This window comes from Tachypleus tridentatus, chromosome 1 (genome assembly GCF_004210375.1).
Source record: "Tachypleus tridentatus isolate NWPU-2018 chromosome 1, ASM421037v1, whole genome shotgun sequence".
Lineage (NCBI taxonomy): Eukaryota > Metazoa > Arthropoda > Merostomata > Xiphosura > Limulidae > Tachypleus > Tachypleus tridentatus.
In genome coordinates this window covers 25,452,656-25,524,744 of record NC_134825.1, presented here as the reverse complement: position 1 = coordinate 25,524,744, position 72,089 = coordinate 25,452,656, and the positions used below count along the sequence as shown (strand labels likewise).

General features: G+C 33.2%; 1 protein-coding gene across 1 annotated transcript; it reads right to left on the bottom strand.

The window, feature by feature from the left end:
* Nucleotides 1–40,015: 40,015 nt before the first annotated feature.
* On the bottom strand, nt 40,016–60,727 carry LOC143244648 (glycine receptor subunit alpha-2-like). Its single transcript, XM_076489714.1, has 8 exons — nt 60,628–60,727; nt 56,455–56,534; nt 50,795–50,862; nt 47,137–47,363; nt 45,874–45,956; nt 44,833–44,967; nt 41,664–42,040; nt 40,016–40,737 (listed from the first exon to the last, which is right to left on the bottom strand). The coding sequence occupies exons 1-8, from the start codon at nt 60,693–60,695 to the stop codon at nt 40,564–40,566; spliced, it is 1,212 nt and encodes a 403-aa protein (XP_076345829.1). The 5' UTR covers nt 60,696–60,727; the 3' UTR covers nt 40,016–40,563.
* Between the last annotated feature and the right edge of the window lie 11,362 nt (nt 60,728–72,089).

The following is a 72,089-nucleotide window of genomic DNA, read 5'->3' as shown; positions in this document are numbered from 1 at the left end:
ATTTAAAAAAATTAACTTTTTTTAACTGTTTGCAGATCTTGGCTACAAACTAATTAGTGTATTAGTCTGAGAACTGAATCTTTAATATGGATTTTCGATAATCATATTAGCCTGTATAATCCAATGTTTGAACGTATTTTTTATGTTGGTGCACATTTCTTTCAGAGTAATAGTTGTGTATTTGTTTGTTTTTTTAGAGCCAAACATTGGTCTATCTTCCGTGTCTACTGTGGAGAATCGAACCTCTAATTTTAGCGTTGTAAGTTAGTAAACTTAGTTCTATATACGTGTATTATGTTTATCAAGAAGATATGATAAATAAAGACTTGTTTTAATATAAACATGTAGAGCACATCTCTGGTTCAGGACCAGTCTAATTTTGTCTTTGTTCTGTAGCTTGTCTTTTTTATCGTATGGGATAAGTTTGTGGACCGTCAGCTGTCATTGTCTCGCTCCAGAATTGAATAACTTCAAGTTTTTTTTGTTTGTTATGACAAAATGAAGAGTTAAGCCTTTACAAAGACTTAACATTTCTTCTACTTTAGACATAACATGATTAGAGATTGTGTCCTTTCTATAGACTGCCTCTAAAAGAATGTTTCGATAACATTGAGCCTTGGCCAATGGCTACTATAAAACACAATCGTGTCATAATAAAACCTCTAGTGTCGTCAATAAATAATTATTAGAGATATTTACTGGAAACAAAAGTTTTGATCTTGTGAGAAAGCGTCTTTTATGTTTGTATATGTTATGTTCAGTTATAATTTATTTTATTTCACGTATTAATTATCAAATTCTGTTGTTTTTCTGTATAGTTTCTCTGAACAGCATCTTTCACGACGCTTGAGCCAACCGACCAAATTAGATTTTTTAATAGCCTCGAACATAGCTTTTCCTTATTTAGGACTGTTAACCAGATGGAGAAAACCCATCAGCAGCACTCGTCGCCTTTATGGATTTTAACAGAAAAGTGAAATTGATTGTAACAGTTATAACTCTCTTTCAGTTGTAGTGCTCAGCGACATCTTCACAGCTCGAACCTTCGGCTTTATGATCCACAACTTGGCATTCTAGGCGTTCGGCCACGACTGACTGAAGAGACAGCGTTACTTGCTTGTAGTGGATACTAACAAATTTTATTAGTTAACAGTATGTGAGGCTTAGATTAAGTGATAAATAGAGTTAGACAATCAATTCACGGTGATGGAGTGTGGACAGAAGTCTTGATTAAGTAAAGTATTAGAAACATCAATATTACATGTGATAGTGAATGTGTAAAGCTGCTGTTGCTGTACGTGTTTATACGTCAGTTGAGGAGAAATTTCTTCAGATGGAAGTCACAAGCGTTAGTTCTAGATCTAACACCCTAAATGTTATCTGACGACGTTACTTATCGGAAGCTGATAAATTAGATCAAACAGTTTGGTTACTTCGCACCTTTACAAATGTTACGAGTTTGCGCTAAACGCTGTTTTCGTCTCATTCTTCAATCGATCGTATCGTGTATAACGTGGAAAATATCGATTATGGATAATTCTTTGTTTATTAAGAAATAAATCGACGAAACGAAACCTTAATTAAATTAATATTAATCATAATTTTACACACAGATAATTGAAAAGTCGCTTTTCCTGGTGTAACAATATTATACTTAAAAAATATCTTAACATTGAATATTATCTATAGGATACTACGAGTGAAATACAATTATTTTAAAATACTATACTAAGAGTAATTATGTGAAACTTTGATAGAAAGCTGCTACTTTATATCCTTTTCTTTAAATGTGTAGTACATTTGATTAGTGCAGAGTTCCGTGGCTGGATAACGGTAAATCTACGGATTTACAACGCGTTACTCAAGTGGTTCTATTTTTTTAATTACGCCCAAAAACTACACGATGAGCAATGTAAGACGAGAGAAAAGGCAGTTAGTTGTTCTGCCCATTCTTGTCTATTTAAACGAATAGTGGGATTGACCGTCACGTTATAACGCCTCCAAGAGGCCTGGCATGGCCAAACGCGTAAGGCGTGCGACTCGTAATCCGAGGGTCGCGGGTTCGCGCCCGCGTCGCGCTAAACATGCTCGCCCTCCCAGCCGTGGGGCGTATAATGTGACGGTCAATCCCACTATTCGTTGGTAAAAGAGTAGCCCAAGAGTTGGCGGTGGTGGTGATGACTAGCTGCCTCCCCTCACACTGCTAAATTAGGGACGGCTAGCACAGATAGTTCTCGAGTAGTGTGCGAAATTCTAAAACAAACAAACAAACGCCTCCAAGACTCAAAGGGTGAGCATGTTTGTTGTGACGGAGATTCGAACCAGCGACCCTCGGATTATGAGTCGAGTACCTTAACCACTCGGTCACAAGTGGTTCGATTCCCGTTAGTTGATAGAGCAGGTATCCCGTGGTGACTTTGCTAAGAAATGCACACAACACACACTTTGTGCAGAATTCTAAGTTATTAATTTTGTCTCTACAAAGAATCAGTTAGGACTGTAGAAGTTATACGTACAGTCATTTGTAAACGTAATACAATTTGGAGAATGTTAACGTAAATAAAATCACGTGTGTGTGTTTCTTAGAGCAAAGCCACATCGGGCTATCTGAGGAATCTACAGAGAGGAATCGAACCCGATCTTAGCGTTACAAATTTCTAGACGTACCGCTGTATCAGCGGGGACATAAAATCACGACCTAAATCTTCAAAATGTAGCTTTATTAACACAATATTTTGTTATTGCAATTTCGTGAGACCGAACTGGATTAGTAAACATGTAGTATATTTATAAGTCCTGATGAAGCTGTAATATAATTGTTCTTCAAATTGTCGTCTTATGATTTTTTGTAACATTTCAACACTGAAAATGAAGCAGAGTAACATTTACGACCTTCACCGCCAGGATACTTATCTATGGCTAATGTTACTTAGTTCAACAAAATATTGCGATTTTAGAAGAGAAATTATTTATTTTTTTGAGTGGCAAAAAATCAGTAGGAATCATTATAGAAAATCAAACGTGTGGATGACCAGTTCTTCTCCAAATGATTATTATTAACTTTGTTTAACGTAAACTTAAGTTTATTATTATCACGACCTACATCTCCAAAATGTAGTTTTATTAGCTCAATATTTCGTTATTACAGCTTTGTCAGGAGCTAATGATATCCTACAAGTTCACAAGTGAACTCAGTTAAATCCTTGTCGTTGTTCATTTATATAATGTTCCACATCACTTACTCTTGCCCTTCTAAAACGCGTTACACACTTTAGGGAGTGGGGGCACTTTTGAAAGTGAGTGAAAAAAAAGCCAACTATATGAGTACGAATCTAATAGTTAAAATGCGTATTTTTGCGGTATGTGTTCTTTCAAGATATACCAGTAGTCGCATTTTTCCAAACGTATATTAAACTCGTTATTCTTTAATTTAAGATCACTGACTTTAATAAATTTGCGTATTTCTGTATGTATCTAACTTACATAATGTGATTATTGTCTCGATAATTTAAATTCATATATCGCTTTAGTTTCTATATTCTGTGTCGTATTCTATTCTGAAGGTTAGAAATTCATGTTGAATCACTTTGTGGATACCTTATATTCATTAGTTAAATTTTGTTATTTTGTTTGTAGTTAAGAACAAAGCTACACAATTAGCTATCTGTGCTATGCCACTCGTGGGTATCAAAACCCGATATCTAGTGGAATAAGTCCGCAGAAATACCGAAGTGCTACTAGCGGGGGACAAAATAATAAATTTCCCTAACAGGATAATATTATATATATTTTATTGAAACATGAAATTTACCTGTGTAACATCATCAAGCTATTTAAATATAAAATATATTATTATATTCGGAAAACAATTCTACTTATCAATGTCTGTTGAATTTCGGCATGGCTAAGCGTGTTGAGGCGTTCGACTCCGTAATCCGAGGGTCGCGGGTTCGAATCCCGGTCGCACCAAACATGCTCACCCTACCAGCCGTGGGGCGTTATAATGTCACGGTCAGTCCCACTATTCATAATAAAGAGTAGCTTAAGAGTTGGCGTTGGTTGGTGATGACTAGCTGCCTTCCCTCTAGTCTTACATTGGTAAATTAGGGACGGCTAGCGCAGATAGCCCTCGATTGGTTTGCGCGAAATTCAAAACAAATAAACTTTTAAATTCGTTATTTTTTTGATGCAGAGTTCGCTAAATTAGTAACTTATCTAATTTTAAAGAAATCTGAAATCCAACCGTTATAACTGGAACATAAGTCTTTGAAAATTTTGTTATGATATGTATCACATTCAAAACTGTTTTATTATTGCGTACTTTCAAGCAAGAGACGCCGAATTTCTTACGTTGCACAGTCGATTTTAAGTTTTGTGTTTATTAGCAAAATACTGTAAAAACCGATTGCGTTTTGGGAATCCCTAAAGACGATAGCAAAGAAGTCAACGTACTTTTTTCTGCATGTAGACTCGAGGAACAAAGGATAACATTTAACCCATTATTTTACATAATGGAAAATCCAAACAACAACAAAGTAATTGTTGGTATTAACCTTGATCTAACTGCAGTTACATTAATTTGATCATGAAAATTAGTGAGGAAAGTATTAATAATTTTTGAAAATCAAACTTACTCTATGAGTCTTACAACAGCTATCAAAACTTGTATAATACTCACGATTATTAAACTGTAAACATTTTATTTTATAACAAAATTAAAAGTTATGATTAGTAGTATATTCATTGCAAGTACATAGTTCCAAAAACGTAACTAAAACAAAGGTTAATTCATGACGTTTATATTAAAAACTAAAGGAATAACCGGAACTATTTTCTTTATCTATCAGCGAAACTACACATAAGAATAAGTGCGTGATACAGTTAGTCTTAAACATTCCTATTTTGCTATTATATTATTGTTTATGAATTTTAATCAATACTTTTATAAATTTGTTTCTCTATTATTTGGTGATAATTTTAAATTAGTAAACTTTGTGCTGCCTTTTAATATGTTATTAATTTTATAACTGCTGTCATAATATATGTACGATTCTGAGAGAGATGCAAACGTTCTCTCATGGTTTACAAAGGTTCAGATATAACGATCGCACCCTTCCTTTAATACACACCACTTCCATAACCACCCAGATTCTTTCCGTCAAGTTTCTTGCTGCTAATTCCAAAACTGTGGAAGGATTTAGTTGAACAAACATACAAAGTTACACGGAAAACTAAAGCTAGCGCCTTCAGGATCCCGAAGAGGTCCAGAAACATAAGATCAGAGACAATATTCGGTTACAACGATCCATAGAACCTATTCTTCGACTACGTCATGCATGGGTGATCTTTAAGACGTGTTTGAGGCCCCTGTGGTTGTGGGTTATGTCACTTAGATAATTACATTCTCCAAGCAACTACTAGTCTACTTATTAACTTTGTTTCTACCAGCAACAGAAGTGTGGGAGTAGATAACTGGACATAAGTTATAAGTTTATCCGTATATACGGATAAACCTATCAGTTGAATAGCTATAGGATAAAAACTCGTTTCATTGCCTATTCTATTGCCTTTATCGTGTTATAGTTTAATTATTTTGTCATTTTACTAAGTATCCTTTTTAATAACAGTTTCTCTTATTGAGATTATATTGTTTATACTTATAATTATAATTCTCAAATGACAGTAAAAGCAACTCCACGTAATTGAGTTCTAATATTTTAAACTTAAACCATAAATGTCATTCCTTATTTTTTTTTTTGGAGCCTGGCATGGCCAGGTGGGTTAAGGCGTGCGACTCATAATCTGAGTGTCGCGGATTCGAATCCCGGTCGCACCAAACATGTTCGCCCTATCAGCCGTGGAGGCATTATAATGTGACGGTCAATCCCACTATTCGTTGGTAAAAGAGTAGCCCAAGAGTTGGCGGTGGGTGTTGATGACTAGCTGCCTTCCCTCTAGTCTTACACTGCTAAATTAGGGACAGTTTTTTTTTTTTGAAACTTCTTGTAATACTTTCTCAAGTGAGAATCCCCAGATTTATAAATTTCAAATTAGTAAAAAATCCGAAAATCTCTAAACTAGTTAAGAAAAGCATATTTTGTTAGCCCATTAGGTTTATTATTATGGTTAGATGTATGTAATATATTTAACTCGGTTATTCTTAAGCGTTATTCAAAGTTTTATGCCCCCCGCTAGTACAGCGGTATGTTTCCGGACTTACAACGCTAAATTCAGGGGTTCGATTCCCCTCAGTGGGCTGAGCAGGTAGCCCTTTGTGGCTTTGCTATGAGAAAACAAATAAACAAACAAAGTTTTACATATATTGTAATTTCTGTTTAATTTCGAGTTAGACGAGTATTGATATTCTAACTAATGGGATTTCATTCCGTATGTTACAAGAACACAAATAAATTTATTAGTACGTATGTAATAAATGGCAGACACATTTTACCTAGAACTTTAAACAACATTGTTCACATATGTGTCTTTGCTGGTGTTTCAGTGGTAATACTCTAGTCTTACATGACAGTGAAGCTTTGTGATAATAAAAAAGATAAGAATAATAAATATGTTTCGTATACTCTATAAAATGAAGGCTTGGTAAGGCTTTATACACATTTATGTGTAAATCAGCGAGTTACGAAAATGCAAACACATTACTCGTCTGTGACACAAACAAATTATTATTTCACCCGCTAGTACAGCGGCATCTCTGGATTTACAAGGCTAAAATCTGGGGTTCGATTCCACTCGGTGGGCTGAGCAGAAAAATGCCCCTCCATGTGGCAGAGTGGTATGTCTGCGGACTTAAACATTAAAAACCGGGTTTCGATACCCGTGGTGGGCAGAGTACAGATAGCCCATTGTGTAGCTTTGTGCTTAATTCTAAACAAAAAAAACAAAATATTATGCCTATAACGTATATTCAGCGATGCATTTGATTTAGTACAAAAACTCTATGATGGAATTATGTCTTAGCATGTTCTAAATTTATTTCTCAGACCTTTATACATGGTTCCACACTCGGCAGTATTTGCTACCGTTGTACTTTGTGTGACGTTGCATTCAAAGCTCATAAGTGAAGCAATAATCAAGATAAACGGTATAACGTCTCGTTCTCTGTCCTCGAGCTGGGAATACAATTACCAAATGCGTTACAGTACGATATTACGATGTAGTTAGTTGTGAGAATTAGGTGTAGAAAGTTACCTAAACTCATTTTATGGGTTTCCTACAATCCAAACCAATCAGTGTTAGCATATCTGTGATAAAAAAGGAAAATAAGAAGAAAAATACTGAAATTAAGTATGTGCCTGTGATAAACTATGTTATACATGTATACATTTATTTCTAAAATATTTAACGAGTTGTTAATTAGCGTGGTTTACGTCGTACTCCAGTTTATTGCGAGACACTTATATTAATGTTAATAGAATAACGACTTATATCCTTATCATCTTAGTATTTTGCTATTATACTAAATAATAATTAACGAAACTTGAGTGATATGAATGTTTAGCAGTGTAAGACTACAGGAAAGGCAGCTAGTCATCACCACCCACAGCTAACTCTTGGGCTACTCTTTTAACCAGGGTAAGTTGTGGGATTCACTATATTAAGCGACCACCTGGCCATGCCACGCCTGATATAAAAGAATCGCACGCTCGGAACACATTTTCGTGCTTGAAGATCATGCCCATAAACATGAAACGTTGTTCGTGTTGCACTGTTTCTGGTTTATAATAGACCTTTTTGTCATTCTAATGCTATTACCTGGGTGTATGAAATGATTCTTATATATATATATATAAACAAATCAAAGTTTGTTTCTACTGATAAACGTTCAAGATTGGTGAAGCATTTCCAGTTAGGTGATCCCACATTGTAACTTGTACCCTGGGATCCTTCTTTCTTGTTTTTAAATGCAGCGTGTTTTGTTTAACTTTTTTAAATTTTAATATGTTTTGTTTTGGCTTTTAAAACATTATGGTTATTACATCATATATATATATAATTATACATTATTATATTTATAGTGAAAATAAATATATTTTAATCAAGTTAAATAATAAAGTAAGTAAAACCTAGGGTACATTTTATAATCCCATATTGTAGCTTGTACCCTGGGATTTTTCAGTTGATGCAGAGTTTCTGTTTAATTTGTTTTACATTCGGCTTGTTTTTTAGTTATAATAAACTAATTATTATATTATTATTATATTTATAAATAATTATATTTATCATAAAATACTATTATTAAACTTATCAAACATTTGTCACCTTCTTTATTAAGGTTAGTCTGAAAAAGATTCATGGGCGTATAATAGTATTTTAACCATATTATGTCTGCCATATCCACTCTGGCAGCCTATTTCACTAAACACAGAGCTCATCAAGATATGGTTGAAGTAACTATGATATTCTGTTCTTATTCCTGAGACTGAATAAATAATGCAGTGTTAAAAATATAATACCAATGTCTTATTACCAACGTAATTTATTAGGGCTATTTATTGGTTGAATTTTACGCAAATTTACTTCATAGATATTTACGCTAGCATCCCTAATATAGAAGTTATGGACTAGACAGAAAGAACCTAGTTAATATCACAAACCGCCAACTCTAGACCAACGAAATTTGTGATTGACTATCATCTTATAACGCCTCAGTTGCTGAAAAGATAAGTATGCTCGGAAATGGGATTCGGACCCAGGACCCACAGCTTGCAACTCAGCGCTCTAACCACCAGGCTAAACCATACTTTAAGAAGAATAAGCTAAATTTCTCTTAATATAATCAGACAAACTGATAAAATAATATAGAGTGATAATAGAGAAAAGAAACAAGTAGATAAAAACTAATTTTCTGCCTAATAAGGAGGTAAATGGAACAAAGTTATCTGACGATTCAGCATTGAGCTTTAAGATTAAAGCAAAGATATATATTCACTACTTTTTAAATATTTTTTATTACGGTTTTGTTACATTACTCTAGTAAATTAGATTTTCTTTTTTATCCCTTTGGAATAAATAGCTTTAATATTTAGGAACGAACTCACTAATGTTTATTTTTATTTCGCTGTTTCGTTATACGTGCCACAGTTCTCAGGTTGTAATGGATCTATTTCTTACACAACCTTCTCATGAAGCATTATAAGACCAGTCAACAAAGTTATCATGAAGCGTCTGTGAGGCAAAGATACCTAAAGAATATATAGTCGGTTGAGATTTATTTTTCCGTTAACGTTAATCACGTTAAACCTATTAATCTTTTGCCAAGTTTATTGTGAGAGCAGTGGAGTCTGTGGATAGAAAATACGAATAAAAATTTGGAGCTCGTGCTAGTTGCGTAATTGGATTTATTATTATTCGTTTTATTTTGTATTGTGCAGACGAACTAAATTCATGAAAGACAGTTTACGGTTTCTAAAAATAATGTTTAACAGGTACATTAATGCATAACAAGAGCTCATTTTACATGAATTCGGAAACACTAAACGTTAACAGCATTGTTACCGTCGGGTTGTATTCGGAAACACTAAACGTTAAAAGCATTGTTACTGTCGGGTTGTATTCGGAAACACTAAACGTTAAAAGTATTGTTACTGTCGGGTTGTATTCGGAAACACTAAACGTTAAAAGTATTGTTACTGTCGGGTTGTATTCGGAAACACTAAACTTTAAAAGTATTGTTACTCTCGGGGTGTATTCGGAAACACTAAACGTTAAAAGCATTGTTACTGTCGGGTTGTATTCGGAAACACTAAACGTTAAAAGTATTGTTACTGTCGAGTTGTATTCGGAAACACTAAAGTTAAAGTATTGTTACTCTCGGGTTGTATTCGGAAACACTAAACGTTAAAAGTATTGTTACTGTCGGGTTGTATTCGGAAATACTAAACGTTAAAAGCATTGTTACTGTCGGGTTGTATTCGGAAACACTAAACGTTAAAAGCATTGTTACTGTCGGGTTGTATTTGGAAACACTAAACGTTAAAAGTATTGTTAGTGTCGGGTTGTATTCGGAAACACTAAACGTTAAAAGCATTGTTACTGTCGGGTTGTATTCGGAAACACTAAACGTTAAAAGTATTGTTACTGTCGGGTTGTATTCGGAAACACTAAACGTTAAAAGCATTGTTACTGTCGGGTTGTATTCGGAAACACTAAACGTTAAAAGCATTGTTACTGTCGGGTTGTATTCGGAAACACTAAACGTTAAAAGCATTGTTACTGTCGGGTTGTATTCAGAAACACTAAACGTTAAAAGCATTGTTACTGTCGGGTTGTATTTGAAAACACTAAAGGTTAAAAGTATTGTTACTGTCGGGTTGTATTCGGAAACACTAAACGTTAAAAGCATTGTTACTGTCGGGTTGTATTCGGAAACACTAAACGTTAAAAGCATTGTTACTGTCGGGTTGTATTTGAAAACACTAAAGGTTAAAAGTATTGTTACTGTCGGGTTGTTTGCTTTGTTAGCATCATTATTTCCTTCTATAATAACAATATAAGAGAGTTTATATTCAAACATAAGCTGAACATTTGTTATTCGTATTTATAACCTTTCTTCCTAACAGTTACACAGGATGTTCTGTTTCTTTGTTAGATTTTAACCTCAGATAGGTGTATGCGATGTACTATTCGTGGAGATCAAACCCCAATTTTATCATCGTAAACCCTCTAACTTTTCGCTGAGTCAGCCGACTCAGTGGTGGTGTATTCACGACACAGGGCTTGGATTTACTTTTATTATAATTGATTGCTATAAGTGTTGCTTTGTTAAATGTACAAATTCAGATATTTAACGTAAACTAGGTTGTGAGATATTTTTTAAAAAATTGGTCTGGTGTATCCAAGTGCTTAACGTGATGGGTAGGGAGTGGAAGATCTAAGATGTCAAACATTACACTTCTGAACAAACTTTGGGCATGCTGTAAACATGACATTCAGTCCTGTTATCCGATTACCGGAGACCTCATAGTTATCAGCTGCTGACTGAAAATAACGGATATATTGTATAACGAATAAGCACGTGATTGACAATCTGAACACGCATCAGTGTTAGGATTGAAAGTGGCGCATGTTCCTTTTGTGATTATAATATTTGAGCAAAACATGTGTTAAACGGCTAAAACGTAGCCATGAAAGTAAGTAATGTAGTGGAGAAAATGCCGAAAAATATTAGTTTTTTGTTTACACTAGTAAGTACAGTGTAACTTGTATTTTGTGTTACTTTGTATTGTTTTCAAGGTACAAACACTGTAAATAAGGTATCACAATTCGCCATTGAAAAAAGGCTATCACAATTCGCCATTGAAAAAACACCTATAAATAATTTTGAATATTATATCTTTGCTCTAGTCAACTTAAAGAAAAGTTTACTAGGTTTAGTTAAATAAAATACCACTTTTTCCTTAAAATATTAAGAAAAATTAAAATGTTTTAAGTCTCATTGAGGAATTTGAAGAACAGTCCTGTAGGCAACTCATTAATTACTTTCATAGATATGGATTACCCTTAATATATAAACACATAATATATTACATTTACTTGGAAACTTATCTGAAAAAGGATTGGTAGTTAACATTCTATGAGGAGCCTCTTTTGGTGTTCCAACTTTAAGCTTAAACGCTTATAAAATAGAAATTTTGGGTACGATCTCCTCAGAAAGCACAGCACAACTAGTTTATTTGCACAGCACTGTGTTTATAATAAATCAACAGTTTATCACAACTGTATGTATATTTCCTCAGAAGTCTAAGTTTCTAAAATTATTACCTCGATGATTAATTTGAATTATTTGCTTAGCCTGTTCATTAATGCCTAACATAAACCTCTAAAAAAGATCAAAACGTTTAAGATATTAATATCATTTATAGCTTCCGTTGGATTTCAAAACTTTGAACGAGTTCAAACTGTATACTGTACAAAAGCTTTGGATCGTATTTATACTTGTAAGGTTTTTTTGCCATGTGCAAAGCGATATACACGATCATAAAATTGAGTCATTCATCCATTGATTAAGTTACCTTTATCTGAAACTTATTTTAAACGTTAACGATGCAATAGTAATTAATATGAATCAATCAGAAATACAAAATTATGTTTTAATTTGAGTTATTCTTCAGGGTATTGAATTATGATGCGATATTATAAAGAAATATGAAGACATGGACTCTATAGGTTGTTGACATACATTCCTAGACTACGTGTATTTCACATATAAAACAAGAGATTTTAACCTATTTTATTCGATCAGTTCGGTAGAACGAGAGTTTTAAAACCCCACTCCACCCCAGTGACACAACGGCATGCATTCGGACTTACAAAAGTAGAAACAGGGTTTCGAAACCCATGATGAGAAAAGCACGGATAGGTCATTGTGTAACTTTGTGCAGTTATGGATAAAATCGTTCCAATAGTCAAAACGCAAAACAACTTCATATAAGACTGAGTGCAAAGCTACATCCGGGTATAGAAACCCGTTTTTCAGCATTGTAAATTCGCAGACATAGATTTACTATGTAAATCCCAACGGTGTTGCACAGCTAACATAAGTTTGATTGTTTTAAAATTAAAATAGATTGAATTATCTTTTTTAAAAAAAAATATGGACAAACACAAGAGATACACGTGCATGAATCACAAACAACGAATAACTGCTTCAAAATGAATAATGCAGTAACAGTATGAATCTTTATCATGTGAAAGTAACAAGTAAATTTGTCAATACACGATTGTGGAGTATTGTTCCAAATGTCTTTAGTGAAGTGTGAGAAAACACAGGTTCTTTGGACGTCTTTTGATTTTTCTTAGTCTTCATCCGATCCCATACAGGAGTTTGTATGGACCACACCATGGTTGTGACTGGCCAGTTGGATTCTTTATGGTCCAGACACATTGTGTATCACATTTTCTGTACGCTTGGGATCATTGTTGTGTTCAGATGATTTACTTCCCAGGGAGTCATGTTTCTGATGGAATACCAAAGTCGAGTGCAATTCAGTTGCACTTCTCAGAATGTAATCAACTATGTGCAAGTTACTGACACAATTTACTTCGATGCAGCCTGCGCCTGGATTGATCCCGTATCATTTTTCACAAGAGTTATTGTATATTAACTACGTCACAATTTTCCTTTTCTTCATGAAGCAAACTATCTTTCGTTGTTACACATTGTGTTTGTTTGCTGTTTGTTTTTGAATTTCGCGCAACGCTACACGAGGGCTATCTGTGCTAGCCGTCCCTAATTTAGCAGTGTAAGACTAGAAGGAAGGCAGCTAGTTATCACCACCCACCGCCAACTCTTGGGCTACTCTTTTACCAGCGAATAGTGGGATTGACCGTCACGATATAACGCTCTTAAGGCTGAAAGGGCGAGCATGTTTGGTGTGACGGGGATTCGAACCATCGACCCTCAGATTGCCAGTCGAGCACCTTAACCACCTGGCCACGCAGAACTGGTTGTAGCTCTCGTGTAGCTTTGCACGAAATTCAAAAAACAAAAACACACAGAAAGTTGACCAATCCCCGTTCTTCCTCTGTACGTCAACACACTGAAGAAACAGAACATAACTTAAACTGTCAAACTACATTTACCTCTCGATTTGCTGATTAAAGAAACAGTCCGTATCAAACAGCATTCTCCAACTATGAATGATATGCAGGCTTCATTTAAATTACAGATTCTTTAATATGTAGAGTATTTATGTTGTTAGTGTTCATTTAAATTACACATTTCTTAATACGTACAGTATTTATGTTCATTTAAGCTATACATTCTTCAATATCTATAGTATTTATGTTGTTAGTGTTCATTTAAATTACACGTTTCTTAATACGTACAGTATTTATGTTGTTAGTGTTTGACCGTCACATTATAACGCCACCACGGTTGAAAGGGCGAAAGTGTTTGGTTACGGGATTCGAAACCGAGACACTAGAATTACAATTGGAGTGACGTAACCACTCGCCCATATCAGTCGTTCAGAAATATACGGAGTTCTTTTATCTATACACAGTTCAGGTTGTTGGGAAAAAAAAAGACGTTTTTTGTTTAATTTTAAGAACTTTAAGTTACATAGTTGGTTATCCGTGTTCTGCCCACTACGGGTGGGGAGAAAAATACGAGACAAGTACGTACTGATGTCTTGGATAAAGTGTGAAGTATATGAATAGGGCATAAAACTAAAAAAAAAAATAGAAATTTGTTTAGACACTTGCTACTAGCAGCGGGTAATGGGTTAACTTTCAGAATGGTAAAACAGTTATATAATCTTATAATTATTAAACATTAGCGTAGCTCTTTATATTGTGTGATTTCATCACAATATTTAAAAATTCCAAGTAGCAGGGGAACTAAAAGTCATTTGGTATATATAAAAATTTGAAAAAACATGATACAGTTTTGTGTGATAATACAGTTTTGTGTGATAATACAGTTTTGTGTGGCGTACATTGTACTTGCGCTTCAGAAATATGAAAATAAAATGTTTTGTAATTCTTCAAGGAAGATGAAAAATAATTATTATTTTATATTTTAACAAGACCTTTGTTCTCCAGTAAGATATTTTGAAATTATCTTAACATGCTCTATTTCACTAACACACGTTGACAACACTGCACAACAATATTTTTGTATCTACTACTATGTATAAATTACACTGCACAACAATATTTTGTATCTACTACTATGTATAAATTACACTGCACAACAATATTTTTGTATCTACTACTATGTATAAATTACACTGCACAACAATATTTTTGAAAAGTTTTGCTTCCTGGAAAGTGTTTGCTGATTGTGATAGGTACCTGGTGGGTATGCACAAGTATAGTTTTGGTTTTGCTTCATCACGTAGGAACTCTGAGAAATAGACAGTTAACTGCTTACCGGCAATAACGTATTTAATTGCGTTTATGTTTTTAATACGCTGTTAAGTTCAACATAATTAAAAGTGTTTTGCTCCTGATTTTCGTTTGTATTCAATGTCCGGTGCATCACGTTGCAGTGTCCAACAGTAGTCAGCAAGCATTGACGGATTCCAGTTGCCCTGATATCGTTTTTCCATTGTAGCAATGTCCTGGTGAATCTGAAGATTTCGATGAAACGGTACGTGATGGGCACATTTGGATGTGATTTTCATGATCAGCAGCCAAAATCTATAAGGAACACCAACAGTGTTCAAGAAGCAAAAACTTTGTTGTGCAGTGTAACTAAAACAACAAACGTAGGGTATATGTTGTATAATAGTAATGGAGCACTATTACAATGTTATAAGTTGTTTTAAAAATTTTGCTAGCCAATCACTAACTCGTGAAAATAAAAAAAGTCATATTAATTTCAGGCAGATCCGTTTAGTTCAGTACTCGTGGAGACTGAGTTACCAAACTTACCTCAGTACTCGTGGAGACTGAGTTACCAAACTTTTCTCAGTACTCGTGGAGACTGAGTTACCAAACTTTCCTCAGTACTCGTGAAGACTGAGTTACCAAACTTTCCTCAGTACTCGTGAAGACTGAGTTACCAAACTTTCCTCAGTACTCGTGGAGAGTACTGAGGCAGTGAGTGATTAATAAGCGCTAATGGCAAAAGGACTGTTTCAAAATGTGAAAGATTGTGTTTGTCTCCCCAAAAGTGTTTTGAATTAGCGGGTCTAGATTTCTATTGATTAGATGTCGTTTGTGCCCAATAACCTATCTCCAATTCTGTCACGAGTCTCACCAATGCACTGTAGGTTACAGATATTGCAAATAATATCCAACATTACAGACTGTGATATGCAGGTGAAAGGTTTATTTATGTGAAAATCAATCATAGGACCAACATATAAAACTCAGTTATCTGTGTACTGGCATATTACACAGTAAGGTCTCTTACAAGGGAAGAGTCGGATAGGGTATTAGGGTAACTAGTGTATTTAACATTAGTTCATATCCTCGGCTAAATATATTTATTTAGTTTTCGTCCTAATACGATTATAAGTTATACACATTCTTTCACAAGAATATTATTTTTAATATTGGTGTTCTCGTGAATACCAGTTAATAATACTTAAAATAAATAGTTAACAATAAATTAAGGTAAATATTTACTCATACAGTAACATAGTTTCAACAAAAACTTGTAAAATGTAACTTGTTATATAGTTGCTATTAATTGCGAAAATATTCATTCTAAGCAGTTTAAGAGTATTTTCATTTTTTTAAACCAACTAATTACAAAGTGAAACATAAAGCTGATCGTATATATATCATTTTGAAAGAAATCGTGTTCCGTAAAATGTGAATGTTGCATAGCAGCTGTGGTTTACTGATTTCTTTGGAAAGCTCTATTATAGCTGAAGATATTATCATAATTAATATTGTTCCATGTGGAAAGAAAATTAAAGATATTTATATGTAAGTTACACCATATATAATAATAATTATTGTACTTATTGACAATTAAATAATAGTAAATGCATATACAATTTTTTTACCAGATTATGAAACGTTTTGTGGTTTTATCTAAGTTCAAACCACACGAAGTTCATATAATCCAAAGACGCTTACTGTGCAAGGTTTAGATGTAGTTTCTACTACCAGTCATGTTATTTAGTTTCAGATTAAACAATTCAATTTATCAATAGCATAATAGTGTCTTATAAACTGTTGCTGTTATTCCACCTCTTAAAAATCATAAATAAATAGAGACAACTTTTGGCACTTTTGTAGAGTATTTTAAGATAACAGTATCATAAGTGATTCATTAGACATATTTTATGTGAACTATAGGAAACACTTTATTGTTTTCTAATTATTTTGAATTATATAACAGAACACTTTAAATAGGTTTTATGTAAAAAAAAATAAATATGAAAATTATAAACACTACGTCATAATGTACGATCGTTGTAGTAAATTACATCCCTCACAAATTGTAAGATTACATACATAAACAGTTAATTATATTTTAAGTCCAGATCTGCTAAACTAAAAACGAAACTTTGGTTATGATATCTTGCTTTTCAAAGTTAAGCGCCATGCTGTGTTGTAGCCTACAGAATGCATAATTTTTTCGTGATTCATGGCAAGCGTACGTTTTACTGATGTCATGACAGTACAACTTGCAACATAAGGCGTCCTTTATTTGATGTCATTTTAGTGTCTAATGACTGACTGACTGACAGACAATACACTACTACAGAGGGCGTCCTAAAATAAATGTTACAAGTCGTCAGAAAACATATTCCTATATGTTTTCCTATATATTATATTCCTATAACTCCGTTGGAAAATATGTTCTCAGAATTTGAATAGAATTGTCTGAATCAAAACAACGTGAATATGAAACTTCAGTTCCTGAGGGTTCTTTGGTTTGTTATGACAGACTTTTGCTTTAAAAAAGACCCAAAAATAAAAAATCCAAAGGAGTTAACTCAGGGAAACTCTTTAGGAATTGCAATTTTATTCAAAAACAAAGTTATTTCTGAAATCTGTAATGAAACACTTCATAAATAATAACGATAAACCATATAAATAATAAACAATATAAATAATAACGATAAACAATATAAATAATAACGATAAACCATATAAATAATAATAATAAACAATATAAATAATAACGATAAACAATATAAATAATAACGATAAACCATATAAATAATAATAATAAACAATATAAATAATAACGATAAACAATATAAATAATAACGATAAACAATATTATAATAATGATAAACAATGTAAATAATAATGATAAACAATATAAATAAGAATGATAAACAATATAAACAATAACGATAAACAATAGTATAATAATGATAAACAATGTAAATAATAATGACAAACAATATAAATAATAATAACAATAATTAACTGTAATAAAACTTACAAGTCTTGAGAATATTTTTTGTTTTAAATGTTATTGTTATCCCAAGTATAAATGTTATTTGACCTTGTTTTTTGTTATATTCATTTTGGGACATCTGTATAGTGGGTTTGAGATATAAACTGGCTCCATTTCGAAGAGATAATAGCGACAGCTGATATGCGACAAGTGCCGTTTCTAAGCTGGTAAAGTACAACTGTTTGTATAATAAATCATCACTGATATTCATTCTAATGTTGTAATTAAATACTGCCTGCTTAACGTATTATCATTTAGCCTTAAAGAACCAATAGAAAAGCTTAGTATTGGAAAATCAATTTTCATTATTTTTCAACTTTCTCATATTTTGATGAGTTTTATATGAGGTATTGTGTTTATTATATACTGTTCTAATTAATTAGTTAATGTACTTCATCAACGTTTGTCAAAACATCTCAACCGTAGAACTGCTTGAAATGTGAAGTCAAAATAAATAATACTAAAAGTTTTAAAGTTAGGTATGTTCTTCGGCGAATTGATTTCTGTAAGTTTCATATGCTCCACAAGAATGTAAAAAAACCGTTAATAACATAAATGTTCGACACATGACAATTACGAGAAACATGGTTTAGAATTACAGTTTCTAGATTGATTTAAGAGCCACTTCAAAGTGTAGATGCATATGAAAGGTTTATAGAAAACAAAATAATATTTGTTTTGACATAAGATTTAGGCCCGGCATGGCCAAGCATGTTAAGGCGTTCGACTCGTAATCCGAGAATCGCGGGTTCGAATCCCGGTCGCACCAAACATGCCCGTCCTTTCAGCCGTGGGGCGTTATAATATGACGCTCAATCCCATTATTCGTTGGTAAAAGAGTATCCCAAGAGTTCGCGGGGATGGTGATGACTAGCTGCCTTCCCTCTCGTCTTACACTCTAAATTAGGGACGGCTAGCGCAGATAGCCCTCGAGTAGCTTTGCGCAATATTAAAAAAAACACAAAAGACATAATATGTCAATCCGTTGAAATACAGAAATTTCGAGGAGTAAAAAAAACAACTTCCCAATTAAATTATATTTCTGGTTTCTAAAACTATATCCTTGATAAACAACAGTTCTTCTGTAAACTGTACGCGAACATTCTGTATGTGTTTTCTGTTTGTAATATTACAACCTTTACTAGAAGTGACAAGTTAGTTGTGGACTGACAGAACTTTCATCTTCCGTCGGTTTGCTCTAATTTTTTTAATCTTCTATAGAAAATGATGGAGTGAACAAAAGCACTGTTCTGCTGAGAATAAGTGAAAAAATAACAAGAGATTTTAATACACTTTGCTAAAATTCGTGGACAAATTGGCTAAATTGTTCTTTTAAACTGGAAACATTAAAAGACAGTTTAAGATAAATATCTTTAACTGTCTCTGTCTTTTTATAAAGTGTCTAGTTTCATTAACATTTATTATCTTATTCTTGAACCAATGATGTGAAGGTGTTTTGATGTTTGTTTTGAATTTCGCGCAAAGCTACACGAGGGCTATCTGTGCTAGCCGTCTCTACTTTAAGAGTGTAAGACTAGAGGGAAGGCAGCTAGTCATCACCATCCCCCGCGAACTCTTGGGATACTCTTTTACCAACGAATAGTGGGATTGAGCGTAACATTATAACGCCCCCACGGCTGAAAGGACGGGCATGTTTGGTGCGACGGGGACTCGAACACGCGACCCTCAGATTACTAGTCGAGTGCCCTAAGCTCCTGGCCATGCCTGATCGTAGTGTTTGATTGTTATTATAAGAATGTGATCAGAATTATATTTCGAACATGAAAAGTACTACAAACATGAACATATTTTAGAACAATGCACTTAAATGTACGGTGGATAACTTTCACGTGAATAATTTTAGATTTTTCATCTTTTAAATGATATGCATTTCAATTTTTTTGATAATTTCTGACTTTTCATTTGCTGTGACACGTGGAAATTATAAGATACGTATTGTAGCTGTTACACGTTTATGTTGTAAAAACAGAGATTTCAATAAGACAGTCTAACATGCATACAATGAAACTGTAAGTGTGATAAAACACATATTGCGTCTTTCATATAATAATTTTTGGTTAAGCTTTATAAAGTTTTATTGCGTTGAAGAAGGAAAATTATGAGACAGTTTTAAAGGCCTGTAATAACGTATTTTGAATCGCATTTCTGACAGTAAGATAACTTTAAAAAGTTTTATCATTAGGAGTCATTTGTACAAAAAACAGATTTTAATGCTTATTGTTCTTATAATCTTTTTAAATTTACTTTACCTATCGCTACTTGAAGTGAACAGAGTTTTCAAGAAGATATTAAGAAACATCTTTACACGCAACCTATATTTAAAGATTACTTCACTGGTGTACGTTCCATTAAATAAAACTATAAAGTTATTTCCTATTCATAATAAGGTTTATGACATGAACATAAAATAACAAAATGTACAGACAAGTTAATTCACTGGTCATAATATTATGCCTTTCGATTCCTTACAGAGATCAAAATGTGTATTTAGTTTTAGTTTAAAACAGTTAAAAACTTAAATTTAGACTTTAGAAAAACAGATGTGATGTATTTTCTACGATAAGACATACAATACAGTATTTTATGCAGAAACCCCTGTTTTAAAATCGTATTATATTTTTCATTAAAATATTGTGAAAACCTTTAATATCACATCTAATCTGGAAACTAGAAGATCAAATCCAAATTTCTAACGAAAAAAAATTAGATTAACTTAACCAAACCATCTAGTTCAAAAGCTAGGTACATGCTACTCGCTTTATTTTAGAAACAAAAATAGCTAATGCAAGATGAATTATGACAAACAGAATTGTTGCAAGCTAAAAAAGAAAAACCCACCAAAATCAAAACTTGCTAAAGGCAATTCGATTATTCTTCTTTCACGAAACGCATGAGCTCGTATAATGTTGGATTCAATCCAGTTCTTTAGGCTTCCAAATGTAAGCCGATAGACGGATGCAGTAGCTTAACTGAGAAATTTTCTCAACACAGTTTACGACCTAATCAGAAACTTAGAATATACAGAAGGGTAGAATGTCATTGAAGTTAAAAAATAAGGTCATTACATCAAGCGTTAGGTCAAGCTTAGTCCATGTGCAATAATTTTATAAAAAATAATGTTGCTTCAAGTTCAGACAATGTTTACTAATTTTATATTAAATAATGTAACTTCTAGCTCAGACCACATGTGATAATTTTATATCAAATAATTTCACTTTAAGCTCAGTGTTTAATAACTTTATATTAAATAATGTTACTTCTAGTTCAAACCAAGTGTGGTAATTGTTATTAAATAATATTACTTCTAGTTCAGACCAAATGTGGTAATTGTTATTAAATAATATTACTTCTAGGTCAGACCAAGTGTGGTAATTGTTATTAAATAATATTACTTCTAGTTCAAACCAAGTGTGGTAATTGTTATTAAATAATATTACTTCTAGGTCAGACCAAGTGTGGTAATTGTTATTAAATAATATTACTTCTAGTTCAGACCAAATGTGGTAATTGTTATTAAATAATATTACTTCTAGGTCAGACCAAGTGTGGTAATTGTTATTAAATAATATTACTTCTAGTTCAAACCAAGTGTGGTAATTGTTATTAAATAATATTACTTCTAGTTCAGACCAAGTGTGGTAATTGTTATTAAATAATATTACTTCTAGTTCAGACCAAGTGTGGTAATTGTTATTAAATAATATTACTTCTAGTTCAAACCAAGTGTGGTAATTGTTATTAAATAATATTACTTCTAGTTCAGACCAAGTGTGGTAATTGTTATTAAATAATATTACTTCTAGTTCAAACCAAGTGTGGTAATTGTTATTAAATAATGTTACTTCTAGCTCAGACCAAGTGTTGTGATGTTATATTAAATAATATTACTTCTAGTTCAGACCAAGTGTGGTAATTGTTATTAAATAATATTACTTCTAGTTCAGACCAAGTGTGGTAATTGTTATTAAATAATATTACTTCTAGTTCAGACCAAGTGTGGTAATTGTTATTAAATAATGCTACTTTAAGTTCTGTGTTTAATAATTTTATGTTAAATAGTATTTGGTTAAGCTCAGTCGGTGTAGAGTTATATCCTATAGAATAATAAGAAATTAAAATCCTTATTGTCTCATTACAGCTACTTATCTCTGATTACTTACTGCTTCTTTATGGTTTTGGTTAACATCACCATTTTGCATAACAGTGGTTTCAAAGTTTTTGCGCAAAACTATAGAAAGGATTATCTTCGTATAGCCGTCCTTGAAGCTGATAAACTAAAGGGAATAGAGATAGTAAAAAACAACAACAACATAATCAATTCTTGGGCTACTCTTTTATTACCAAATACTAGGGTTTGGACCGTCACACTTATTACGCACATGCCTCAAAATGTCGAGCATCTCTCTAGCCGTGAATTTTTGGATTCACAATCTAAGCACGCTACCTGCTGGTCACACTTGCTTCCTATGTTAAGCTCATTTTCATTTCCAGTTAGACAGTCAATAATAGACAAAAAATGAGTAAATATTATTTAATCACTTATTTCGAAACAGTACGAACATTTTCATCTTTCTTTACTGTTTTTCCATTCAATTTTTCTTATCTGCACCTAACAACGAATATTTGTCTTACGATCTATTGTTCACTACGAAGTGTTTACCTATGAGCAGAAATGACAGAGTGGCTAACTTGTATATTAAAATTATTTGATAAAATATTATCAAGATATTTTATATCATTTGCTGAAGTATTCTGTAAAACGAAAACATTGATGTACTTAAAATGACAGCTATCAATTGAATCATACAAGGGTTATATCTTATGTCTAATTCATCTATATCTTAAGAGTTTTTATCAACATTCAAATAGTAGCATAGTTCTTTATCAGTATTAGCAGCCAATGCAGCTACCTAAGCCAAGTTACCAATTATTCGTCCCCAGTGCACAGCGGTATGTCTGCGGACTCACATCGTTAAAACCGGGTTTCGATACCCGTGATGGTCAGAGCACAAATAGTCCATTTGTGGTTTTGTGCTTAATTCTAAACAAGCAAACTAATTAGTCATTAACGTATCATTCCAATTGTATAAATTATAGACATTCAAATCTTCGGCAAAAATACTATTTTTAGTAGAAAAGAACATTTAGATAATATTAGATGTTGCATTTGACAAACACATAGGGTCTGTGAACAACCACATTACAATACGATCACAGTCAGTACCTACCAACATTCAAGAGTAAACATATCATTTGATCCGGCATGGCCAGATGGTTAAGGCACTCGACTCGTAATTCGAGGGTTCAGGATTCGAATCCCCTCGCACCAAACATACTCGCTCTTTCAGCCTTAGAGGCGTTATAATGTGACGATCAATCCCACTAAACGATGATTAGGGACGGCTAGCGCAGATAGCCCTCGTGCAGCTCTGCGCGAAATTCGAAACAAACATACAAGAAAACAAATAGTGATAATACAATTAAATAAAGACTTCACTTTCATGTATAAGCAGAAAATAGGAAGATTAAGGTTCAAATAAACGCCTAGTTAATGAAGGCTACTTCTTGTTATTTTGTAAGAGAGCACTGTCATTTTATACCTGAGAGGCTTAGTCTCCCATATATCATGGTTACAACGCCTATGCCTTATTGTTTAATAGTCCCACGCTGGTACAGCGGAAAGTATTCGGATTTACAACGCTAAAATTATGGGTTCAATTCCCTCAGTGGACACAGCAGATAACCCGATGTGGCTTTGCTATAAGAAAACACAATATACACTGTAATATTTCACTCTATAGACGTTTTTTTATTTTATAAATATGACAAACATTCTTTAGTTTGTTTTGGTTTTGACGAAAGAAGTCGTAAATAACAAACAGTATTCGCCAAAACATAAAAATCTGAAAAAATCACTTTGGAATAGAAGTAAGGGGAAAATTTCTAAAGCTGATAAAACCCTTGATTCTTCAATGTTAAGTCAAATATATATTTTCCGTTTTATTTTATTTTTAGAATCATCCCATGTTCGATGCTTTCACAGTCTGTTGTAAGCGATAAGTAAATAGAAAAATGTGAATACGTTATTGAATCACGATGTCGTTTTTCAACCTGCAAGAAGACACAAGTATATTTGTAATAAACTACTGAATTTGAGGTCAAAGTTTATTTCTTATTAGTCTTCAGAGTGCGTCTTAACTTTTCTACAAAGGTTGATTTAATGACTTTGTATCTTCTTTATTACTCGAATAATTTCCTTCGATACAGTCATGATTTCACAAAAGTGGAGTATTGAAACAATGGTGTTACAGATCTTGTAATATATTTATTATGTAATTAAGAAATAGATTATGCTGGTAAATAACGACTTTTGAGACATTCTTGATGACGAGAAACCCACTTTAAATAAAAGTGTATCTCAAAACGGCTGGTATGGGTATTAACACTTTTATTGATAAGAAGAGAACATCTTCAGGTGAAAGAAAAAAAGAGTTTGCAAGTGATCGTTGTCGGTCACATGACTTACGGACGAGAGTATAAACGGGTACGAATTGTAGGTGGCGTTGCAGTTGGATGTTAGATAATTAATTAGTGTAGGTATAAAGGTGTTTCTTTATATTGATTTAATTTTGATTTCAGTTGCTGTACAAGTAAGGCTTCTTTGATTTTGCATTTGTTTATATTTGTTTCCCTGTTTAATATCTGGGTGTTTTCTATGGTTATGTTGTGTTTATTTGATTTGCAGTGTTCTAAAACGTGTGAAGGTGTCGTTTTTTTTTCCATGAATCTAGTTTCCATTTTTCTGCTTGTTTCTCCAATACAGAAGTCGTGGCAATAGTTGCATTGTATTTTATAAACTATGTTGGTGTTGTGTTTGTCAGTGTAAATTTTACATAGTATGGACTTTAGTTGTGTACCTGGTTTTTGAATAAATTTGGTCTTTACTGGAATGTTGTGTTTTGTTATAAGTTTTTTTTCCAAATATTGATTATTTTTTCACTGATGTCGAGAACATATGGTATGCAGCAGTGTGAGGTTTTGTAGTTTGTTGTATTTTGAGACTTATTGTTATTTGTGTGTTGTTAATCTTGGTGTGTGCGTGTACTTTTTTCAATGATTTTTGGAGGAAATTTGTTGATGTTGATGAACTGTTTTTTTTTGTTGATTTCATTGTTAATTTTATCAGGTGAACATAGTTTTGTGGCTGTGTTTATTTTATTTATTAATATGTTGAGTTTTTGTTTTGTTTCATGTGCTCAGTCCCAGGGTATGTATAATCCAGTATGGGTGATTTTTCTGGATTTCTGTTTTGAATTGTGTGTCAGTTCTGGTGACTTTGAGGTTAAGAAATGCTGTTTGGTTATTTTCTTCTTGTTCACAGGTGAACTTAATGTTGGGGTGTATCGAGTTAACGTGATTGGAAAACAAAGTGTGTGTTCTGTGAATGTGAATCCAGCAATTGTTCCAATATTCTTCTCTCCTTATCAATAAAAGCGTTAATAATCAGTGATGTCGAGAAACCCACTTGTTGAGAAATTTATATGCAAAAACGGCTCGTTCGGGTTGAGAAAATATTTTACATAGAAGAGCGAACAACGTTTCGACCTTCTATGTAAAATATTTTCTCAACCCAAACGAGCCGTTTTTGCATATAAAAAGCGTTAATACCTTATTTATCAATAAATGATTAACAAAATTCTTTTAGTCGTTAATATTAACTCATCTCTGGCCAAATTTGAGTTCTGTGTAACTCATAACTCATTTTATAATAACAGTGTTTGTAAGCTCAAAATATAAACCTAACTACATCTATTACTCTGTTCACTAGCATTGAGTTCAGATGGTAACATAATGGAGAAGTGTCTTTCGAAGTAAAACGGGGACAAGTTTCTATATGAAATTCCTAATGAACTTTTGCAATAGAAAGTCCATGTGAGTAATACTCTGATGCTGTGTGTGCATACTTAGTGGCTACTTTATTAGGTAAACTTGCTCTTTAACTCAAGTAGCCAAACAACGAATTATGTGGCTGCAAGTCAATATATAAACTATGCATACGTGATCAAGAGGTTCAGTTGTTGTTTGACCAAGCATTAGAATGGGGAAGATGCGTGATCTAATCGACTTTGATTGTCAAATGATTGTTTGTGGCAAACGTGGTGGTTCCAGCGTCTTAGAAACTTCTAAGCTCTTGGGATTTTCACTCACTACTGTCTCTATACTTCACAGAGAATGTTGCGAAAAACAAAATCACATCCAGTGAGCGGCAATTCTGTGGGTAAAAACACTTTAATGAGAGGGGTCAGAGAAGAATGGCCAGACTCATTCAAGCTGACAGGAAGGCCACAAATACCCAAATAGCCACTCTTTACAACAGTGGAGTACAGAAGGGCATCTCTAAACGCACAACATGTCGAACCTTGAAGCAGATGGGCTACAGCAGCAGATGACCATGCTGGGTTCCACTCATGTCAGATAAGAACAGAAAGATGAGACTACAGTGAGCACGGGATCACCAAATCTAGACAACTGAAGATAGAAAAATGTCACCTGGTCTGATAAACCTCTATTTCTGCTGTAACATACAGATGATAAAGTCAGCATGAATCGATTAATCCATCCAGCCTTCTGTCAATAGTACAGGCTGCTGCTGGTGGTGTAATGGTGTGAGAAATGTTTTCTTGGCACACATTAGGCACGTTAATACCAGTTGAGCATCACTTGAATCCTGAGCATTGTCGCTGACCATGTCCCGCCCTTTATGGCGACAGTCTACCCATTTTCCAATGGTTGCTTCCAGCAGGGTAATGTGCAATGTCACAAAGCACACATTATCTCAAGCTGGTTCCACAAACATAACAGTGACTTCAGTGTACTCCAGTGGCTCACACAGTTCCCAGATCTCAATCCAATAGAGCACCTTTGAGATGAGGTGGAACAAGGAGCTCCTAGCACGAATGTGTAGCCGACAAACCTACAGGAACTGAGTGATACCATCGAGTCAACATGGACTAAAAGGAATGTTTCTAGCACCTTGATGAATCTATGCCGCGAAGAATTCAGGCTATTCTGGTCACAAAGGGGCCCTACCAGGTACCAGGTAGGTGTACCTAATAAAGTGGCCCACTGAGTATATACATATATATATATATATACATACCACATTTAATGCATGTATCATTAGATTGTATTTTAATAGTGAAACTAAAAAAGACAGTGAAATGATTCAATACTATCAACTGCATGCTTCAAAGATTGGGCTAATACTTGTTCATAAAAACGTATCACTTTAAGTCATTATTTATTAGGATGTATGTTATGCATTTATATTTACATATAGGGATACATATGTATATGTATATGAAAATAAATATTTTGTAACTACTTTTAATAAAGTGAGCAAATTGTGCCTTTGTTTCGTAAATTGTTACAATGTTGGTGTCAGTCAATATACATACCTGAAAAAATTATAAACTAGACTTGTAACAACAAAGTAACGACAATAATTAAAAGTTACAATATTGTAAAATGACGACATATTAGCGTATAGAGCATCGAAAAATTGATAGAGGAGAGAGGAGAGATTAGGTTTTGTGCCCTTTAAACCACACAATCATGTTCGGATCTGTAACATTTGATAATTTAACTGCAGGCTGAGGTGGCTTCAAACAGAGTCGTCCAGACGAATGTGAGTTACTTTCCCAGTACCCTTTTCCAGTAATTGTGAGATATTCAGGCAGACTTGAGAGTCATTGATTTCTTGTTCATGTGTCATAATTACCCCGTAGGGCGTTTTGGATGTGGTCAGTCTGATAATAAAAAACGGTCTGCCTCAGACATCATGAGGGATATTTACCAGAAACTTTGCTATAATACTCTCTCATCAATTCAGTCAATTGAGTATACATGGAATTTATTTGAGTTTCAAATTCCATATAAATTACAAATAAATTATATCTGAGCAGCACACATCTGTTTCTTTTTTAATTTCGCGCAAAGGTACACGAGGGCTATCTGCGTTAATCTTCCCTAATTTGGTAGGGTAAGACTAGAAGGAAGGCAGCTAGTCGTCACCGCCCATCGCTAATTCTTTTACCAACAAATAGTGATATTGACCGTCACATTATAACGTCCCCACAGCTGAAAGGACGAGCATGTTTGGTGCGACAGGTATTCGAGCCTGAGACCCTCAGATTACGAGTCGAGCGCCTTATCCACCTGACCATGCAGGACCTCACCTCTAGTTATGTGTTTTATTATTTTTTCCCTATTTTTATACGATTATGAAAAACACAGGTATGAAAATGAGCCTAATGAACAATAGGATGCAAAAAATATTTAACTTGAGTGTTAATCTCAGAGTAATAAAGATATTTAAAATTTTTTATAATGTATTTTATTTACCTAAAGAATATAACTTTAACGTAACGGTTTTTCCCCTTCACAATGAAACTATGTATGTTAAGTGAAAATATAATTCAAATTTTAGACTAGTATAAAGTATGTTACTTAAAATCAAGTTTTCATTTATGTCTAAAGCGTATCACGGCCTGAAACGAAGATAGATGAAGACTATTGTAGTTTTTAATATGTTTAAAGACATATTATGCATTTACACTGAATAACTTTCGATCTGTTAGTTTCAAAGTTGATAAGTTAGGTATCTAGCTGAATAACGAAGGGCTTTTTATTAAGAATCACATAATCGTTTCTAAGGAACTTTAAAAAACTTAATAACAGTTTTATTGCAAAATATCAGGTCATTCCTTAAGTAATGAAAAGAGAAAAGATTTCAAACGCTTTTAATGTTGCTTAATCAGTAATCTATGTTCCATTATTATTAATTACTTCCTGCCAACGATCCACAAGCTTCTGAATGCCACTTTTATAAAAATATCTGGGTTTGGAGGAAAAGAATGTAGAGAGGGTGGTTTTGACATCTTCATGTGTTCCAAGCTTTTTTCCATCAAAATAGTTTTGCAAACTTTGGAACAGATGATAATCAGATGGGGCAAGGTCTGGAGAATAAGGAGGATGTGGAAGTTTTCCCAGTCTAGCTCTTCAATCTTTGTAGATGTGATCCTTGCTGTAAGGGGCCGTGCATTATCCTGGTGTAACCTTTACGATTGATCAAAGCAGGCCTCTTTTCTTTCAGCGCAACATTCAAGCGATATAACTGTTGACAATAGAAGTCTGATGTAATCGTTACGTTAAGTGTCAGCAACACAAAGGGGATCACACCAACAGTATCCCAATAAACGCTCAACAAGATTTCCTAGGGTGGAGCTCCATTTTGGACTGGTGTTTTTTGGCCAGTTCACCTGCACTGATCCATTATCTGCGACACTTAACATTTTTATAATATATCCATTTTTCATTTCTAGTCGCTGACTTGTCCAAAAAAGGTTAGTTGTGTTCACAAGAGTGCAGAGAAGTGCAAATGTCCATTCTTTCTCATTTTCAGAGTTTGGCACCTTTCCAAACTGTTGCATATCACAGCAAACTGTTGAATTAAGCTTCTGTGCTAGTTCTTCAATTGTTATAGCACAATCTTCATCAAGTGCAGCCAGCAGCAAGTCATCATTAAACTCAACATGACGAACGGAACGTGGCGCATCACTTAAGCTGTAGTCACCTGATCTGAACTTCTGAAACCACTTTCGACATTTTCTTTCATTGAGAGACTCCACATTATAAACACCTTGCATGATTCGTGTAGTTTCTGCTTCACTGTTGCCTTCTTTAAGCTCATAAAGCATTATATACTTAATGTACTCCTGAGACACATCCATCATCATAAGGGTTTATTTGATTAATAATCTGAAAACGTGGAGTTGAGGTCAGTTCCTTTCATTTGTCTGAACATTTTCATACATGTCCTGCTACATATTTTAGTCATTAAAGCCTTCTAAAAAGACAGAAATGATGATGCACTTTCTGTATTGAAATTTCTGGACATTATTTTTGAGATGATCTGACACCTCAGTTGCAGAACATACGTCTCGTATCATGCCAACATTTAAAACAACCTAAAAGGTTTAACATTAAATTAAAAACATATATTTCTTACATAAACATATTTTTTTTTCATTTCCTAACCAGTATCGTCCCCTCAATGGGTTTTACAAAGTTAGGATCCAAGTTTCGATACCCGTGGTGGGCAGAGCACAGATAACCCATTGTTTTACTTTGTCCTTAACTTCAAATAAGCAAAAACAAACCTATAAAGTATCTATTGGTTTATTTGTAGTTAAGCACAACGTTTGTTTGTTTGTTTTGAATTTTGCACAAAGCTACTCGAGGGCTATCTGTGCTAGCCGTCCCTAATTTAGCAGTGCAACACTAGAGGGAAGGCAGCTAGTCATCACCACTCATCGCCAACTCTTGGGCTACTCTTTTACCAACGAATAGTGGAATTGACAGTCACATTATAACGCCCCCACGGCTGAAAGGGCGAGCATGTTTGGCGAAACGGGAATGCGTAAGCACAACGTAACACAATGAGCCATCTGAGCAACATGATTATCATGATATCGGAAATTGTGTTTTCTTAACATTTGTAGTCCTGTTATTGTTTGAAGTTTCTAATCGCTCTATACGATTCCGTGCAATACGGTCTTAAAAACTTTAATTGAAATGTTGTTCTAATATTACAATATTTAATTATTAAATAAAATATATAATAACTTCAGGCAAATATTATATAAAATAAATTTTGTATACCTTTCTTTCCAACGTATTTTCCAAACAAGATTTTTTAATATTTTTGAGTACAAGAAATTGTTTTGAATTTGTTTGAGCTCCAATATTTACATAAAGAAGCTGTGAAGAAAATCTGTGTGTGTGTTTACTTATACAAAAGTTACATGAGATTTTTTGCTGTGTTCACCTAAGGCAGTGGTTCCCAACCAGGGGTGCGAGATAGCGTTCCTGGGGATGTGAGATAACATTTGTTTTGGCCACCCTCATTTTTATTCTTAAATAAATAATTACTGTGAGGGGTTTGAGAACATATTAAAATTTTTTAGGGGTGCGGGGCATAAAAAAGGTTGGGAACCACTGACCTAAGGGAATTAAACCCATGATGTTGTGTTGTAAATCCGAAGATTTCCCGCTGTCCCAGCTGGGGATGTAGAGAATGGGTCTGGTATACAATCTGAAATTTGTAAAATACGGTTATTTTATAAATGTAAGAAATTGTATCAATAAGTTAGTTTCGCGTATTTTCATGCCCCCTCGTGGCTCAGCGTAGGTAAGAGGGCTTATGGCAATGAAAATTAGGATTTGATATCAGAGTACACCTACCCTGTTTTGTACCTTTGTGTTCTTGAACTAACATTTATATTATAAGCTTTTCAAAACTGGCATGCCGTTTTGTGGGTTGTTATATATTAATGGATTTTGTTTATGAGATTTGCACAAAGCTGCACAGTGATATTTTCGGTATCCATCTTTTATAGACTATATGGAAACCAGTTATTTAGCCACCAGAATGCACCTCTAACTTTGCCATCTTACAAGACACTCATGGTCACTAGTGTGAAACTCAATTTTGCGGTGACGAGATAAGAACAATGAATCCTTAGAACCACAGTCTGACAACAATAGACTGAGCACTTCTCTATTAATTCAGCCCGAGAATATAAAATATAAGCTACCCAATGGGAACACAGTAAGTTAGCTGAACTAATCGAAAACACGTGGTAATACAAAGCATACTTCATGTGTAATTGAGTCACGTGAGTTACTGAGATAACTACATACTTTCAGTCCTAATCTAAAATAGAATTAGAACGCTTTTTTTCAAGACGACTGGTATGGGTATTAAAACTTTAATTAAAATGAAGTGTAGAATAGGTAGAATAGCCTTTCGATCTTCTTTTGTTAACCTGACGATGACCTAAAAAGGTCGAAACATTGTTCTGTACTTTATTTTAATTAAAGTTTTAATACCCACACTAGTCGTCTTGAAAATACATTTTTACTTCAAGTGGGTTTCTCGTCCTCACGAAAGTCTGTGTTTATTTCAGTCGCCCGTGTTTGTCTAATCTTCTAACCTTAATTACAAAGCTGTCTTTGCATGTTGTTGTAGCGTATAATAAATAGAGCCAGTTCTACTCGTATTTTGATAATTCTAAAACAAATATTTACTGATATTGGGAGTAAACTGAATTATACAACTCTGTAAGGGACATATACATTAACAGTATAAAAATGCGCTTTACTTCAAATTTATATGATAGCTATAATTAAGGTAAATAACATATTTAATCTCCAGACTGTTAGGACTATGAAGATACCTAGATTATACCTAATCTAAACATTATGCCAACGTTTCTAAAATTGCTTGTTATGCAAAGACGAGCTCAGTGCTTTATATATAACATGTGAAAACTAAATGTTCCAATTAAAAATTACTCATTTATTAAATTATTTTTATATAAAAATACAGAAGCACTTAAAACCAGTTTTAAGTAGTAATACCGTCACAGTTTAGTTAGCAAGTACATTCATGTCTTCTAAACACATGAAAAGTATCTTTCAAGCATTTTCAATTAAAACAGGTTAACAACCAATGTACTGAAGAAAAAAAATTAATAAGATGACAAATAAATATTCGCCACAGATTTCTGAAATGGGAGACGTATTACAATACCGTAGCAGCAACGTACTTTAATAGGGTACACGTTAACTTATGGTTTTAATAAGATCCTGAAATACTTGTCACCAATCTTCGGTTCACATCCGGAGAGGTTACGATGGTTTACTATCAAACAGCATTACAAAGTCCATTGTAGATTGATCTGGACTAAAGTCCAGGCTTTGTGCCTATATAGATAGTTTCTAAACGTTGTTTTTCTCAGTGAGTGTCCAGAAAATCTATGCAGTGTGTTATAGGGCACAATAACACTAAAGAAGCGTAATTCATTCTATATTATTACTCTCATAAAAGCGTTATTTGTCCAGAAAGTCATAATATAACAACACAATAATGATTCTATTAGATGTAACTGATAGGCTAAATCCGATACCCATTAAATCATGCCACTTCACGATGTTATCCACATCACTGTTCCCATAATTATTCATGATTAGAGAGGCATAGCTACATGTAAAATGAAACAGGACATATGGCTTCACATTAATGGCTATCCGTTGTGTTTCAGCTACAGTTTGACTCATAAACCACCATGACTGCCTTGCTTCTGCGATATTAATAATCCATGTACGGGCTGCAGATACAGTGTGAAACCTCCCAACATAAATATTCCCCTACACGAGATATATTCCCCTATATGTGGATATAATGACTCTCATTAAGTTCAAAGTTCGCATGAAATGATACAGTGATTGGTTGTAAGTGCTTGAACTATTTCTTGTATCGCATTAACACAGATGTTAATCATATATCTCTTCATCATATTTACCATATTGTATTTGACTAGGAGTAGATAAGTGAAAAAGGCTCTAACACTTCTTCATAAATAACACATTTCTCATGTAACCATCTTTTAAAATTTGTGAACTTATTTCCTGGTGTGATCCTGGGTTGACTCCCTATGGTTGTGTGTAGACGTTTGTATTATTGGAATAACATCCATAGTCCACAGAAATAGTGACTAAGATTTGACTTTAATATGACCAAAATGATATGTTTTTTTTTTTTTTTCTGTCTCACACAACTAAATAAATATTTGTTGTTGAATGTATACATTATATTTCTCTCCGAAAAGTTTTGTATTCTTTCAATGAGTTGTGTTTCTCTTCACGCTCATTTTTGGTTTTGTGTTTATGTTAATAACAAAAACTCTAAGATACACTGCTGGAAATAATTATGGTAACGCAAATGTGATACACACACAGGAGTCACAAGCAATGAGTTCATTAAAATCAATTGTCAGTTAACCCTGAGTTTAAAACGTTTTACAAATGATATAAAAGAGTGAAAAACTTGTACAATGCACTAACACTTTGTATATGCTTTAATCAGAGTAGCACATATTGATTTTATGGTACCGTACGTTTATCAAAGTACGATTGTATAATATCGTTTTAAGTACGCTATATTGCTTACCAAACTACAAAGAAATTGTAAACATGTATCTCAGAACTGCTGGTAGTCATCTTCAGGTTAACAAAGAAGTTGTTTGGTTGTTTAAAATTTGCTGTTGTTTCCATACAATGCAATATAACCTTAGCAATATTCATACTCGAACTTTGTTACCACATCCATTGTTGTATTTTGGGGATCTATGTCTTCCAAGAAGATGAATCCATGCCAACAAGTCATGATCGTAAAGGAATCATTTAATAAGTAAAGATCTTATATGTATCTCATCATTCTGACTACGATATATTTGGTGCAAAATCCCAATACGATTGGTTCAGATGCAACCTTTATTAGTATTGGTCCTTTAGCATCTTTCACTTGAGATATACTTTAACCTTAATAACATCCATCTTTCTGCCATCAGTTCAGATGCAACCTGTATTAGTATTGGTCCTTCAGCATCTTTCAATTTAGATATACTTTAACCTCAATAACGTCCATCTTTCTGCCATTAATTGTTGATTGTTTCAACACAACTTGAATTTCAACTCGTCTGGTAAGAATACCCTTGTTCGACTTTCGTTATATAATTATCTGATTACTTCTTCAATCTTTTGGTTTGGTTAACTCTTTTCTGTTTTCGGAGGAGATATATACTTAGTGTTTCCAATTCGTAATAATGTATATTTTGTTGGTCTGCAGGTAACATCCCATCTGTATTTACACCTAGGTTACAGGTAGGGTTAGAGTTTCTGTACAGCTGCTACTAAAAACGAAATTTTGCCTTAATTTGTTACATGAGATAGCCTTCACCTGTCAGAACTTGAACTTCTATAAGTTTGTTTTATAGCATTTCTGTCCAGGTAGGCATGAGTATTTTCATCACATTATAGTGTGGCTGCCGATATTTTTGTGGTCATAATGTTGGTGTGACACTACGGATGGCTTGTAAAATAGTCATTAACAGTATAAACTATCACAGTTTTATGCAACGCGTGGGATAAACTTTCACTCTTAAATACCCCAAGTTTAAGTCTTGTCTAGTGTGAGTGCAAACATTCAGTACCACACTACACCGTTAACAAAATAGTTGGATAAACCGTTACAGTCATAAATAACTCCATCGAAACTGTGTGTGTTCAGTGGTATAGTGGTCTAGCATTAACGTGAAAAAAATCACACTGTCTATTGAATTCGCCATATTGGACATTAAGTGTTTACAAATGTCTTAATGATAAATGACAAGGTTGTCTTCTGATGTCGTGTTATCCGACGCTGTGAATGAGCTCAGCGATATATATAAAGAAAGTTATATCAAGAAACTGAATATTTGTAGAGTTGGCGTCCCGCATATTTGTCACAGCACCGAATATTCTATTGATATGGATTATTTTCGATCGATAGGACAGAATGTGTAACTTCCTATCTGGTAACGTTGAATAAAGCAGGAAGATTTATGACATATCGTGGAAGTCCTCGAAACTCGGTCCTTCAAATCTACAATCACTACGTTTTAAGTGGAAAGAAACTGACATTTTTAAGTGTTCGTGACATTCTACAATTTTAAAAGTTTTAAAGAAACATTTTTGTATTGAAACTTACATTTGGAAACAGATTATGCAGTCGTTAATCTTAATGGTGCACCACGTGTTTTTATAACACATAATCTCTTATAAGTTTTTTAGAATATAATACTTTCGAATTTTAATATAACACTTCATGAAACATGTTTCACAACAGCTCTTTCTGTACTTTTAACTTGTTTTTCTATGACCAATTATCATAAGGAATTGACGCCAAACAGCCAATAATATTCTTAATGAAGTAACACGAGGAACTCCCTAGAGAATCGACACTGGAAAAACGAATTGGACGAAAGTTTCTTTCTTTGATAGCAAAGAAACATTAAGGGCTATGTCCTGTGTCTACTGTGGAGAAAGGTGCCTCGTATTTTAGTGTTGGAAGTCCGTAGGCTTACCATTATCCCACTGGAGGACAGGACGAAAAAAAAAACATTGAATGGGTCTAACTTGACTTTTCCTAAATATACGGTTAAACAGCTTCTTTCAACAAAATTTCTACATCCTCCCCAAAGAAATATTTTCGCTGATAAATGAAAAAGGAAAACTAGGAATAATGTCAATAGTTAACCTATTAACCTGTACGAAAAAAAAACACAACAAAAATGTTATGAAAATAATTGCTTACAAGACGACCAAAATGCAAGGTTTTTTTTTACTCGTGAGCTTGAAAACCAACGATGTTAATATATCTTTTAAATGTATAATATAACATTGTAGAAATTCAATCATTGAGAATAACCCATCACCTCTCTTTTTAAATTGATTATAGTTCAAGATATTAAAGAAGAGAAAACTGTCGTTAAAAATGACGCAAAGTTTACAAACCCCATGCCTTATTCTCTATAACCGAAGACTTACAATAATTATTTCGTGTAGAAAAAGTGTATCGAAACCCTCAAACACATAAAATATCATAAGCTACTAAATTCAAATGAGCAACTCAGAGAGAATAACAAATAGTTAATTGATCAGAGTTTTTCCACTTCATACCTACACAATCGCTTCTAACTTGCTCCAAGTGCTCAACTCTATGAATATAGAAATTAATATAATTTAAGGAACCCCATAAGACCCTTCTTTTACACGCAGAGATATATACAAATATTCAAAGTTCTAACCCTAGAACATTTATAATGTTCACTCTCGTATCTTTCAGATAGGTATTAAATCAGTGAAGTAACTTGTAATAACAAGTTACATACGTATTTCTTGTCACGTCTTGAACAGAAATAACATAAATTACAAATAATATAATTATCTGGACATTGCACTAAAGTTTCAATTTTAAACAATTAAAAATTAATAACGTTGAATTTAGATTTTATAGGACAATATGATTCTTTCTTTTGAAATCTAAGTAACCATAGAAATTATTAATTAATTATAGAAATATTACGTTTTATAAAGAAATGAAATGTTACTTATAGGGAGGGACATAGCTAAATGTGAAACAAAGATTTTCGAATTTTTATTTTGAAAAAAATTAAAAGGAACAATTAGAAAACTTTTATTTGTAGATACAAATAATATACATCAAATATTGTTGTAGTGTTAACTCCAGTTCAAAACTATACATAGTATTGAATTATATTTAATAGATACGTTAGTTAAGATAATAAAAACAATGCTTTGTATCTTGAATGAATAAATAAAACTGATATAATTTTCGAAAACAAATGCATAATGTTTTACATTGTATAACGTGGAAATAAATTTTGTTTTATGTCTAGTAGTATATTTGAAATGACAATTTAAAATTTTATGATCTCTTTATTTCACTTTCTGATCATAAAGGATCAGAAATGGCAAGATATCACAAGTCAATTCTAGCTAATGGCTGTAATATTTTGTTTTCAATAGCCTACTTCGTCATTTCTAATTTAATAATGGAATTACTTCCAAATGTTTTCTTCTTTCAGGTGTAACTACTCCACTGTAGTCTTCTATTTGGAAGATTACTGACGAATAGGATCTCCTAAATTCTTTTCTAGTTACTTTTGAACCTTTAATCGTGCTTTAAATATGAGATTGGCGAACAAACGTTTTATCTGACAGACAATGTATTGTCACTTCTATCTATCTGACAGTTATATTAATGTCTCTCTTACCAGAACCCCCGAATCCTGAGCAATCTGAATGTACGCGAGTCGTGGTTGAATGAGTTATGCAATTGTAATTGTTTGTTTGTTTTGGAATTTCGCACAAAGCAACTCGAGGGCTTAATGTGCTAGCCGTCCCTAATTTAGCAGTGTAAGACTAGAGGGAAGGCAGCTAGTCATCACCGCCCACCGCCAACTCTTGGGCTACTCTTTTACCAACGAAAAGTGGGATTGACCGTCACATTATAACGCACCCACGGCTTGGAGGGCGAGCATTTTTGGCGCGATTCGAATTGTAAGTTGATACAATTAGGTGCTGATGATTTACACTTTCTTTCTTCACATGTTGAAGCTAATGTCATTATTTTGCATGGCCAAGTGTGTTAAGGCGTTCGACTCGTAATCCCAGGGTCGCGGATTCGAATCCCGGTCGCACCAAACATGCTCGCCCTTTCAGCCGTGCGGGCATTATAATGTGACTGTCAATCCCGCTATTCGTTGGTAAAAGAGTAGTCCAAGAGTTGGCGGTTGGTGGTGATGACTAGCTGCCTTCCCTCTGGTCTTACACTGGTAAATTAGAGACGTCTAGTGCAGATAGCCCTCGAGTCGCTTTGAGCGAAATTCAAACAAAATATCCACATATTTATAAACTATGTGAACTTTGAGAAAGGTTTACAGTTTTGTGCGGTAAGCTAACAAAGATTATAACGACTCTATCATTACGATAAGACTGTTTGCTTTTCCATGATACATCTTTTGACAAAAAGGAACTGCGTGCATTACTCAAGTGAAATATTTGTGTGCTGTACATTAACCTCGCCTGTTAAATAGTTACCCTGCGATTTGACATGTGTTGATCTATTTGACTGTAATATTAGCTGTATGTCACTTAAGTTCTGATGAAATGACAGAATGTCTGAAGTTTAATTTTGTAGAAGTGAGCTGATTCGCCTGTCTCGGAGTGTTCATTCTTAAACATCCAGAGGTTTGAATAAGTTAGATTAAAGCAATTTTAAATACGTAAATGAGCACTTTACTGACAATAAAATCTTAATGGTACAGCATGTATCACAACTACATTTTGATATTGTTTGGCATTACATTGTGTGATATAATCATATATTCGGATTACAAAGATATGTTAAGAAATGGACACGAAGGCAAATTGAAAGACGTATCTGCGTTTTCGCTGAATCATAGTAACACGACTAAATCCTTCGTTACGTTACGATTTCGACACAACTTTATCATGACAGTTTCATTTTTTATGACAATTGAGCCATGTGAGTTTATTACAAACTGATAAATTATTATTGGATGTGAAAAAGCACTTGCATCTTTTCTTAGGAAGGCTGTACTGACTACACATGGAACCCCTGGCGGTAAAGTTTGAGAAAACAATCTCGTATTTAGAGTGTTTTAACAAATGCCAAAATCTTTTCGTTTAATCATTTTCATAAACAGAAACGAAAAGTTACATTAAAATTGAAGATATGACTTTATTGGAAGGAACACTGGTAAGTAATAGAGGAAATCTCTGTCATTCTCAGGGAGGCTTACTACTCGTGGCCTGATCAATTATGTATGAGTGCTTTGGTTTGTTTAATTGATTTCGCGCAATGCTATATTACGACTACTTGCGGGAATTATCCATAATTTTAAGGTGACTGACTGGAAGAAAAACAGCTACTCAATACACTACAATACAATATTTACTTACTCTTGCTAAATCGAGTAGTGAGGTTTGATCGTTACATTTATAACGCACAAACAGCAGTAAAAAAGCTCCCAAGAAAGACTCTTTAACTACACAGTTCAATACGCTAACTACTGGACCACGCTCAGTACAGAGTGTCTGCTAGTCTCTTCTCCAGGTCACGTAAAAATAAATCTTATTTGAACATTTCCAAAGGGTAACTAAATTTTTAAAAGATGAAATTGTTATTTGAATAGATGTTTTATAAACAAACTACTTTACCCTAAACTAACCTACAAATACGTGATCCACTTTTGATATTATTTTTCAGATTAAAAACATGTATTTTATAGTGTGTGTGTGTGTGTGTTTTCTTATAACAAAGCCACATCGGGCTATCTGCTGAGTCCACCGAAGGGAACCGAACTGCAGCTTATAGAAGAAAGTATTAGAGTCATCATAATAATATTATTATGTAGTAGAATATTTCACATTCTGGAATAAAATATCTGTAAACAGTGTGTCATAATTATCTCTGCTAACTTTAGGCAATATAAGTTTGGCTAAAATGAATATTTTTACAAACACAAGTGTCATAAATTCGTGTTTTCAACAGGTAATTAAGCAATAAAACTCTTTACAGAAACCAGACAAAAATCAGAAACTTGTTAAATATGTAACCTTTATTTAAGTATGTCAAAAATAACATTGCTTTTGATTAATGCTTGGGGAGAATTGTTAGTTTGATTAGAATTGTTTAGAATGTCTTAACATATTAACACGCTAGGTTAATATTTTTTTTTGTCTGAAATTAAGCACAAACTGCACAAGGGGCGACCTGTGCTGTACCCACTACAGGTGTCGAAATTCGGTTTCTAGTAGCGCGTGTCCGCAGATATTCTTATGTGCCATTTGAGTGTCGCTTGGGTAATAAAAACGCACTACAATAAATATCTTAGTATCTGTCTGTACTATTTACTTGTGAGTTCCTTCCGAAACAAAATTTACCGAAATTTATTTTGCTTTAATTTTATATTATTTTCTTTGTAAGCAAGTATTTCTAAAGAGCAGCAGTCTTTTTAGCAACATTCGTTTAGAGTAAAATATTTTGTGAATCAATCCGGTTTTACATCTTGTTGATTTCCACGTATTTTACAAACAGTCTGAAATCACGAACGTAAAAACACCATATGAGTTTTTGGGGTATTCCAATGGGACTAATCTGGATCCATGAATAAAAAAACGCACCAGTATACCGAATTTAGTAATACGAACGATAATGGAAATGCCACACGTGATATTTTGTCCATCAAATTTGCTCTCTCTTTTCTTCTCTGTGCAGATGAAGCAAGGATTTTGGGCGAATTTTCCTTAGGCACTTTTCCATCCTTCTAAAAGAAAAAAAGATAATAAATAATTAGTATATTTCAATTCTATGAGTAGCCACTTACAAAATTCTCTTTTTTGTTTGTTTGTTTTGAATTTCGCTCAAGAATGCACGAGAACCATCTGCGCTAGCCGTCCCTAATTTTGAATTGTAATACTAGAGGGAAGGCAGCTAATCATCACCACCCACCGCCAACTCTTGAGCTACCAACATATAGTGTGATTGACTGGCACATTATAACCCCCCCACGGCTGAAAAGGTGAGCATGTTTTGTGTGATGGGGTTTCGAAACCGCGTCTGGAAATTAGGAGTCTTTGCCTTAACCACTTTTTTCGTGTGACGGAGATTCGAACAAGCGACTCTCGATTTCAAGTCTTGTGTCTTAACCAACTGGACATGCTAGTACCTGTTCTTTTTTAACCTTCTTTGCATATAAAATTAAAGCACTGCCTCATTATATTTGTATTTTTAATTCCTTCCTGTTAAAAAGCCAAGAAGATTTGTTTGTAACAACTTATAATTCAGAATCCAATTTCAACCTTCATTATATGATTTTATTACTTTAGTACCATTTAGAAATAAAACCATTTATTGAATAAAATGAAATAAACCTATTTAATACAAGTTTTGTCATACTTGCTTAAGGGAGCAGAAAAAAATGTAATCATTATGCAATTGTCTTCTGTTCTCCTATATGTAGCCAGATTTGAAATTGAATCTGTTTTATATATTTTCCCGAACGTCTTGATTAAATCAAAACATTTCAGTGGCAAGTTGGGGAACACTGTATATATACTTTGAAGAAATGTTTCTTAAATATTATCTCAACCTCTGTCGTCACATGTTGTTGTAACAATAAACTATTCAAAAGCTAAACAAACGGACCAGTTCTACACTCTTTACTGAAGTTATGTAAAACTTGCTACTTACTTCTCCTGTCGCTGCCGACGTCAGTCCTCGCAGTCCTCGTTTATTGAATTGCTCATCGTACTCTCCTAACAAAATGCTGACTAATGCATATTCCATTAGAGAAGCAAACACGAATACAGTGCATGACGACATAAATATGTCAATGGCTTTAATATACGACACAGGTGGAAGTGACTTCTGAGATTGCGCGTGTTGCGTGGACAATGTCAATAAACTTGTAACACAGAGAGTCACACGTGCGGGAACAGCTTCCGGTCTAATCCAAAATGAGATCCATGACATGATGACGACCAAGCAAGTTGGGATGTACGTGTGAAACATGTAATAACCCAGGCGGCGTTTGAGCTTGAAAGTAACTTGGATACACGTAAAGTTTCCTGATTTATTATCAAAACAAAACCATAAAAATCACTTATTCACGAATACACACAAAAGTTTAGATTTTTATTTCCAAGTTATAAACTCGTTAAAACACTTATAGGCTTACTAAAGATAAATAATTGAATCTTGAAACCATAATTGATATTAAGCTTCGAGATTTGCTTTATCCACTGCCAAATACCGTCAAAAATGATTATCTACTTTTCGATTAATTGATAACCAAATTTATTTGTTTTTACTAAGCCTTATTAGTACTAAAATTAATAAATTTAAAACGATACATTTCTGATTTAAGTTTACGTTAATGATTATTTAAGTTTGCGTGAACGATTAATGATTTAATGATTAATTTAATTTATTTAGTAAAAAAACTTGCACTTTGATTACGTTTCTGAAAACGTCTATTGTTAAATTTTAAATATGTTTTGTACTTTTCGTCAATGGTATTCTACACTATTTACACAAATAATGATCAATGGTATTCTACACTATTTACACAAATATTGATCAATGGTATTCTACACTATTTACACAAATATTGATCAATGGTATTCTACACTATTTACACAAATATTGATCTAGTCGAAACGTTTATAATTTTTGTTATTTTTTCCCTTTTTTATTTCAATAAACTTGGAGAAGAGGAAGACGGTGAACATTTGTGTATTAAATACTTTTGCAAAGAAAAAATATTTCTGTGATTAGTTTTCCCAAATTAGTTTGTTTGTTTTTGAATTTCGCACAAAGCTACTCGAGGGCTATCTGTGCTAGCCGTCCCTAATCACCACCCACCCATAACTCTTGAACTATTTTACCAGCGAATGGTGTTGATTGACCGTAACATTATAACGCCCCCACGGTTAAAATGGCGAGCATGTTTGGTGCGACGGGAATGCGAACCCGTAACTCTCGGATTACGAGTCGCACGGCTTAACACGCTTGGCCATGCTGGCTGGCAGTTTTCTAACTGCTACAAAATAATATGTTTGTCAGAAATGTAGAGTACTCATTTGCCATTAACTTATGTGTATCAACTACTACATCAGTTGTAAAATGAAATAGAATAAAAAATTAAATTAAGTTAAACGTCTCGGTAATTACACTTTTCTTTTGTTAGAGTTTCGCAACTAATTTGTATGTTTAGATTTATGAGTGTATGTTTAAACATGTCGAAATAATTAGCACAGCGTATTATTGTATTGTGCAGTGGGCTAACAACCTACTCACTTAAATACTTGTTGAAGAATCCGCAAGCGATTGCGGCCCTATGTTCCTAGATGGAATCTAATGGTGATAACTAACTAACTAAATAACTAAATTATTGTATTAATACGAAACCAAGATTCTAATATCTATAATACAAAAACTCCTAAGTTATTTAAAACTGAAATGTAGTTCAAATGTCTTTAAAAATACCTAATAATTAATTAACTGTGTTTAAAATGTAATAATAATTCAAATAAATCTATAACTCTCGATCATTCTTGTGTGAAATCAATTACTTATGGGCAAGCTTTATAAACTCTTACATAATCACGGCCCGGCGTGGCCAGAGGGTTAAGGCGCTTGACTCGTAACCCGAGGGTCGTGGGTTCGAATCCCCGTCGCACCAAACATGCCCGTCCTTTCAGTCATGGAGGCGTTATAACGTGACGATCAATCCCACTATTCGTTGGTAAAAGAGTAGCCCAAGAGTTGGTGGTGGGTGGTGATGACTAGCTGCCTTCCCTCTAGTCTTACACTGCTAAATTAGGGACGGCTAGCATAGATAGCCCTCGTGTAGCTTTGTGCGAGATTCAAAAGCAAACAAAGCTTATTTTATTTTCTTTAGGAAAAATTCTCTACTATTCTCAATCCCTCGAGTTCTGGATCTTTTTCTGTTGCAACTCATTATTTTAAACAAGTCAACATTTGTGTTACTAATATTTATTTGAATCGACAGATATCGCTGAGTATACAGACTTTAACAAACATTACTTAAAGAACGGTTTAGACTCGAAACGTTGTATCAAGTTAACGTTTTCCTAGATTTTATTATCATTGTATCTAGTGTTTGTTGTTTTTCTTAAAGAGTATGATTTGTTCGTATATACAGACTTTAACAGGGTATTACCTGAAGAAGGGTTTAAGGTAAGAAACGTTGTATTTGATCATAATTTTAGCACAAGCCCTAAGCTGTGCAGAAGAAAAGCATTTTTGAACAAGGAGACAACGAAACGTGAATCTTTTGATCAGTCATTTTTTATTAATTTAAAGTTGGAAGATATTTTCAATGCATTTTTCTCCGTTTGTTTGAAAATTTAGAGGATTGAAGGAAATGATCAATTTCAGTAATTCATTTCATATGTTATATAAAATACGTATGTAGCCGAACATTTCACGATATAAAATACGTATGTAGCCGAACATTTCACGAATATATTTTTCACTTTGCGGTCATGTAAAAACATGTTAATTTGTCTTATTACCCACTTTTCCGGTTTAATCTTCCATTTCCGTTGGTATAGAAAACAAATAATTAACCCAAAATGTAAATTACGGAGCTAACATTTTGCTTAAAACCAAGTTGCTTGATTTAGCAGTATTTGTTTAGTGCATAACCGTGATAAACGACATTGAAACATAGTTGTAACAAAATAGATAAGTTTAAGATAATGCCCTTTGAGTTATAAATTTCTCTAAAAAGTTTCTCTCAAGTAGCTCCAAAATCAGTTTTAATTCTGCAGAATAGAACGAAAACAATGATAGATTAATTCTATAATTCACGTACATCAAAACTTATAAGTACCTGTAGAATACACTTGAGTGCAGTCTTCAAGTCGTTTATCGACCAGGATATGTTGTGGCAACTCTATGGAATCTTCAACGACAAGTGGGGTTTCTTGTTCCCAGTCAAACACCAGATCATCGGTTGTGTAGGACACTGGTGTGGAAAATAAACACATCACTGTTATTCAGTGGGTACTTCTGCAACACTTACAAATGAATATTTTATAAGTGTGGATTTAGATGACATAATGACATACATATGCTGTCCATCCAAAAGTACTGGAATAATTCTAGATGTGACATCTTCCAGTCAGCACACTCAGAGATACATCAGGCACATCAGTAATGTTGCATTCTGTGCAGAGTATTAAACCGTCATGAATTAGGCCTGTTTACAATAGGATAAATTACAGACCGGCTGAAAAATGTCAAAATGTAACAAAAGGTGTTGAGTTTCTTATGCCTAAAAGTATTATTACAACGAGCTCACACCAAAACGTATTAGATTTATGCAACGTTATTTTAAAACTGCTCGGTATGGTTTCATTTAATCTGAAACTTGACGAAGCATAACAAATATTTGTTTATTATGTTGTAGTTAAGCACAAAGCTAAACATCTGGATATTTATATCGAAATACATTTTCTACCGATGAAATCGTAATATTTATATATGTGTGACTCAGTAGTTTCTGTATATTTCAATTACTAATAAAGTGCCTGTATATAAATGTTTACCCTTCGTTCTGATGGATATTCGAAGCTTTGGAGATAAATTATAGAGAAAAAATTCTGCAAGAGACCATTGTTTTGTACGCTAGTTGTTTTGACATTGTAGAGTTTCTTATCAAGAATAAAACTCACGTAAAAGTTTTAAAATAGTCGTAAAATAATTCCATAGAAAGTAAACCATTAGCTTACGATTTTGAATCTGTTAACTTATTTAACACTTAATGAGCAACGACAAAGATAACATGAAAACGTTGTTTATCTTAACAGAATCAAAGTGTCTACTTGTATCCAAAGTATTGCGAACAAATGAAAATAGATTTGTTTCTTACAACTTTCAATCTTCATAGCACAAGTCTGGGTGTCGTGAGGATAGGTTTCAAACACCATAGCACAAGATAAAAGGAGAGTGAGTCTAGAACGAACAGAAAACAAGGGTATGTACGTAACTTCTATAACAATAAACTCATCATTGGTCACGTCGAATTCCAACAATTTCTGTAGGTACTTTCTTTTCAGTATAACTCGTAACACAAAGTTATAATTTTAGTCGATAAAGAAATATTTTGTGAAGAACTGAAACACTTTAGTATTACCACACCTGAGTGGTTCACATTTCTGGCAAAATAACGATTTCGAGGAATATTTTTTTGTAAGCGGATGCAAAGTTCAGAATATAATATATATATATATATAATACTATATTATATTAAATTAATTTTTTACATCATATTATATCACCTCTGATACTCTGTACATCAAGAATGTTGTTTTACATCTCAATAATTGTTGGTTTATCCACAGTCAGCAAACATTTCTTTTATATCGAAGTTTAGAAGCTAATGTCTAATTACTGTTATAATTGTGTTTTAATCACTTAATGTGTCACAGCGCCTACTAAAGTCATAACAAGTGCGTTGATACTGTAGAATAGTGAAAGATGGTTAGTGATTCAATAGGTAAAGTCTTATATATTTCTCAGTATTATTATGCTAAATGTTATGACAGTGGAACCCCTCTAAAGCAGCCACCTTCGAGACTGAGACAAACTGGCCTGATTAGAGGGGTTCCACTGTACATAATTAAGGATTATGTAAACAAAAAAGGGACTGTATATATGCAAAAACGGCTCGTTTGGGTTGAGAAAATATTTTACATAGAAGAGCGAACAACGTTTCGGAATGTAGAATGTCGGCATTCAGTTACACAACCCCTTTCAAACATGTGGTCAGCTTCCGGTCAGTTACCTCTTTCTTTGTGAACCTGACGATGACCGAAGAAGGTCGAAACGTTGTTCGCTCTTCTATGTAAAATATTTTCTCAACACAAACAAGCCGTTTTTGCATATATATTTCTCAACAAGTGGGTTTCTCGACATCACTAAAAAAGGGACTGTGACTGAATGACCGCTTTCAAGGGGTGACCGAATCTGAAGGATGTCCGCTTAGAGTGGTTCCACTGCAGTTTAACTTTAGGTATTTCTAAAATATCTGAACGTTAACAAGTTTAGCATGTTTTTTTTTCCTCGTACAGTTTCTTCAGGCATCAGGAAATAATTAAAATATAAAAAGCACAAACAATAACATAACTCTTACTTGACCATATACAGAATAGTTTTATCCTTGTATAACCAGATGTAGTGGTTGGGGATGGTCATTTCTTGGAAAGTGACCTTCTTGGCGTTCTTGAAGAAAGAGTCTGGTCTCCACATTCGTTTCAACCAACTGACAGGTAGAAGTCGATAATATGTAGTCATGTTTTCTGGGAGTCTCAATCGGTGGTCCTTCCAGCTCTGAGACATAAAAATGTCTGCCACGTAGGTCTGATAAAATACATCAGACAAATGTCTCATCAACGTTTCAGAGAAAAAAGTGTGACTTTACTGGCAGATTTTGCCAAAAATGAGATATTGTCACTAATAAGGCTATTCGACGATATCTGAACTACAGAATATAAATGAAACGCTACATACAACGAATTGTGATGTATATATGGAATTAAAAAGACAAAGTTAATCTTGGTATTGAAACCAAATCTCTAAAAATTTTTTTTCGAAGTTTGGAAGTGACACTTAATGCAACATTTTAAAATATTTTCTGGTCTGGTTCGTACATTCAGAAATATTTGGAATGTTTATTGATGAACTCTCTTCCTTAGTTAATATCTGAAAGTTAAATATTTTCTTTGGAGTTACATTTAAATAAAAGTTGTTACTTGAGTTTGTAGTTACAATATTTCGTACGTAGAAAGGTCACAGCTTCGATCTGTTAGTCAACTTTGTAAGGCTCTTTGGAAACAATTAGTGCCAGTAGAGACAATAAAATTGACTTGTTACTGTACTTTTTTGCAGCTTTCAAGGTATTTCAGGTACAAAAAATTTCATTTCGAAAAATTATTCGATATGTTTGTTTTGAAAGGTATGTTGCGTTTTCCAGTAATACCATTTTGTTTGTAATTAAGAGATTATATTAATGCTGCATTTATAAAATCTAGTGGAGTAGAGAACTATAAAATAAATTTTCGACATGGTTTTAGAATATAACAGACTGCCAAGGAAAGTAACATGAGTAACATTATACATATGTGTGTGTGTGTTTACATGTATATATATATATTTTGGTTTAGGCTTGTTTTGTTTTTTATAACAATATATATATGTTTTGGTTTTTTATAACAATATAAAACAAAACAAGCCCAAACCAAAATGAGAAACGCTACAGTAACTGAAATGATCCCAGAGTACAACCTACAATGTGGGATATAAAATGTATCTTGGGTTTCGGAGGTGACGGATAAAATAGGAGCCACATTATGGTGGGGATACACTGTCTATCCGTGTTAACCTCCTACCGCCAGTCTCACATGAAAAATAATTAGATTATCGAATAATCAAAGGAAATATAAATATAAATTAGAAAAGTGAGATCTGGGTACTCAAGCCCACAACGGGCCTCAACTATATCATCTTCTACTGCCTGGAGACAGTCGCGGGAAGGTGACAGCTCTCCAAAGTAAAGAAGAAGAAAAGAAAAGAAAAAAATAGAAAATGAGAAAAATAATAAGGTATTACCACTTGGGTGTAAGTAAGTTAAATAAATGTATTTCCCGAAGTTGGTATTCCAGCCTCTATTATAGAGGTAAGATACTAATTAATAGCCCAGCAGACAAATTATACTAGTATAAAGGGCCCTAACCAGTTATCTAGACTAATTAGTATAACTTTCAACCACCACCCATTAATACCATAGTAACTATCAATTTTCAGACTCTAAAGAAGCCTATATATGCGGTAATCTGTTCATCCGCATAAAGTAGTGCCAAGTTTTTTAAATGATATTATTAACAACTAAAAATTAACAAAAATTTTTAGTAAACTTTTATATTGTGGGGAACAAGTGAGCTCCCTTTGAAATACATTGCAAACTTGTTCTTAGGTTCAGCCTTAAGAAGAACAGAGGTAAAATGTGAAGTACGAACATTTTTTATTTAAAGGATCTTTACCTATCTTAGTTATATACGCATATGGTAATTAAATAATAAATATTAATTGAAAATTAAATAAATATATTTTTAAAAGAACAAGCCTGTCTATTGATTTTAAATTGTGTGTAGTTAGTTATTAAAACATTGTCTGTTTTAAAGCAAAAGCCAAGAGTTGAGTAATCGAGCTTGTTGTGAATAGGTTAGTACTTAATTTCTTGCCTTTAGCTCTTTTAAGCATACGAACTTCACAGCCACATTATGAATTTCACAGGTATTACAGTAGAGGGCGTAGCAAAGAGTATGATGCATTGAGAGACACAGAGAGAGATTAAATATTTAAAGCATGCAGTGGTTCATGAGAAATAAGAATTATTATCAGCTTAATAAGCTGCCGAAAACTTAATTAGTTATTTAAAGTTATTGCATAAGGAAATGTAATGATATTATACTAAAATGAAATTTAATAACATTAAACTTTTAGTCTTAGCTTTGTTATTGCATAAAATAAACGGTTCGTTATGAGTAAAATTTAAGTACATCAGTTCATGACAATAAAATTTATATTTCATTTTGTGCTTTTTTTACATTTTATCATGAACTATCACAGTGGTTCATAATACGAGTCATCCAGGAATTTTATAAAAATCCTAATAGAAAACACAGACAAAAAAACATGTTAGAAACAAACTGGTTCTTGAAACAATCTTTTATCTCAGACTAAGACTACAAAAATATTAATAATAGCAAAATCGCTGATTTTCCGATTATTAGTAAAAAATCAAAATTCAATCATTTATCCAGTATACTTTTGTTATTATTACAATAATCCTTATTTCACAAGTCTACAAAAAACGAGTATAAATATTTTATTCAAATCTGGGGCATGCCTACCCAAAACTCTCCTGTACAGGTCACAGAACAAATTTTAAATTCATTTTAAAAAGATAAGAAGAGATTTTATCAGTTTTTGTTTTCATTGCTATTGGTCAAGTTTGTCTTCAAATTCATTCAAGCACAAAACTTTAAAAAAAAACACGACTGGTAACTACGCCAAAATCTATGCACAACTACTAAACAATCTCCTACGAATGTTGTAGGGTTATTTTAAAGTCGTTTCTTAAAATTTTACCATCTAAAAGTTCCTCATTTCTTCTTTGCTGTCTATCAGCACAAGCTCTTCGAAGTCATTCACAAGTAACAAAATTATAGAAGCTACAATTGTTGAACAAAATGCAAGTATTATATTTTATGGCTACAAATGTGGATTAAAAAAAAGGAATTAAACCATGCTGGAAGCTGTGAAAAAATAGTGCAGATATATTTCCAGCCTTATTTATTTACCTTTTTTAGAGTTCCGAGCTGTAGGTGTCAAAGTATAGTATTTACATTTTGCTTCAACTTGTTTTTGTACTTAAGTTTTTAACTAACCCTAATCCCATTTTTAAAATTAACAATTTTTGATTATCTTGCCTAATATATGGTGGTACTCATTTAGATTAGTCAGTCTATTTAAACCTCTTAATCATATATATATATATATATGTTTATCTTCAGCTGCTTTCCAAATATAAAAAAAAATTACAACATAGTTTCATCGCTCGTAGAAGATTGAATCTATTTAGAAACAAACATGAGTTTATTCTCACGTGTTTAGTCCAAGAAACATCTAATTGTTTAATGAATAAACTTTCGCTCTCTCGGAGGTAATAAGTATATATCTACAAATATACATTTGGAATCTTCATAGAATGTTTTTCCAAACAAACTTACCATGGATCCTTCATCAATGGAATCTAAATTTAAAACCCATACATGGAATCGCACAACAGTAGGCTCGCCTGAATATAACAAAATGTTTATTAATAACTTATAAATATAAATATTATTAAAATGAAAAAAAAAGTTTCATTAATTACACTCAAGTTGTATAATTATTAAAATCAATGACTAATTAAAGTAAATATTTGATAATATTTTAATTTGATAATCAATCTTAATAAATAAATTTACGTCATTTTTAATTGTTTTCTAAGAGTTTAATTAACATTTAAGAATGTTAATTCCTTTTGCTAATCACTACCATAGGAGTTAGATATCACTTCAAAAAACATAGACATCCCTCATGTAAGAATACAAATCTTTAGGTGTCATGATAACTGTTCATCAACAAATTAGTTATCACATGGTGTAGTTTCAATAAATTCAGACAACAATCTCATGAACATGAAGTGTCTGTTTAACCAGTTAAATCAGTATTTACCCGATAACGTTGAGAAACATCTCAGGTAGACACAATGTAAAATATTTATTCAGGTTTCTTAAACAAAAACTCATTGTTTCAGCTTCTACTTACCTTTATTCTATTAAATACTGCGATGATTTATGTCTAAGATTTTTGAGTTAAAACACGGCTTTATTATGAAAATATTGTGCACTATAAAAAGAAATACGTATATACTGAAATAACATGCCATCCGAAAATGTTTAAAATACTTAAGGATGCCCAGTTGTACAATAAATAATTCACTCTACTAAAATTTGTATTTTAAGAAATTCGTTCTTTTCCAAACAAAACCAAAAACACCATGACAAGTTAAGAATGTTTTTAATACAAGTTTAATTCGGTCAAGCAATTAGGATTATGAATAATTTATGTCTTCAGGTTAACAGAAGTTAAAATTCATATGTCATAGGAATAAGCCAGAAGATATAAAACTCAGAGCATTTTTCACCCCTTAAGTACTCCCCGTTCCAGTAGCTTAACGGTGTGTCTGCGAACATATAACGCTAAAATTCGGATGTCGATAGCCACGGTTGGAACAACAAAAACTGCCCATTCTATAGCTTTGTGTTTAACTACAAACAAACAAAAGTAACTTAAATAAATGCCCAAATTAAGGTAGTGATTGCAGCGTTAAATACTTTCATATCCCGGCATGACCAGGAGGTTAAGGCATAAGACTCGTAATCCGAGGGGCGCGGATTCGAATTTCCGTCACACCAAATATGCTCGTCCTTTCAGCCGTGGAGGCGTTATAACGTGACGGTCAATCCCAGTATTCGTTGGTAAGAGAGTAGCCCAATAGTTGGTAGTAGGTGGTGATGTCTAGCAGCTTTCCCTCTATCCTTACACTGATAAATTAGAGACGGCTCGTGCAGATAGCTCGAGAGTAGATTTGCGCGAAATTCAAAAACAAACCAAACATTTTCAAAATTTGAAGAGAAACCAAAGTGCCACATTACTTAGAAAAAAATGTTGTAATTCTGTTTATAACATGAAATCTTTCATTATTATATACATAAAACACGAAGTCGCAAAATATTATTTAAAACTTTTAAACATTTCTTTGTTATCGGTTAGGTCCCACACGAAGCCACCACAAAATGTAATAATGTTGAACAGTGTTAGTGTTGGTCAGTCGTATTTCAAAAGATAAATTTTCAACAAGTGCAATAATAAATACAAATCACGAGACATTAATATAATCATACGTTGAAATAAAACCTAATCTAACTTACACGAGGGTTTGACATCGCGTAGTTTCTTCGTCACATGTGTGTGTGTGTGTGTGTCTGTTTTCTTACAGCAAAGCCACATCGGGCTATCCATCTGTTGTGTCCATCGGCGGGAATTGAACCCTTGATTTTAGAGTTGTAAAAACATTATCCTTAAAAGTACATGCTTAATTTGTGAATAATAGCTGATAATATTAGAAAAAAATGGATATTCCCAAAACACTAATTTGCACTGTAGAACTAGCAAGCTGATGCTAAGCGTGTCTTAATAAAGAAAAGCAAGTTGAAATCTTTCATTCTGGCAGCGTCTAAAATATGATAAAAAAATAAAACTAACTTTTTTCTGTAAAACTGACTCGATATTTCAACTTAAGAAAAACACCCAATTATTCCTTTTCGGACTCTTTACAAATTTTACTTTCAATCTAAGTCCAAATGAGTAATAAAACTCCAGATGTTTTAAGGTTTCTTTAGTTTTCTTCAACCAGTATTGATATGTTGACTAATATTAAGCAAAAGTAGCTACGACTGATTTATTCGTTAAAAAGTAAAAACCAAAGTGTTGTGGTTTCTGAGGGAAGCTTAGAATGTTTTGTTTTTGTTTTTGCTAACGTGTGCCAAAACGAAAGACAGTTACCAACCAATTTTTCTCTCTTGTTTTCTTCTCAATCAAGACATGTGAGAGACATCAGTAAAACATTAAAGTAAAACTATGGCAGAGAAGTTTCCTAAATGCACTGGTTTCACCGTCAAATCCAAGGGATCAAAACCTGTAGTTTTTGCCTTAACTCTTTTTTTTTCCTGACAAAGCAGGAAGTATTTGTATTTTTAGTTAGGTTAGTGACCAGTAGATGACTTTAGTACGCAAGCATTTAATTAAAAATAGTTTCGTGTGAGTGACGAGATATCGTTTATAATTTAAGCATTTATTTTGGGGTTGGTATTCGTTTGACATCTGCTACTTAACATTGATGAAGTATAAAATAAACTATTCGCAAAGGAGATTTAAAAACTGATCTTAATTACAAGATAAAGAAAAACAATGTTCTTGAATATTCAAATATTCTTTTTGCTGATTCATAAATTATGCTTCCTGACAGTGCCATTAAGACCATTTAGAGTTTGCTATGTAAATATTAATCACTGAATTTTTAATTAATCAAATCTAACACCATTAATATATATTAGTAAAAGCGTGATTTATAGATCTACGTAGCATTATCAAGTCTACAAAAAACAACTTAAAATAACTTCTTAATAATTATACGTTGTTATGCTGTATAAATTATGTTAATTAACATGTTCTCTGACCAAACATTGGTGTTACAAATTATATCAAATTTAATACCGTTAATAAACTAAACACAAACCAAAACCAGTGTTAGAAAAAAGTTTGACAGAATATTACTTTTTATCCTAGTAAACGTTTTTTTCATATCAGATTGCTTAGACTAATGTGACTTTAAATTAGTTTCAGGCAGTAGATGTCACCTAAACCCAGCAGTGGCGGAGTTTATCGTGATTTTTATTACTTGTTCAAATGTAACTCCAATAATATTCTTTCTTATATTGTTGTAGTGTTATCTAAAATATCTGGATTAATTAAATATCTACTCCTCTGTAAAAACGTTGAAGATACTAGTCAATGAACTTCGTATCTACTAAGCTGAAATAATAATAATACGAGTATATATATATCTTTTGACGGAGACAGTTTATTACAAAACAAGATTGCCCGGCATGGCCAAGCGCGTTAAGGCGTGCGACTCGTAATCCGAGGGTCGCGGGTTCGCATCCCCGTCGCGCCAAACATGTTCGCCCTTTCAGCCGTGAGGGCGTTATAATGTGACGGTCAATCCAACTATTCGTTGGTAAAAGAGTAGCCCAAGAGTTGGCGGTGGGTGGTGATGACTAGCTGCCTTCCCTCTAGTCTTACCCTGCTAAATTAGGGACGGCTAGCACAGATAGCCCTCGAGTAGTTTTGTGCGAAATTCAAAAACAAACAAAACAAGAACTATATTTTATGCAGTATTATTTAAAGGTTTGAATATATTAGTTAAGATGCGTTTTATATTTCTAAAGTTTTTTTCTTCGAATTATCCGATTTTATGGACTTTACGAAAATAAAAATTCGTTTTCGATCGTTTTTTTTAAAAAGGTTGTTATTTTGATTATAATAAAAAAATATTTTCGTCCTATAAAGTCGGTATTTATAAAGTGAATCGCTCAATTTAAGCCACACTGCAAAAGTAAAAACTAACCTTAAAATGATTGTTCAAACCCTATTATAATACCAAATCTATTAAAATATTTTTTCTTAAACGGATAAATACTTAGACATACATTACCTGACAAAAGTAGGTAGAACATTTTTCACGAACTGTCCATTTTTACACACTATAACATTAATCCTAAATACTAATTCTGATGGTTACAAATGTTGTTTCTCTTTTTCTGCCCCCCGCTAGTACAGCAGTATGTCTCCGGATTTACAACGCTAAAATCAGGTGTTCGATTCCCCTCGGTGGGCTGAGCAGATAGCCCGATGTGGCTTTGCTATAAGAGAAACACAAACACACTCTTTTTCTATTACGTAGCTACGTAAGTCTTTCAAATATTGAAACTAAAGGCGAAAATGACTTATCATCAGTCACTGCTGCGAAACTAAGTAAATTTATTTTGTTTACTGTGGATACTATCATGATGGGAGGTAAGATTTTCAGTTGATCTTTGAAAACAAAACGTAAAGACAGAGGAATAACTCTGACTCATCTAAAGCTCAGAAATATATGAGCTTCTAAACAAGACCCGGCAGGTCCGAGGGTCTCGGGTTCGAATCCCGGTCGCACCAAACATGCTCCCCCTTTCAGCTGTGGGGGCGTTATAATGTGATGGTCAAACCCACTATTCGTTGGTAAAAGAGTAGCCTAAGAGTTGGCGGTGGGTGGTGATGACTAGATGCCTTCCCTCTAGTCTTACACTCTTAAATTAAAGACGGATAGCGCAGATGGCCCTCGAGTAGCTTTGCGCGAAATTCGATAACAAATCTTCTGAATGATGATTAATTTTGGTTATTAACTTTATGACACTTTCCATTCCTTGTTCTTGATTTTTGTTCATAGCCAACGCTAACTTGTTCATTAAAACACGCAAAAACATCACTGTGTATTTTTAAGCATTGTGGCCTCTCTATATATGTTGTAACCTATACGCTTCATAATGGGTAGTGGTTGTACGATCTGTGGTTCATGATTCATGACCCTTTCCGCTAAAACCATGTGCCGTACTTCGGGTTCCTAACATTAACAGTGAAATATCACTGTTTGGTTAAAGTAGCCGAAGAGCTAACTGAAAGCGTTGTAGAATAGCTGACTTTTGTCTAATTATTAAATTCAAAATTAGAGACGCTAAACGCAAATAGCTCTTGCGTAGTTTTGCGCAAGAGACAAATTAACGTGCACAGTTTTTCATGCCTCTAAAAGTTCCCCTTTCTACAATATTAATTAAACCCTCATTAAGTTTACAAAAGTGTAGAAAGTTTTGGAAAGCAGGCAGGTTAATACAAAATATAAGGAAACGAACAACAAACATCAATACTGTTTCATGCAACTTACACAACTGAGATAAAACAAGCATCCTTTACATTGCTAGCTGAGGACTAGGACTGACATTCCAATTTCACTATAAACACGAGATCGAAATTCAAAAATTAATAATTAATTTTCCTCAATTCTCTAAAATAAAATATGTATTTTAATTATTTCTATGAAATAGCACAAATTAAATGAAATAAGAGCGAATAAGCTGTCTAAGCAACTTATTTCGTTCTACTTTTAAATATTAGATGAAACCAATAGCAAGGCTTGATTCAGAATTCCCAGATGTTATGTTAATACTTTTTATCCTGATGTTACCGTATTCTTTCGGCGGCTGTAGGTTGTCGTAGTCACGTGGGTTTTCAGGAAGAATGTTATCAACTTCTAGCACCTCCTGCCTGTTCAGATATATGTAGCAATTAAAATAAACATATTTTACGTATAGTTGCAGCTAGCATATTTAATTAGTTAAAAGTTTAAAGAAAAATTATTAACCTTCTTATTAATTAAACTATATATTTTTAATGTTACATATCTAAAGGAAAAACGTGGTATGTACATCTATTTTGTCCAATAGTTTCATGAAATAAAAAAACATTACTTATAACTTTAGTATTATCACATTTGATTCGTTACGTAAGTTCTAAATTTGGTAACAAAAATCAAAATTCAGGGAAAGCTAAAATATTATTTGATCGATTAATTTAAATATTCTATTCAATATTTGCTTGTTTTATGTTCTTAGACTAGAAAAGGAAAATGTTATAAAAAAATTTGAAAGAAAAAACCATTAAGAAGCCAGTACATGATGTGTCATGTACGTGTCTTTTAAACTGGATCAATGGATTCACTTCGTAAATATAAAGTGAAGGGAAAATAAACACTTTAATTTGCAAATTCTCAAACTGATTGACGTGGAAAACTAACAGGTTTTTGACTTAAAACCCGAAGCGTACATTTACGAAGAGTGTTTGCTTCTATGTGTTACCACTATAAAAAAAAACAGAAGCAAAAATAATTTGCACTTTGATAAATATATTATATATATAACTCAAGAGTAACACAAAAACAAACGTTTTCCGCTGGGAGAAAGGTAAATCTTCGGATTTAGAACGTTAAAATCGGGGATTCGATTCCCTCTCGATGAACACAGCAGGTAGCCCAATGTGGCTTTGCTATGAGAAAAAAACATAAAAACAGCAAACAACATCTTCTTTAATTTGACTAGCGAAGTCACTAGAAACTTAAAAAATATGTTAGTCACCCATTACATTATTACTACTGTGCTGTGGAAAGTTTTTCTTATATTTTATTATCATGTATAACATGAATTCTTACTTGAAAAAAAAAGCTTTAAGGAAAAACTCATCGTCAGATAATACTTTAATGTTTCTGATGGCACTGTTACCCTCTTTAAGGAAAAACTGATTGTCAGATAATACTTTAATGTTTCTGATGGCACTGTTACCCCCTTTAAGGAAAAACTGATTGTCAGATAATACTTTAATGTTTCTGATGGCACTGCTACCCCCTTTAAGGAAAAACTGATTGTCAGATAATACTTTAATGTTTCTGATGGCACTGTTACCCCCTTTAAGGAAAAACTGATTGTCAGATAATACTTTAATGTTTCTGATGGCACTGCTACCCCCTTTAAGGAAAAACTGATTGTCAGATAATACTTTAATGTTTCTGATGGCACTGCTACCCCCTTTAAGGAAAAACTGATTGTCAGATAATACTTTAATGTTTCTGATGGCACTGCTACCCTCTTTAAGAAAAACTGATTGTCAGATAATACTTTAATGTTTCTGATGGCACTGCTACCCTCTTTAAGGAAAAACTGATTGTCAGATAATACTTTAATGTTTCTGATGGCACTGTTACCCCCTTTAAGGAAAAACTGATTGTCAGATAATACTTTAATGTTTCTGATGGCACTGCTACCCCCTTTAAGGAAAAACTGATTGTCAGATAATACTTTAATGTTTCTGATGGCACTGCTACCCTCTTTAAGAAAAAACTGATTGTCAGATAATACTTTAATGTTTCTGATGGCACTGCTACCCTCTTTAAGGAAAAACTGATCGTCAGATAATACTTTAATGTTTCTGATGGCACTGTTACCCTCTTTAAGGAAAAACTGATTGTCAGATAATACTTTAATGTTTCTGATGGCACTGCTACCCTCTTTAAGGAAAAACTGATTGTCAGATAATACTTTAATGTTTCTGATGGCACTGCTACCCTGTGATTAGTTTTGTCTTACATTACCTACGACTGAATTTTTAGGAAGACAGTTGAGTTAAAATATGTGTAGCAAAAAACTAACGAAGATTGTAAAAGAATGGTTATTTGTAATGTTCGTAAAGAAATCAATAGCCATAAAGCGCACAATAAACATTAGACTTTTAGATCTGTTACAGAGAAAGGTTACAGCTAGTTTTAAATGTTAACACTGTGACGGATAACCTATTATGTATTTATTTCAATATAGATATTTGTTTAGTCAAATATATATTTTGAAATTCATTTTGTTTTTGTTGTTGTTTTGAATTAAGCACAAAGCTACACAATGGGCTATCTGTGCTCTGCCCATCACGGGTATCCTAAACCCGGTTTTTAGCGTTGTAAGTCCGTAGCCATATCACTGACCCACTAGGGGGGCGAAATTCATGTAACTTAGAATGTTAAATATTTGTTACGAAACTACCGCCTATTCTATAAATTTGTAGAAGATTCTCAAGTGTAAGAATCAACAATGTATGTTTTACATTGTTACCAACTGAAATTTCGAGAATCTCACCTTAAAAGTTTATAAATCAACACGTCGAGAGACAATTTTATGTTGCTGATTTGCTATAGTTAATATAATATAACTTCGGAAGCTATAACTGTGATAAATTAATCTAACAATTATAAATATTTGACTAAAAACGTTTATAAATTTCGAACATTACAAAAAGTTTAATTTCAGTGAATTAATTTCGAACGTTAGTATTTCTAAGATGATATTAAATACCTTCGTTTGAGAAAAGTCAGTTTGTAAAAGGCTTAAGGCCAGCCTATAATAGAGAGCTAGCTAGCTAGCCATTAATTAATTCGCTTATTATAAACCTTCGACGAAATATTTAATTAAAGACCAGAGAAAAGACTTAACGTCGTTCGTAAGTTTGTAAAACTTTTGTATGTAAATCATTATTTGTAATAACCATTCATATAAATCGTAATGTTGTTTGTATATTTGTGTTAAGAATGAAAATTGTGTGTATCAGTCTTGTTGGTAAATATCATAAATTTAATACATATCCAAATTCAATTAACTTCAAAATTAAAATTTTAGGTTATTTGAAAGTTTAATACGTAACAGTACTTATAAAATATTTTAGTTTTTGATTTTCATATTATGTAACACCCATCTGAAAAAATACGTTTGGCAGAATTAGTAAGTGAATAAACTTGCTAAATATTAATTTTACTTTATACCAAGCATGTGGAATATGTTTTTGAATATAACTTAAAATATTCAAAGACATAATATATTCAAAACAATATATAGATAGCCCCATCTAGGAAATCCTAATTAGTTCAATGACACTTCCATTAATTTAATCTGGAGATCAATCAGGGGCTGGTTTTACTTGTTCTGTAAATTTGTTTTCACAGCTTTCACTAATTAGAAATACTCAGTTCAGTTCTCCTTATAAGAAAAACGTACGAGCCGTAAAAGACATTTCGCAAAAAAAGAACGAAACCAAAAAACGAATTAAATACTTGCAATAACTCGCGTAGAAATAAAAGAACGACAATGCTAAAAAAATGTCTTTTTAAGATTTATTCTAATAAAACTAAGTCTTGCAGAGTTGCTTTGAGTTACAAAACGCAGTGTGTATAAAAATATTGATTTCCTGTGACTTAATAGGCCCGGCATGGCCAAGCGTGTTGGCCATGCGTGCGACTCGTAATCTGAGGGTCGCGGGTTCGCATCCCCCGTCGCGCCAAACATGCTCGCCCTTTCAGCCGTGCGAGCGTTATAATGTGACAGTCAATCCCACTATTCGTTGGTAAAAGAGTAGCCCAAGCGTTGGCGGTGGGTGGTGATGACTAGCTGCCTTCCCTCTAGTCTTACACTGCTAAATTCGGGACGGCTAGCACAGATAGCCCTCGAGTAGCTTTGTGCGAAATTCAAAACAAACAAACAAACCTGTGACTTAAAGTGTTTCAGTCTCATTTTTGATATTTTAATGGTTAGAAAGACATTGAAATTTACTTCTAGTGGATAAAACCTTTTGATACAGAGATGGTGGTTTGCTCTATTCTCACAATAACGACCCTTGAGCAGACCTTTGATTTGTTGTTAACAATACTTTTTAATATCATATGTACATGGTGTACGTGATCCAGCTACGTAAAGCTATTATTACAATGGTTGGTAATGTCACTTAGAGAAAGTGAGAAAAAATATAACATATATTGAAGGCAATAACATACCTTGCTACCTTCAGGCAGTAAAGGAAGATGTAGGTGCGTAAAGTCGCAGATGCACGAAACTTCTGCATTTTCTTCTATCACAAAATAGGTGGGAAAAAAACTGAAAAATGCATTAACTGTTCTATCATATTAACTTATGAAAAATGCATAATATCACTGAAAACAGATAAGAATAACCTATTCTTAATATAATATCATTAAAGGGTGTTTTAAATATTTCATTCAAAACACCATGGATACGTCTGTTTTAAATACACAGACATAGAGAAAATAATTTAATTTCAAGAACAAATTCACCACGTTAGTATAAGTTACAGTATTTTTCCTATTTTGTTTATTTTGTTACGAGTTGTTAATATCTGAAACATCTTTGTATGTTTACTTTATATGCTATTTCCGTCAGACTGAAGCATTCACTGGACATATAAAAACATTACAAAAAATTAGGACAGAGCTAATAATGAAACAGATTTCGTTGACATAAGTTTAGAAGTATTTATTGTCAAGGTGCTTCATATAAATATAAGTTTAGAAGTATTTATTATCAAGGTGCTTCATATAAATATAAGTTTAGAAGTATTTATTGTTAAGGTACTTCATATAAAGATAACTTTGGAAGTATTTATTGTCAAGGTACTTAATATAAACATAAGTTTCAAAGTATTTATTGTTAAGGTACTTCATATAAAGATAACTTTAGAAATATTTATTGTCAAGGTACTTCATATAAACATAAGTTTAAAAGTATTTGTTGTCAAGGTACTTAATGTAAAGATAACTTTAGCAGTATTTATTGTCAATGTACTTAATATAAACATAAGTTTAGAAGTATTTATTATCAAGGTGCTTCATATAAACTCTTAGTATTTTACGTTTTATTTAAGTAAATGTACTTTTATAATATACGATATGTTAACTAAGATGTATAACAAGGAAACATATTTCTGTAAGACCTAATATTATTTTGTATGCTTTTAAATGAGCAATTGCAAAATATAATATTCTGGTCATGTTATGTCCAATTTTTGGAGTTTGAAAAGGGAAAAAGAAAAGGAGGCAATACTCCGTGCTTTTGTGTCCAGGTAGTTTTGTCGATGTGGCCACTGATAAAAAGGTTAATGTAGTTAGGGATAATTTAGACCTAGATGTCTGTTGGTTCTGTGTGTTTAACAAACGACACTGCTAATCGCATACGCATATGTATTCTATGCGATACTGAGGCGACTCAATTAATGTCGTTAGGTGTATTAGCTTTAAATTCAAGCTCCGCCATCGGTAAGTCTCTTATCGCTCAAGGTATAGAGGGTATTTTATTAATGCTCCTCTTCATAACACTTCTTTAACATCAGACCTAATTACGGGACTAGTTGTGGTTGGAGTAAGGCCTAATCTGCCAATTAGGAGAGCATCACTATTATTTGAAAAGGGGTTGGCTGGAGAAATGATATTCCCAAACCCAAAATGGATAGTGAGCTGATTACTGTTTCATTTAAGGATAATGTTGTTGAGAAAAATTCGGATGTGATTCCCTGTGACTCGAACTCAGGCTAAGAAATTAAGCCATAAAGAAATTACAGACACGTACTCAAAAGATGGCATTGTAGATTTGTCACGTAAATGTGTCTTGGGTTCGAGATGGATTTTGTGAATTATTGTTCTACTGACAAGGTTTTGATGACTGGCAATGATGCAGGTAAGAATCCGGTTCACCTGGTGCAGTTCCGTTCGGTAACTACAAATTGATCACAGAGAAAAAAAAGGATCTACTGATTTCTTCACTATTTAAATATGTAATCCCAAAAGATGAACTGGAGAAAGTTCCAGATGGTTCCTTTTGCAAAAGTGGTGTGCTCACGAGTGAATGTAGACCGCCAAATGTGCCAGCTTCAGCGGACAGGGCTGTATGTCGTTCTGATATATTGAATGTTGCCCATGAACTTCCCATTGGAGGTCATTAGGGGTCAACAAGACATATGACAAAATTATAAGACATTTCTTTCAGCCAAATATTGGGCAAAATGTTTCCCAGTTTCGTAGAACTTGTCATACATGCAGATTGGTTAATAAACATAACCCAAAAGATCCCGTTGCTCTTTCGAAACTCATCCCAGGTTTTAAAGAACATCTGAGTCGTGTGATTATTGATTGTGTTAAGCCAAAATGATAACAGTTGTGTTCAAACACATTCACGTGTTATGTGATTCAATTTTCATAAGGTTGTTTTTGTCAATTTTATGATATATTATCATGATTTTCAAATTGTATAATTTTTTGAAAATGTATTGTATTTAATGTGTTGTTATCAATATATATATATATATATTTTAATTAAGAATTGTCTAACGACAATTTTTAATTTCCTGAGGAGAGTGGTGTAACCGATTTATTGTTGTATATGTATTTTAGTGCCAACGTTTATTTCAATGTAGATTTCGTTTTTGCGCATGTCGTATATTTTTTAAGGTGTACTGCGCAAGTCCCATCTGTTCTCGAAGTCTGTAGACGATTCTTGAGAGTAAGAATCAACAATGTATTATGTGTAGATGTAATACTAGTGATTCATAGTATTGTTGCCATGTGAGCTTTTTAGAACGTCTTCTAAAAAGTTTATATATCTACGCGCCAAGAGACCAAACATTATTATTAATGACTAGCTACAGTTTGTGTGCTTCAGGTCTCGGAAGCTATAACTGTGATAAATGCCTATTAATCGGAAAACTACAAAAGTTGACCAGGAACACTTATAGGTTTCAAAAACATTACAAACCGTTCAACTTTAGTAAATTACTTCGGAAGTTATTATTTTTACGAGGACATTAAATATCTTCATCGGTTAAAAGTCAGCAGTGTGAGGCTAGCCAGACAACGTTAGCTTTAGCGAGGGGTAAAAATATCAACTCAAAATTAATTTGATCGTCGATAGAGTAGAGTTTGTAAGTTTGTAAAACTGTTGTATATAAACCATAATTTGTAATAACTATTAGTAATAACCGTTATTATTATTATCAATCAACAGGCTTAATATAAAATTGAAAGAAGCTGTTACAAGCACGGCTATTCAAGAAAGCTATATATAACATTTCTCATTCAAGATGCTCAATTTCATGTTCATAAATGTGTAATTTAAAAGTAATCTAGCTTACTTTCTGTGTGTACAATCATACGTTTTGATACTGTAAAAACATTATACATTATTATTGAACAAATCTAGCAGCTACACAATCATTGCAATAAATTAGCCTAAGTTTTTGCATCCAGTGAGATTTACCTCCATTTACATTATTATATGTGATGAAATATGCGTCGTTCATTTCTTGTAATTTTATAAAGACTAATCACATTAAATTTACAAGATAAAAAATAAGTGCAGGATGTAAGATTTAGTCAACAGATTCCGTGGTATGAATAACATTTGGCATAATTATGTCTTAATACTATAATTGAACAAAGTTGTAACACTAAAATGTTGTTTTGATTTAATTAGGCACTCAACGTTTCGCTTTACATCTTCTTTAGGAGCGTTCACTGAAACACAAACTGACATAACTAAGCTGCAAATGGTTTAATTAATACATTCTAATCGAATCTGTAGCGTGTATTTGTACAACAGGCTGTTGTTGACGTATTAAGTAGCAAACCTTATTGTTGAAATAATTAATTGCTACTTGTAGTAAACGAAACTTCTGTTAATGTTACAGAGTGAAATTACAAAAATATAGGATAAATATTAAATAATTAAAACTATAGGCGCCTTCCTTCTTACGAAACACTGTTTCAGAAAGTTTCTTCATATAATAAGATCATATCAGTTGGAAAGAAGTTTGCGAGAAGACGGTATGAAGAAAGACCTCTAATTTTAATTGTCTTATTGTATTTTTATCCTATTTTTTGTATTTTCACTCAGTAATCTTGACATAATTTTTGTTCACTACAAGTAGCAATTAATTATTTTAAGAATATTTTTCTTTCAACAATAAACTTCACTACTTAATATTTCAACAGGCCGCTGTACAAATGCACGATATAGATTCGAATAGAACTTATATTATTAAGCCATCTGAAGCTTTATACTGTCAGTTTCAGTTTATGTGTTAGTGAACGCTCTCGAGGAACGTGAAAGCGAAACGTTGAGTGTCTAATTAAATAAAACAAACATTTTGGTGTTATAAGGTCGTTTGTTTTTAGTGCTAATATGCACTACAGAAATTAAATAATTACATCTCAATGTATTAGCACATAAACATGCTGTAGGAATAAATGTTGAACAAGTGTATTCATGAAGTGCACAGTAAAAATAATACAAAATGTTCTGACATGTTATCTTACTGTTTTAAACAATACTTGTTACACTAATGGTTAGGTGTTTTTTCTTGACTTGCCTCGTATCTATAATTACTATAGAACTTTAGCCCGATATATCTAAAACAATCTTGACGTATTTATTAGTAAAGGCCAGCTCGTATTGTATCACTTAAATCTAGCTTCATTTCTTGATACTATATAATAGCCACAGCACAATCACTTTCGACTTTGAAAAAAATAAGATGTGAATACACGTAACTGTACTATTTACTTTGTGATCAGCAGTTGTTCTACAAATGTAATATCTTTATAAGAACAACCGTGAAGTGTGTGATGAAGTTAGGTGTAAGGAACATCGATTGAAGTTGAGAAAAGTAGAAAGTATGGGAATGCGGTCGGTTTTTGGTCAGTCTATAATGAATTGGAAAACTACAGTACTATTAAGAATTACTAGCGTAAGCGGACAGTGGTCGTTTTTCTAAGCTCAGTTGATACAGAGTTTACTAGACTCCTATGATTGTGAAATGTTATAATCCAATACGTTGTAAATAGGTGCAAAATCAGATAAAAAGAGACCTTTTTGGCGTAGGTTTGAGAAAGGAATGTAAAAAGACAGATGTTTAACGAAAGAGGAAAGAAAAACGGAAGATGTGAGAGAGAACGAACTAACCGATAGAAAGACAAACGAAATATTTTGTCAGTAAGAAGCAAGACTTATTTTTAAATCTTGTTATTATTAAATACCAGTAATGTTACATCTGTATGGCCATTAGTAATTCCCTGATAGAAATAAATAGAACATAAATAAAGTTGATGGACACAAGAAGGAAAAGCAAAGTTGCACAACTGTAACAATATGGGATAGGTTGCTTTTATAATGTCGCAAAAATGATTAAATATGCAGGTGTAAAACATAAAGATCGAAGAGCTACGTCACGTTTTTTTCTCAACTACTGTAATTTATATGTTAGTTTATTCAGCTAGCCACAGTGATTTGAATTTATTACTGACCAATTATAAAAAGAAAACACCAACAAATGGTTTTAAAGAACGTATTTAAAGCATCAGGTTTGATGAAATTACTAAAGAATATATTCACGTGACATTATTCACCCAGCTTTAATATTTGATCAGCAAGTTGCCAAATGAACTTTGTTTGACACGTGAGACAGAAATAGGGAAAAATGAAGCTCTCTCGTTCTCTCATAACAACGATTTCTTATTAACACATTCATTTTCACTTGTACAAACAAAATCAGTTATCGTAAGACTAATTACACTGTTCAACTGATGATTCCTGTCTTTTCGGGCCCGGCATGGCCTAGCGCGTTAAGGCGTGCGCTTCGTAATCTGAGGGTCGCGGGTTCGCGCCCGACTCGCGCCAAAGCATGCTCGCCCTACCAGCCGTGGGGGCGTTATAATGTGATGGTCAATCCCACTATTCGTTTGTAAAAGAGTAGCTCAAGAGTTGGCGGTGGGTGGTGATGACTAGCTGCCTTCCCTCTAGTCTTACACTGCTAAATTAGAAACGGCTAGCACAGAAAGCCCTCGAGTAGCTTTGTGCGAACTTCAAAACAAACAAACAATCCTGTGTCTTCTTTAGTCAGAAATCATTGTTATAAATATTTTTTTTCGTACCCTTAAAGAATGGCTCAGTTTTAAATGTTTTGCTGTCACAGTATAACGTGCTGATATAATGTATTCATTGATAAGTATTTCATCAGAAACTCTGCCTGTATTATGCATTTATATCAAAGATATATTTTCACGATTTCCATGTAGTTCCGGCCAGGAAGATGTACTTCTGTAAACTGGTTGTAAAAATGCATTTCATTTTTTGGTTAAGCACTAAAGCGGAATTATGGTTTAAAAATCACGTGAGCACGCTTGGAACTTTCTTTTAGAATATTTATCCCTTTACAGAACCAGAATTTATATGTGAAGGTTTGAACTTATTGTAATTGCCCTGATGCGCTTACTATGTGTGAATTTATGAGTGAATTTATAGAATGTAACAAGGGAAGAGGTTTACTTGACGTAATGGATAACTAACACAATTTCAGCTGAAATAGCTTATATACGTAATGTGTTTTATAGTATTTTCCTCAGGGAAGTATGCCACTTGTTTTCATTAAAGTTTACACGTCTTATATGGATTCTATATATGCGTAGTCGTAATCAAGACTTGCTAAATGGTGAAGACATACAAGTATAACATTGTTAAATTTCACCAGAAAAGTTTTGAAAACCCATTAGGTATAACTATCGAAACATCGTGACTAGACTATCCAGCATGGGTAATGGTTTACTAGTTATTAATATTTACTTATAAACAGCCCTATGTAGCCATGCACACATGTAAACTTAGTCTTTATTCTGCATGATTTATTATTAAACTAATTTCTAAAGCACTTAAATAACACTTCTTACAACAAGATCTGTGTTTTCAAAGTGAAACTTTAACGTTTAATTTAGTAGAATGGATTCAAAAATGGTTTCGTGGATAACGAATATGTTCCATAGATGCTAACAAGAAATAAAATCGCTTATAGTTAAAGCAACTTACGAAATGTTCTCCATTAACCTGGGAAGAAGACAGGTTCTGATTTAGATAAACAAGAGTTTATTGTTAAGCACAAAGGTGCACAATGAGCTGTCTGTGCTCTGCCCACCAAAGGGCCAGGTTTAAAAGTACATCTAGCACATGTACACCTACGTAGCAGTAATTATCTCTATATTTAAAGACAATATTGCGTATTGAAAAGTAATAACACAACTATAATGTTTTTAGACAGCAAAGTGTATGTTAAAAATATATAGAATATTCATTCAGTATCAAAACTTTTGGAATCTTTAATATTTTTTTAGGACCAAAACATTTTGTGATTGGTGAGTATCACGTAAATTCACGTGTACCAGCTGTGTGTGTCTTATGGTACTTGTACCAGATGTGTGTGTTTTTCTTATAGCAAGACCACATCGGACTATCTACTGAACCCACCGAGGGGAGTCGAACCCCCTGATTGTAGCGTTGTAAATCCGTAAACATACCGCTGTACTAGCGGGAGGCTGTACTCCTGAGATACTCTTGCCATATCAAATAGAGGTACTTGATAATGGATATTATTATGCATAGTTCAGCGTGCTATCCGCTGGGATAATAAATGAGATAAAACTTTATGCCTTTAAATATGCAAAGCTTATTAAGTTTATTAAAGTATTTGAAAACTGTAATTTGGTTTATGTAAACACAGTAAACACGATATTTGTTATGTCGAGAATTCGAATGATTTTTGAACACTGTCTTTTCATCGAACCCCCCGCTAGTACAGCAGTATGTCTGCGGATTTACAACGCTAAAATCAGGGGTTCGATTCTCCTTGGTGGGCTGAACAGATAGCCCGATGTAGCATTGCTATAAGAAAACACACACGCACACTTTTCATAGAAAAATAAGATATGCACCATTTATATAATCCATGTTAAGACCACAAAGTAAAACTCCCAGCACGTGACGCTTGTAACAACTTTAAAATAAGTTAGGCACAGCAGGTGTAAGTTCAAACCTCATACTGACTCACCAATTTGATTATAAATACTCCTATCAAACATAACATGACAGTTAAATATCAAACCAGCACGTGATTCTATAATTTCTTGTAAAGGAATTTTAATATAAAACGACTCAATACGAAAACTAGCTGTATAACATCATGATCGAATTCCAGATTATGTAATGAATAAAAAAAACTAGAGTTAACACTATATTTACGAAGAAATGTACTAAAAAACAAACAAAAAACACTGATAAGCTGAAAATACCAATACTTGACACGAAATTCATCTGATAAGACAATGATTTTATGTAGTTTCTTCAACAATGAAATATATCTCTAGCAGCCTAATTTCTCTAATAATGGTTGAATTTTATCGAATTTAAAAAGAAATTCTAGTACTTGTGTTATTTACTTTCATAATGAACTTGATATTTTTGCCTATGACTTTTAAAATTGATTTAAATAGAACTTAGCTGAGTTGAACCTAAAGAACTGTGAGAGCTCGTGCTCTATTTCACGAACAAAAACAGTCAAAGAAGTTGTATTAAAGCATCTTCTTCGGACTTCGATCATGTCATTACTGTCCATATTATTGCATACGGTCGCGCTCTTTCCGACAACTGTACATCTTGATTATAGACCTGCAGCGTAATTTCTATTGCAAGAAAACTCCAATGTAAGTCTTTCATGTTCAAAGCACTCCACTCCTCCCTGTTGAGCTCTCTCCATGATCCATCTAGTAAACGGTTTCTCATTTTTTTATCAACAGTCCGATCCATAAGCATTGCATCCAGCGATCTAACCGATATATTATTGTATGGAAAAGTATAAATGCCCATTTCATTCTCTAGCTGTTTGAGATACGCGACGGTTTAACGAGGTTTATCATTGGAAGTCTTATGTTGGTAATATAATAGCCTATTGACCCAGTATCTTCCAGATGAAAATTACTTTTGATTAAACTGTGTGTTGTTACTTAAAGCTCGCAAGCGACTTTAACCACTGACCTTAGTGTTTGTAGATTCTCAGTTTTTTTACAAGGCGTTGCACTTTTATTACAACGGCTGGAGTAAGACTTGTCACAAATATCATTCTGAATGGGCCCGGTATCCCAAGCTGATTCATATTCCTTTCTGTTTAAATGTTATCAAATGCAATGGATATTCCCATGTTGGATGTTTCAAAAACATAATTTCAGCACAACCTTATGACCTGGATGTAAAGATATTTTGTGTACATCGGAAAGGGCTGTTACATACGCTTTCCAAAAGCTATCAGTTTTAGGTATATTCTGCATATCAATGTCAACATGTAGTTCTGATGTATGTTATTCTATCTCGACTCTGTAGCTGTTACGTAATTTACTGATTTACACATTCAACGTCGTGTTAATGTAACGGAGTTAACTTTGTAAGCAATCATGAAGTTTTAATATTGAAAACGTTTTCGTGATTTTATTAATGATAGGTCCAAGTTCGTGAATATGTTAAAAACGCTGATATTCCACGATCTGCTCTCTGAATAAAGAATTAATTGCTGTTTTGGGTAGAGTACATCTAAAGATACCTCAAGACTTATCTTGAAACCTTATATTAAAATAAAGTGTTTATTTAGAAGTTCAGTCACTAAAGATTGTTATGGCATTTTAAAAAAAACAAAATAACATACTCAATAAACTAGGCGTGGCCTAGTGCTACGGTATTGGGTCGAGAATGATCCAAGGTTCGTATCATAATATACATCTAAACTCTCTTTTATAATGTTATAAGAGTCACACTAAATCTAACTATTCGGCTAATTAAGAGCTGCCTTTCAGGTGGTAGGTACTGCCGACTAGTTTCAGTTCTTCTGGCCAACAGTTTAAAATCACTGATGGCTATTCTTGAACTTTTGCCCCGTTTGTTTCGCATACAATTAGTTGAAGTTTAAAACTTCCATAACCAGCATCAGTTGGCTACCTGATGATTGTGAGTACCCCTGAGATTGAATACAACAACCCATTCACAAAAATATTTTAATTATACAAACTGAAGCACACTCTAAATTAATAGTATTAGCTGTATCTCTTACTACTCAACTAGTAAACGGTATCATTATAAATAGGTAGTTAAAGTCAGCTATTAACCGTTGTGGTCCAAAAGAAACTTCTGGATTGAGGGTTTATTAGAATTTTTTTTCATTGATTCTTGTTATAAATTACATTTTAGCTGTTTTAGATTGAAACATAAATTTAAAAATTGCAGAAAAATATGTTTCTGGTCTTATTACTAAATAATGTAATTTTTGTTTTCTTGAACGTATTTAACAGCACATCCTTATATTTGTGGCCAGTTCAAGCGCACGCAGTAGCATATTAATGCTTCAGTTCTTTTGTTGTATTCTGATTGTTTTCAATTGCAATAAAATAACTTTTTGTAGCTATGGAAACTCATGAATTATTTTCACAACTCTGTATCGTAGCCACTGATAATGTAATACAGTTATAGAACCATTTCAACTAAATTATTTCTAAAAGCCTCTGATGTACAGGGATTTGTTATAAATAAAGGACAGAAAGAAAACCTTAGATTCTGTTGTAATTTCATTTTGTTAAGAAAAACTTTATTAAGTGAAAACCTGAATACAGGTATTTTTTTCTTCACACATTACATCGACTTATGGCACCTGAAACAAACAACGACAGAAACAAATCACATGTCGACCATGTTGCACACGGCCATATCGGAAGTAATACGCTTTTAATCAAGTTTTACTCTCAAAACCGGAAATCAAATATTTTATCAAAGTTTCGGATAATGCTGTTATTTATCGAGTCGCAAGCTATATGACAGACAAAAATAATGTTCCTTTGTGGTGATAGAAAAATACCAGTTGCCTTAACAACGATTCTGTAAGTTCACATTGGACCGTATGTAGTTTATTTTATAATAATCTTATGCTTGATTGTATATAGTTGAGTGTAAGATTTAGTGAATAAATGTTAATAAATATGGTTGTACAGTATTAACAGGTGTAGCGACATCAGCCATGCTTTGAGTGCTTCTTTTTACGCGTTTAACCGTTAATGGTTAACGTCAAACGAAACAGACTTATTGATGTATACTTAGCAAAGTTTCTAGTTAGAATAAGCATTATATTCGTTAGAGATCTCTTATCTTAGGTAACGTGCTAGATACGTTTATTGTTTTTTATGCTATAAAATGTATACGAATACAGACGGAAAATAATGCTTTATAAATAGAACTAAAAACAAGCGTTTTCAAGATTTATTTTAAAAAGTAAAATGTCACCGTCAGTTTTAACAAACATTTTGGAAAAAAACCAACAAAAAACATTTCCGCCCTAATGTATTTGATTGCATTTTCATGGTCAACTGTGAAATAAAATAATATTTACAATGTCAAAGTAAGGAAACAATTTTTTCTTGAATATTATTATATCTGCTTTGTGTTTCAACTGTAAAGTTATGTATTAACTCAATACGATAGCAATTAATACACATCAAATCTCCTAAGGACCTAATAGAAAGCAAATACAATTTGCAGCATCTCTTGAAAAATAAAAATATTAACAGGAGCATCATAGACGCTTAGCATGTTTTGT

What these genes read in the sequence shown, in the direction of transcription:
- LOC143244648 (XM_076489714.1), bottom strand. Translation starts at nt 60,695, where the DNA reads ATGCAGAAGTTTCGTGCATCTGCGACTTTACGCACCTACATCTTCCTT. An exon ending in ACAGCCGCCGAAAGAATACG is followed by an intron (nt 50,863 to 56,454) that starts GTAACATCAGGA and finishes TGTTATATTCAG; the next exon opens with GCGAGCCTACTGTTGTGCGA. An exon ending in ACTATTCTGTATATGGTCAA is followed by an intron (nt 45,957 to 47,136) that starts GTAAGAGTTATG and finishes TGTTCGTTCTAG; the next exon opens with ACTCACTCTCCTTTTATCTT.